The sequence below is a fragment of the Corvus hawaiiensis genome, chromosome 13 (assembly GCF_020740725.1).
Source record: "Corvus hawaiiensis isolate bCorHaw1 chromosome 13, bCorHaw1.pri.cur, whole genome shotgun sequence".
In the NCBI taxonomy this organism is placed as follows: domain Eukaryota; kingdom Metazoa; phylum Chordata; class Aves; order Passeriformes; family Corvidae; genus Corvus; species Corvus hawaiiensis.
In genome coordinates this window covers 7,694,277-7,766,365 of record NC_063225.1, presented here as the reverse complement: position 1 = coordinate 7,766,365, position 72,089 = coordinate 7,694,277, and the positions used below count along the sequence as shown (strand labels likewise).

Sequence of the window (72,089 nt, the reverse complement as noted above, 5' to 3'; positions counted from 1 at the left end):
TTTATCTTCCCTCTTATAATTTATGCAGCATGGGATTAATATGGAAAGTACCAAGATTGAAAGGTCAAGTGAGCTTCCAAACAGTGTTTCATAATGATATATCCTTGCACTTTACCATGTCTTGCTTTGTAGAAAATGAAACACCAGTAGCAGTGATGCACCTAAAGAAATGATCTTAACTGTGTCATGGTCAAATTTTCAGTTATGTATTTATAAGTTTCATTTAAATTTGCAGTAGGAATTGTTATCTCTGCTGAAAATTTTAAACCTGTTTTAGTACCAAGAGAGTCTACACTTATGGGCAATTATTTGCAGGCACCTGCTGATGTTTTAATTATTCAGTGGACTGGCTATGGCATGGAGATAGAACGGTTGTGGGATTTTCTGGTGTTGGATCAAGTCAGCACAGCCCAGATTCCTACCACCCACTTGGAGCAGGCCAGGGAGTAAAATTGTTGAGAATTCCTGGCTTTCCTCTCAGACATAGAGTAGTAAAAACACATTGTCCTTTCTTGTGAAAGACTTTTGGGATGGACGATTTTCCTTCCTCCAAGCTGCTGGAGTTGCAGTCCTCACATTTATACTCAGAGGACCTCCCCAGTCCCTGAGATTTCACTAATGTGTGATTCCCTTTGTATGTCCATTATTGTAGAGATTTCAAGTGAGGCCAGTGCAAGCCACCAGCTAGGCTGCACACCACAAAAAAAGAAAAAAAAAAAAAAAAAAAGGGATATATCTCTGGTAATTTCAGTTTTCTTTAGGTTTAAGTTGGTTGAATCAGATAATATGACTCCTTACTATGTCCTTTATATATCTGCTCAGCAGAGTTATTCACTTCACAGTGTTCTTCTGCTCAGGCTGGAAAAGACCCTGTCCAGAGGATTGCATCACGGGTCGGAACAGCACTCTAGTTTCTACTCAAAAGATATTTTAAGTGCTTTTCTTAAGTTGAATGACCCAGGCTCCTAGAGCATATAGTGGGTTCTCCACTTCTTGAAGCCTTCAGATCAGGAGTGGGTGCCTTTCTGAAAGAGATCATTTAGCAGAAAATGATTTATTAGCCCCACTACAGTGGGAAATGGGTGAAATACTAAGACTGGAATTATAAAGCAGCTTAGCACAGGTGACCTGATGACCTTCCCTGGTTTTAAAAATCTAACAGGTTAGCCAAAGATCCAAGAATTGAATATGGCTTTTTTATAGGCATGATGTAAACAAGTTTGTGTGGATGTTTTGTGAACCAGGACTCACTGAGGTTTTGCTAGGTAGACTTGTAGCACTTTAGAGCATAAGTCCACTTCTTCATGAGTACAGCAGTCATAAAGGAATCATTTTTTAAAAAATAATATCATAGGTGAGAGCTAAGTAAAGCAATGGCTCATATCCCTTAAATACCACCTTCTTGGGAAGAAGAGAAGTGGAAAATTATAGGTGTATGGCCAGAAAAAGGGAGGGGACATGAAGCAGAACCATCAGCCATCAAAATCTTCTGGTTTGCGGATAACAGAATGAAAGACTTCCTGCACACAGGGAACAGAGGCCCTGGGGGCCAGAGCCAGCTGGGAAATGCCTAATGCTGTTTATAGAAACCCTGGCAAGCAAACAGCTTCTGCCTGGCCCAAAAGTCATAAAAAGCGAGGGGAGGGTGCCGGTCCCGACCCCTCTGTGCCCGCCCGGCCTGACGGATTTAACGAGTCCAGCAGTCACATCAAAAACACCCTGAGTCTTTAGATGAATGAGCTGTTTGTTTTTCTTCCCAATGGCTTGATAAGAGGTCACAGGATGTGTTCAATTTATTTTCTTTTTTTTTCTCTCTCTCTTTTTTCTTTTTATTTTTTTTCTTTTTTAATATATAATGAAACAATAGGTTAAGAAAGAAGCCCCAGCCCAGTCCCAATAGGTCTCTCCGTCCCCCGTGCTGCTCTGTTTCCTGCCTTTTTTGAAGCAGACATCCCGCTTTTGTTTTCCTCCAGCCTGGCCAGCGCGTGTTGACGTGGCGGCCACCAAACAAATGGGTTTTGGCCAGTGTCACCTTCTCTCCCCCGCCTGCCTGCCCGCCGCCACTCGCTCATGGCCGGCGGCTTCCTGAGGCCCAGCAGACGCTTCCGACGCTTCGCCGGCCTCGCAGGAAGAGATGGCGTGGCCTTGCAGCCGCCCGGGCGGAAGGGACGGGAAATCCCTGCAGCCGCCCGATTGCAGGCCCGGGCATGCGGCGCATGGTGAGGGAGCCTTCCTGTTGGCCTGGCCGTGGTTCTCCCCCCTGATGCTGGAAGGCCGTGGCACGCCGGCTCCTACACGCACGCCGGGGGAAGTGCTGGGAGCTGGAGATAAGCTCTCCTGCTGCTGCTGCTGCTCCGGCTGCCACCCGGCTCTGCTGCCGCGGTGAAAGTGGGAAATAAGGCCAAGGCGCCTGGGAGACTCGCCGTGCTCTTCCAGGACCTCTCCTACCTGGAAGGGAGCACTGGGTGTCTCCAACCGTGGTTTGTGGGAAGGGCAGGGACCAAGCAGCTCACTGGACAGGAGCAAGGGAATGTGCTGGGTACCCCCAGCCTTGTGAGAGAGGCGTGGAAGAAGGATGCTCAAGGCTGGACTCGGGTATTGAAGCTTTCACACCCCTTCCTGATCTGCCAGCCTGTCCAAAAACTGAGACGCAAATGGGTTGTTCCAGACACATATGAATTCCATGGTTTTCAGGGAGTTTGGTCCCTGCCTCTGACCAGGCATCCTCGAAGGAAATATGTCCCTAATCACAATAAACAGAGTTGGAATTCAAAAAGCGACCACTGACTTCTTTTAAGGTTCATACACACCCTGACTGTGCCCAGAAGGAGTTGAGTGGAAGTGGGAAAACCAAATTTCCCCTTCTGGCTGGGCTGCCCAGAAAGAAGGATTATGGCGTATGCAGGTGTTGGCAGACCTCAGACACTCTGTCTCCGCCTGTGTAAGGGATGGGGAGATGGCATCTTCAGGGATGAGCTGCTCCTATCTGGAACTTCCTGGTTCCATGTCAGCCTAACTTCTGATTTTGGTCTAAAATAGTAAAAATTGAAAAAAAATGAGATCTCTTAAACTGCTTATTAAGGTTCTCAATTTTCCACCTTCCATCTGATGACCTCTTTATCATTCCCTTCGTACGAGTGACCTTTTCTTTTGCACAAAGGATGCAAAGCTCATCCACCAGGCAATGCAGGAGTTAAAAATATATTCATATAGACAAATTTGAACACTAAAATAGAATTGTCTTCCTGAGGTCATTGTCTCTGTAGACCAAAGTGAGGGAGGAAGTACAGGAATGTGATGCTGATTAAGATACCACATGCTGGGCAGGTATCAGTTTAAACACTTTAGACTGTTACCTGCTCAGCAGGGGAGATCTGAATCCACATTTGATGATTAGACCATATTTATGTCTCAGCTCAGCAAGTTTCTATACATTGGCCTGATGAGCAGAGTGTATAAAACTCACACTGGTGTCTCCATATTCATCAGAGGGTGAAAAAATTTTCACAGGTATGTCAGATTTCTAAATACGTAGGTGTCCGGGGCCCATTTACCCCAGGCTGTATTATGGGGAAATGAGATTCCACTCAGTCTGCCCCCTCTCACATTTGGGATGAATCACGCAGCAAACTGAGCCATCTCAAATTAATACTCATTCACAGTTGCACAAGCAACAAAACCAATAACGTGCTGCCTGAAGAAGGGATTCTCTAGCCCATGGAAACACTGCAGATACAGATATATTCACAAATATATACCCATCTATCTATAAACTCTACATGCACACCTATATGGGACCTATGTATAGACATTTTGCAACTTTGCACAACAAGCAGCAGCTATGTTACTTCATACAGTATTCGAAGGTCTCAAATTCTGATTAGCATTCTTGATGGGTTCTTTCAGCATGGTTTACTCAGGAAACCAGGCTTGTGCAATCACAGTGTGTGTATGTGTGTACGCGTCTGTCACCATTAGACATCAGATAATATACACAGGAGAGAGGCATTATGAATGTCCCTAGACCAGGAAAAGCTTCCTGGAGGAATAGCTGCTGTCAGTGTTTTCACCTTAAAGAAACGGAGTGAACCCAGCTACAAGACACGTCTCGACTAAAAATCTTCATTAGGCTTTATAAAATCCTGTTCTCGTGGAACTGTTTGCCCCATATCTAAAGAATTATTATGAATAAGAAGTCACCAAGGAAGCAAAATGCTACTCATATTTCATATTAATCTGCTACATTTTTCACTGCAAGATATACATTTTAAAATGTTTTATTTTTCTGTTTACAAAATTCTCCTCTTGGCTATACACTAGTGGGTTTGCAGCTCTGGGCAGAGCTCAGCTTTCAGGATATTGCACTCCCACATGACCCAAACCATCTCGCATGACACAAGGACTAATATTTCATTTGGGAGTTAAAGGTGCCCTCCAAATGCTCATGAGTGATGTGTGAGAGGAGTCTTTAGCCCACATGCTCTGTAAAATAGAATTCCAGAGTAAGGTCTAATTAGCACAACTTCTGCTACGGACCTGGGTGCTCCTTCAGCAACAGCCCCTGAAGATTAAAGCCCGTAAGACCCAATTATGAACTTAGGATTTAATATGGTATTTAATGTAAGACAGTGGTTTAATTTTTTCTCCTGATGTTTTATGTTTTGGGGATTATTGTGTGTGTGTGTATATATATATATATATATATATATATATATATATATTTATACACAACCTTGGCACTGGGGTTCACACAAATAGCAAAGAATTGGGCTGTGCTGCTGCTTACACAGAAAATCCAACTCAAACAGCTGTGATTGCACCTGGAGTATTCCTGGCTCCTGCCAAAATCCATCTCTGATGTGGAGAGTTGTTCTAGTACCCCGCTAGGCATTTGTACCCATGCACCCACTGCCTCAGCTTATTGTAACGGTTGGATCACAGACAATTTACTGGAGTTCTTTTGGGGCAAATAATACAAGGATATGGAGAAACCAGAAAGAGGAAGGGAATTATGGTTTGAATTGCTGATATTTCTGAAGGAAAAACACCAGTTGCCATGACAATAAAATGTGAAATATTCAAAGAGGTCAAAATTAAAATACATGATTTACTCTTCACAAAGAAAGTGCTACACACACACACATAGCTTGTGGATTTTAGTTTTTCAGATTCAATTTTTTAATTGGTTTTTTTTAGATTCAGAACCATCTCTTGGAATATCCCTCACTGTTCATATGCCTTCAAACTGACCTATGCTATGAAGCCCATTTCTGAAATAGGGTCCTTGTGCTTACTAGTAATTTCTATGAAATTAGAAAAATGCGTCACACATGTCTAGTCCATCTTTACATGTGCAACTAAATGGGAGTGAACAGGCCTGGAGAGATGGAGAATCCCCAGCTGGGAAAAGATGAGAGCATTTGCTTTTGGAATACGAATATGTTGGCAAACAGAGATGCTTTGGGAAGGACAGACCAACAATCAGTGCTTTGTGTTTCTTTCTTTTCCAGTTCTCTGGAGAGGGAGGACTGTTCTGTTTTTTATTTTTGTTTTGGTTTTAGCCTCCCTATAGCATATTTTCAATATAGTCACCTTGGCACCTCCTTTCTCCTTCTTTTTATGCTTCTGTAAGGAAGACTAGCTTGTACCAGAAGATTAATTCAGTATCTACATTAAAAAACTGGTCAGACACTCCATCCACAAAATTTCAAATTTGCCAAAAAAATCCAATACTTTTTGGAACACTCAAGATACAAAACCAGATTTTATTTTCCCCCTTGTGGTAGTATACTAAAATGAAAGAAGAGATTGTCATTAAAAAAAAAAATAAACAAAACAAAAAAACCCCCAACAAAATACCCAGAAACTCCTCCTTCCAGGCTGGGACTGATCTCTGTTTACCTTGGGGGGTGCAGACTGGCAGGAGAACCTGCCATCTGAGCATGGCATGTGCCAAATTCCTCTTGCATCCGAGTCCTTGTGCTGTAATTTACTTTCCAGGTACAGGGAAGCATCCAGAAGGATCAGTGAGGTGTAAACCTTAAAGTGTACAAGGCCTCTTTTGTTCTGAACTAATTATGTTGTTACTCATGTGTGCCCTAGGTTGGAGATGGCCACGGAAGAGCAGCCAAGTCTCTATTACTTTCATCCTTGGTCACTGTTCCAGCCATAGGGCACAGCGGCGATTTTGTCCTCAGGGCCATCAAGAACAGGGAACTTCAGGAATTCACAAAATCAATAAAGAGTAAAACAGTGTGTGAGTGGGAAAAGGGAGGAGAAAGGTCAGCAGAGGGACCAGCCTACCTAATGTCTGGGGCTTGTTCAACGTAGTGTGGGTGGACCAGGGCAAGGTTTTTCTCAGAAGCTCTCCATTTACTGAAATAGGTTGAAGAGGTTGAGCCACTTAAAATCAGGTTAGTTTTAGTTCCTTTGCTGTGCTTGTTCAGGAAATGTCACCAGTGACCCTTACCCGCACTGTATTTTGAAAAGAACATATTCTGCTCTCTGTGGTGCTGCTGTAAATCCCAGCTGCATTAATTGTGCTGGATTCCCTTTGTCCAGATCCTTACCAAATTGTGCATGTATCTCATTCACTGTCACAGGTAAAACCCAGTTGAATTAATAAGTAATGACTTTGGTGGTTCAGTTTTTGGGGGTTTTTTTTCAGTCATGTAGAATGCTGATTCCTTTTATTAAGAAAGTAACAATTTGCCACCAGAAACCTTTGAACTATTCATTTAAATTCCTGAATTTGGGGCAGAATATTATGTGCACAACAGACTCAGCTCTCCTTATCTCCATAGCCTGAAGTATTCCAAGTGTTACCTGCTGTACAGTGCATATCTCATTGCAGTACATGGGGCTCCGAAGTGTGCCAAGTAATAAGCTATAAAGAGAGAAGCAGGACTCAAGCAACACAAGGATGCAAAGCAATATTTTCTCTTGACACCCAAGGTCATGGCATAAAGAAACGTGGAACAAGGGAGCGTCAATTTTCATTGGAGAACAGGGTACAGTGCTGCTGTACCAAGCAAGCAGAAATAAATTAATGTGATGGCAAACTTAGAGTATCCTCTTAAAATGTATTTGTAAGTGTGTGAGTTTGCATGCAGGGGGATGATGCTGCATTGCTCTGTATGTTTTTGTGGCTAGCAGAAACAGGCAGCTCAGACTTAAAAAGAAACACTTTTTAAAGATAATCCGCTCTGTATATGCTATAAATACCGACACACAGTTTTGCCAGGAGCTCTGGGTTAAAGAGCTGAGAGGAAGAAGTATGGTTTGCTGCCCAGTGAATTACTCATCAATGCAGTCTTAACTCATTACCAATTCCTAACCAAAACATAAACCCAAGATAATATTTTAGGATTGATTATACTTATACCTGGGCCCCTGTAAGGCTGGAATAACTATTGTTTCATTCTTCCGTTCTCTTGACTCCATGTTAAGAACTATTTGTGTATAGGGAAATAGAAAGAAGGTTGTTTGTCTGGTTATAAATGTAAATGAGGAGTAAATGCAGAAGAGTTGGATATCTGATTATTCTATGCCCAGTTGAAGTCAATGGAAAATCTATTGGCTTAGATGGGGTTTATATCAGTCCCTTAGACATTACCAATCCAGCCAGAAGGATTCACAGCATTCACTCTATGGCTCCAGCTTACTTTAATTCTTTACCTAACATTTCTGAAATGCAGACTGTAAGGGAGCATTTCTTTATAGTTAGGAAAGCACATGGTGCTTAATTTTAATGGAAAACTCTTTTTTAAACACAGACAGATCCTGCTGTGTTTGACAAATATGTTCCAGAAAGAAGCTCAATCTAGATGTTATGTGTAACTTTGTCTTATTCCCTTTTGAGCACTACTGTTCTTGCAAAGTGATCTCTCAACTGCCCAAAGTCATTACACTTTTTCCCTTTCACATTGTACCTCTGTAAATGTCAGGCATAACTACATTTTTATTTGCAGAGATACCACTGCTATGAATGAGTAAAAATTTCCTGCTCCCCCGCCTCCTTCTCTTTACCCTGTGCGCTTTCTGCTAATATGATTTGTTGAACAAATTGTTCCATTAATCTGAGGCTGTTTGACAGAGTGAGAAAATAAGTGCCAAAGTGAGAAGATTCACAAGAATCGGAAATCTCAGTCCCTCTTTCTCAAGGTAAATAGTTATTATATCAGGGTGTCAGACTGGTGAAATGGATGTACTTTCATTCTCAGTTTGTAAATGTCACTTTTCCTCAGCCCATCAGGGTGACAAATGAGGTGTGGGTTACAGTAAGAGTTCATTCCTTGACAAAGTTCTTGCTGGCTTATTTCAATGGGAAGGTAACCTCCCCTTTCTGCCCCCCACCCAAAAGCAGGGGGAGGGGGCCACATCTTCAGTCAAGAGAGAAACAAGAAACAAGGCAACTTGGGTTTGAATGATGCCCAAATTGCTCCCATTTGCTGCTAAAACCTGGTGGAGGTTTCTTCAAAAAACAAGTCATCATACACTTTGTTTGCTTTTCTACTCTTTTCTTGCTTGTTGTTTTTAGCAAAGACCCATATGACATACTTTTACTGGTGCTTATGTCAATATTTATTGAACAAGTGGTCAAGAGAGGCCGCTTTCTAAGCCCTGTGTTATCTGGTTGTTAATTACCACACTGCAATGTGTTAATGAAGAAGAACACCCACCTCTTTTGACAGGTAATTGATAAGAGATCAGGAGCCCCAATGACTGATGAGGAACATGAAATGGCTTCTTTGATTGCCCCACAGATCACAACTAGCAAGGAGCTCACATGGCTCCTGGAGAAGTACAGTCCCAGGGAGAAGAGAAAAGGATGATCTAAACAATTTGAGCACCGGGTCTTTTTTGATTTCTGAGTCTCTGATAACCCTGCAGTCTCTCAGGAAAATAAGATTTGCAGTAGCTCATGAAATGTCTTCCAAGGCTGAACCATTATCTTCAGGACATAGACTGTGGGGGGCGTTTTCTAATGGTCAAGTAACCGTGAAAGAAAGCTGCTCCTGCCAGAATTTGCCATAGTAGTAATTCAGAAAGATATTTGTTTGATGGATTCAACTCTTTTCTTTCAGCTTGTAGCAGCTCTTAGCTTTTAGAATTATCTGATGATTCAATTTGGATTCTCATATTGAGAATGGTTTGTGGGGTTACTGTGCTTGGTGCTCTTGAACAAAATTTTTATGAACCAAAAAGACATGATTTTGTGAGAAATTCTGGAGTGAAAGCAGAAAGAAAGTAAGTGTGGAAGGATTTTTTTTATTTTTTTTTTTTAGTTTCAGAGTGAAACAAAATTTTCTTCAAAAATTAGGAAAACGAGCAAGCTGAACAGAAAAACCAGAAACAATTAGCAGACCCCACTTGTATTTGCTTAGAAGCTTATAGAAAGAAATATGTTTCCAAGTAACATTTTGCTTTTAGTGAATCAGCATTTTCTGATGAAAATACATTTTATTGCAAAATGTCTGCTCCACTGGCACATAATCCTGCACATGTCATAAGAAATGAAAAGGGTTGAGGGTGAATGGGAACAGGGACCTCCAGATCTGGATCTACTGCTTGAACTGAAAGGCTCCTAAATGAACAGCTATTATAGACTCTTGTGCGTGTTCGAACCCTCAGAGGGAGATATTAATTAAATGCATGTAACATGTTTCTTTTCCTGACTGATAAAATGTCAGGCTTTGAATTATCTTGACGATGACAATGCTTATGATTCAGAAATGGAAATTTGCTTTTCATTATTAAGAAAACCACTGTACTCCAACACTCACTTGAAAGAATCTATTTCTACCAACACGTCTGCTGTTAAATTCCCATGCTAGAATATTTGTTAGAAATTAACATTAAAATGGAGACTACACATAATCAAAGCAAATCTATCTAATTTTTTCTCTGTGTGCATTTCCAATATATTTATCTCTGTAAAATACAAGTAGCAGATAATACTGAATTTTGTATGACATCATATGCATTTCAAACAGATCACAGTCTCATCACCATACCATTATGCTTTTCCTAACAAATCAGGGACTAAAAGGCCTTACTGAAAATAGAAATTTCAAAAAGTAATAGTACAGTGAATAAGAAAAACAAATCACTTCATACTGTGACTCTATTTTTTTTTAAATGTTCTTCTCTTTTTCTCATCAAGCTTGCTCCTGCACATAAATTGTTCTTTGAAGACCTATTTTCTCTAGTACTGGCTAAAATAAGCAGAACAGTTACAGTCAACAATATTCTGCCCACTTTGCCAGAGCCTTCATAATTTATGTCTAACCTGGATAGGAAAAGCCCTTATAAATTTCAACAAATGTCTCATTAATTAACACCCCATCTCCCTAAGCCACAGAGCAGCTGGTGAAAGGAATTGTGTAGGTTGATTCTGTAGATATAAACTAGGTCAACAAGAGGGATCCATACTCACTATTGCAAGCTGATATTTCTCTGGAGGGTATTAATAGTTTCTTGGATCTTTCAGCTTAGGCTCATAACTATACAAAGTCAACAGTATAAAGCTGCTCAGCCTATGCACTTAAATTAAATAAAAATAAAATAAAAAACCCAAAATGCATTACAAGGTTTCTTTGCAATCCAATGTAATGGGTCAAATCCTGAAATCCTTCCTTAAGCCTTAAGCCAAGACAATAGGAGACTTTCTGTTCATTCAAAGGAACTTTGTATTTCAATTTTTTTCTGGTTAGTACTTGATCATACAAACTCTTTACTGATTACACTATATATTCATGGAGAGTCTGAAGTCCTTAGTCAGGCAACTCTTTCTTCTTGCCTGCATGATAAATTATCTAGAAATCATTGTTCTCTGCTCATTTCTAAATACTCCTTTAGCCTATTCAGCATGCTAATTTTAGGGTAATTTATTTTTTTCTATAACTGTGCATAATTGATAAAATTAAATTAAAAATATAAGGCTGGACAGCAAGGGACTAATATTACAGGTCTATCTAATGCAAGGACTGAATACAAGGTGGAAAATTGAGAGGAAGAAAATGCCTGGGAAGCATTTCCCTTGCTATAGATGTCTTGCATATGAAAACCTTGTCAGAAGTCATCTGAGGAGGCAGACAGGCAATTTTCACCTATTCTTAGTGTTAGTATATACTATATCATGATGGGATGCAGGGAAAGGAGAGGAGAATGCAGTGGCTAGCAGGGAAAGATTAGCATACAAAATTTAAGCAGGATCTGATAGCAGGAGGAGGGAGTCAATGGGCAGGCAGAGTAGAGGAAGGCTTTTCCATGCTGGCAGACTCATTTCAAAAAGGTGCAGAACCAAGAGTGTAAGACCAAAATAAATGATAGCAAGAGGGTGAGCATTTATCAGAAAAGAAAGAGAGCAAGTAGGGGATACAGTGGGATGTGAAAACAGCAAAGCAGTCAGGAGTGAAGCCATAAAGCTCCTCAGAGGAGATAATCCTGCCTCTAGTGAAGTCAATGGGAGTTTTGCCATTGACTTCAACAGGGTCAGGATTTCACCCAGGGAGTGTTAATATGATGTGGAAAGAGATAGGAAGACTGGGGAGATACTCAAGAGAGAGAGCAACATGGTCATAGCATATAACATTAGCATATTAATGGCTATGGCTGTTTTATTTTACAGCTCTGTATGAAGCATAGAGACTATAGGAACCTTAAGAATGCTAATATGTCCCTCATTATTAGCTAATGCAATGTCAGAAATCCTCCAACTACAGATCCCCTGCCCACCCTGCCTCTACCTCCCCCCTGCAATATCTCATGAGGGAGCTTGAGTCAGACTAATTTTGGTATTAAAAAAAAGAACAAATATCTTCACGTCCAATAAGCCAAACGTATTGATTGAATCCAAGCTGACCACAAAATTTAATTGCAGGTCCCGAATTTTTTGAGGTTAGGAAAAGTTACATTATAGTTTCTGAGTTAAGCTAAATACATCAAGACTTTTTATCTTGTAAAAGAACAACCTAGAAGAGGGATAAGGAGGTCAGAGGTAGGTCTTTAGCATCCTGACTGGCCTGAAAATGGCAAAGAGATAGTGAGTGTTGACTGTCTCTAGTAATGCAAAATTTAAAAGTCATCAAAGGAAACTAGCACGGGGTATGTTCAAAATGAACAAGACTTCTGTCTTTGTAGCACAAAGACAACTTGCAAAATTCCTTGCAATAAGATTTAGGGGTGGTTGTATAGTTTCAAAAACAATCTATGGAGAAATTCATGGAAGAAAAACACAATGAGAGCTATTCAATGCATAGAGACCTTTTGTTTGAGGAGTTTCTGAGCCACAGGGATTTTTTTCTGAAAAACAGCACAGAAGTTTACAAAAATATGCTTGCATTGTTCCCAGGACATCTGCTTATATCCAAATCCAGAGAGCACACAGGGTTATACAGCTCTTAGGTCTAACATGGTACAGCAATTCTCTATTCTAAGGCAACAGAGGCAAATTTATTTACATAAAGCCTACATTTCTTTTTTTTTCCATTTTTTTATCAAATATTCTGGGGGGTACCAGGTGAGAGATAAAAGTGTCTGCAGGTAAAGGTTGGGTTTGTCAGAATAACTCCACCGAGCAGCTCTAGAAGGTTTAGCTCTGCCACTGCTCACTAAAAGGAGACAAGGGTGCCAAGAAATCGACAGCTTTGTTGGCTGGGATTTTGCCTTCTACTGGAAATTCACTTAGGAGCTAATCCAAAGCCAACTAAGTCAATGAAAAACTCCCATTAAGTTTAATGGGTTTGGGATCAGGCCCTTAAATCATATGTAGGCGGCTAAATCTGCCAGTCCTTTAAAGATGCATAAATTTACCTGCTATTCCCCAAAGCACAACTGCATCCCTCCAACACCTGTCTGACAGAACTATTGCATATAATAAGAAAACCTTCCAGAATCACAAGTAAGCTGTGAACACCAGCCTGCCACCAATCTCTTCTGATGCTGAGGTAGTTAGTACCTGGGACTGCTAAAAAACTGTAATCAGGGATGGTGCTGAGATATGAAATACAAGTATTCCATCTGTTTAAGCTGAGCAGCTCACAAAACATTAGCCAACTGCTAAGTTGCTGCTTTTCTACAAACTGAGTCATCCTCATCACACATTCCACTGGGTTTTAAATGATTGACAGGAAAAAAAGCTAAGAGAAGCAGCTATTTCTTTACATTTAGCTGGTTTGTCAGGGCATTTGAAAACTTCTGGATTAAGGTGAAAATGCTTAAGGATTAAGTGGGGAGTGAAGGGAGACAGAATGAAAACATTTTAGTGCTGTGAATTTAGAAGTCAAGCAGACATGCTCAGGAGAGCTAGCAAGACCTTTACCAATATGCTGTATCTAATCAACAATATCATTTAGAGTTTTCCACTTTATGGAGGAGAAAAAAAGTAATGTTTGAAGGTTTCTCTTGCCAGCACTCTATCTCATCAGGGCCTTAATATACTCAGCATGTGTTTTGCAAAATGAGATTTTGCAAAAATCAGGGTCACCCCTTGCACCCAGGCAAGAGGTATTAAAAGATATTCATCTTTACAAAGAGTGTCCTGAAATGATGGAAATAAATATGAGCCTCAAGAACTTCCGAGAGAGTTACCAGAGGTTCGATCACACCAGAGAATTGTGAATCAAAACAGGACATGTCTGGGAATGTATTATTCAAATGGAAGAGATATTGATAATATTCACATTTAAAAGACTACTGTGAATTGTTTTAATGTTGCTCATCGCATGAAAAGAGGTACCTTTCTGTACTCCTAATTTCTTTGCACTGTGGTAAGCAAGAGGTGACTTTAGTGGGTCACAAAATAATGATTTCATTCCTTGGCCTATTGCAGGTGTCTGGTAATGTTTTGAGTACTTGGTTTTCTGTGTTTATTTCGCCATCTAATATTTTTGGGCAGGAAAGGAAAAAAAGAGAGAAAAGAAAAATCACGTATTATCAGTTTTACAGAGAATACTGGATAGTTCTGTCATGTAGCAGGAGATTAAAACATCTTCCACTAACTGTGGAAGCTTGGTTTGGAAGACTATAGGAAAAATTAGGGAAGTTTTTCAAATGCTTGAAGTAAGTTTAAAGACCCCAGGGAGGAAAAAGGCAAGTAGGAAGAACAAGAAGATTTCATATTATCACTTGTAGGAAGATGTTGCTTTCGCAGAGACCCCCAGAGCTGTAAAAAAAAAAAAAAACCCAAACAAAAAAGGAAATGGTGAATCATTAATTCTCAGCTCAGTTGTTTTCTTTCATGTTTGCTATTCAGAGTAAGTATTTTATGCCCATTCTGGGACTGAAAACGTTTATATACACAGTAGCAGCAGCAGCAGCATCATAATAACTGAATAATTTATATTTAAAAAAAACCCTTGCACATTTTATAAAAGAGTATGCAGGTATTGCTGCATTTGCTCATGAAAGGACCACAGCAAATCTCTGCCTAGAAAATGTCCTGATGCTTAGGGGAAAAAAATTGTAGTTAGCTAAAGACAATTACCACCTATGAATAAAAGTTTGAGATAATTTCAATTTATTGGTAAAGATCAATTAATGTAATGCACAAAAGTAGCAGTTATGATTTAGGCATCTCTCTATCACAGCTGATTATTTCTGAATTTCCTTGCTGGGGCAATATCTGAAGACTACCAGGCAGCTCAGATTTTGGGTGGTGTGGCTGCTAACACCAGTTTTTAAGGAGCAGTGCTGATTTCCTTAGTGCTCCTCACAGCCTCGCACAGGCCATGTCCCAGTTAATTCAAGGGTCTGACTAGAAATTCTTCTGCTCTCATGGCAGAAATGTAGAAACATGCTTTAAGGGAGATGAACTCCATCCTGAGGATGTCCCAGAGATGGCATCTTCACTCTGAAACCTGCTTCCCTTCAATCCCAGCAAGATTGCTCCTCTCTGACCAACACAAGCTTATGGGCACACTATTTGCAACAGGCATCCTCCACTGACCACCAGTTCAGGGTCTGCTTTTTCAGAAAAGAGGCTACAGAAATAAGACTGATTCTTCTACCCTCCCCTCCCCCCCCCCTCCCCCCCCCCCAAAAAAAAAGCCCAGCCTGATACTGTATATGTCAATGAGTTTGTTGGATTAATTTTTTGAGGTACCTGCTTAAAATAATGGAGGCAAAAAAAGACAAAATTAGGGGCTCGAAACATCACATAAACTTGAATTACTAATCAGCCAATCTGCACCCTTCCAAGCCCTGTAAAATACATGTAGGTTAACATTATTAACTCCCACTTAAAAATAGGCTGGTTTTGTTAAGTGTGGCATGATTTTTACTGAGTGTTCTGCTCAGCCTGGATTCTGGACCTTGGGAAGCACATGTAAGTACACGTGTCACTTGCTGATGCAGCCACCTGGCTTCAACCCTCTATCAGGTTGTTAGCCATTCCCACTTATTAGTAGAGAGGATTTTTTCTTATTTTAATCTGCATATTGCCCATGCATTAAATTTTATATAAAAATGCATGCATAATTAGGCATAGCAGCCATGAAACATTCCCATTTGGAAATGTCCTGCCCAAACCCACACAATTCAGTGCCACATTTGGTACCAAGGTTTTTTGGTACATGACAGTCCATTATCCATTAGTTTTGAATCTCTTCAGTTAAATGCCTTGTTTCAGTTAGGAACTGCACAGTAGGAAATTAAAACATGTTGATAGATTGGAAAGTTATTAAGCTTCCTTGCAGTGTTAAACAAGAATTTACAAGAATTCGCTCTCCAGATTTATCAGGGATATATTTACAGTACTTGAGTAAGTGTGAATATTACTCACTGGAGATATTTAGTCACATACTGTATCTCTCTGAAGGGAGGCCATATTGCATTAAATGTCTCCACCATGTTCTGTAATTTGAAAGATAAATCCTTGAGTGCTGATTAGTCATATATTGATACAGAACATCTATTATTTTGGGTCCATAAGAAGATTTTCATCTCTGTAATATTAATTTCTTGGCTATCATCATGCTTTTTCTTAGCAACCATCTTTCTTTATCATAACTCAGGCCACTCAATATTGTTACATTTCCTCATGTACAGTGCCAGAAATGGCATTGCAGGTGGGGGAGGTAAATCTTACTTAAATTAAATGGTTTGGTGTGGGCTTAAAACAAGAGCAGATATTGCTAAGGTTTTGTGTGAAGTTTTTCCAGTGACACATTTTGTGGCATTAAGGAAAAAGCTCAGACTCACAAGGACTCCATTTCTACATCTGAAAACTGGGTTGTAATGTAATTTCCCAGTGACATGGGGAGATGTTGTTTTTATTCCCAAATTATTACATAATATATTAGTTAAAATAGGGTCCCATTGCTATGATCAAAAATAGTATTTAGCACCTCAACTCCCACTGAATTCGAGTATCTGGCTTTGCTTGGGTATCTGGTAAGGCAAAAAAATAGGTGCTCTGTCTTGCATGTGTATTCTGGTCTAGTTATGAAATACAGGCAGCAATGGTGACCAGAATAAAACCCCAATTTACCAAAAGATAAGATAAAATAATTTTGATCATTTTGTAGGTAGTGAGAAATATCAGCTATATCTGATACACATGAGCTTTACTCAATACTCAAAGCCAAAATAGCTCTCCTAGTCCCTTAGCTCAAAGTTGAAGTTAGGAGCAATTTTTAAGCATTGATTTTTGACTAACCATCAGTGTAGCACTAGATTTTTCGTCTTTAAATCACAGCTGGGAATGGTATTCTCAAAATACTGTGGTTGAGTAAGAATCGAAGTTCCACGGAAAGTTACTTTTCACAATGCAATATTGTTCCTATACATTAGAGAAATATCAGTTCTCCTCGTCTGTCTTCAGCCCACTTGTCAGGAGAAAAAATTGTCACGTTTTCAGCTTTTCTCATTTTTTCCTCTTTCCATTAAAAAGCAAACAAACAAAATCCCCAGTAAAATAACTGCTGGCTAACAAAATCCACACGGGGACCCTAATTTACTTCTCTCCAATGTAAACGTTTTGCAAGCGTCTCAGCAAGAGGAAGATTTACTTTTTTCCTGGAGAACAGACACAGCAAAGGTATTTGGTGCCAGATGCCCTGACACTGCCCTCCTAACACCTCTCAGCTGTGAGACAGAGAGAGTCAGACCTAGGATCTCATCCCTGTGCCTTTCCAACCCGCGGCTCTCTGAGGCAGCAATGATCACCATAGCGCAGGCAGCTCCACGTCTTTTGTGATCTGAGGAGCTGCTCTAACACCAGCAATTAATTTCTCCTATTGGGACATCAGGGGCTTCAAACAGTTCACAAGAACAGCAAAATAGATGGCAAGACTCCAATTTTCTTCCATGAACTTTCTAGGTCAGAAATCAGGTTTTAAGGGCACAGGAGATCATACTGTCTGGCTTGCTCTATAATCCTGGAAAAGAGACCTGTCCTAGGCTGACCAGCTTTTGAATTGAGGCCACTGTTTTTCTTTAGTTGGTCCTGCAGAAAAAATAGATTTTTCTTTGGGCTGAATGCTCAGAATTCTTACAGAAAAAAAAAGGTGAAAAAAGGGAATGGAAACAAAAAGAAAAAGGAAATGGAGGGGGAAGGGGAAGGGAAAGGAAAAAAGGAAGGAGAAGGTGAAGTGGAGCAAAGAAGGGAAGGAAAAGGGGAAAAGAAAAGAACTTCTGCTGTGTTAAACCCAGCTGGATATAAGCCTGCCATAATTTCACACTCAAATCTTAACCTTTCCTCCCTCAGCTCGACCAGACTCCTGTAGTTCACAAAATGTTATCACAACTGAGTTGAGCTGGCTGCACACTCACGGCCCTCCAAGCACTCAGAGCAGTATGAGACAAACCAGCTGTGCCAAATCCTGAGCTGAAGCATTGCCATGAGGTTCATCTGGTTTAGATCAAAGGGCTATAGGGCGACTCTCATCACAAAGTGCTGGGAATAGGAGACCTTAAACCTTTTGATTCCCACAGTCCCTCAACCTCCAGATAAATTAAAATATTTAATCAAAATCTAATGGCAGTGACCTTGTTTGTAAAAATGCTTTATTATCCCGTGCATTTTAACCACAATCTGCCTGGTTCCTAATGCGACCTAAAGAACTAGTCGGCATTTATTACAAATGCAAGGCAGAAAGCTTCTGGCTCAGCAATTAATCACTGACATAGAGGAATTTCTTCTCTCCAGGTGGGGAACCCATCCAAAAACTAAGAAAAATAATCGGGCTAATTAATTCTTATCTGCAAAGAGCAATTAGATAAATGACCTAAAAACAGGCCTGTCACCCCTAGTGAGGTGCTCGGCTTCTAAATAGAATAATGCCTCTTTGCCAGGCCATCTCTGCAGTGAAATGGAGATCACAGGGAGGAAGGAGAAAAGACGACATGTGGGGAGGGAATGGACTGATAGGGGAGTAGGTTAATTAGAGCTGAGACCAGCCATTGATATAAAAAAAAATTAAACCAAAGCTCTGCACTCGGGTAGATTTGCTGTGATCCCATCACCTTCACAGCTCTGCCTTTGTGCAGCCAGAGGTACTAAGGAGAGTGAAGCCACGTCTCCAAGCTATGTTTGAAGAGGAAAACCGCTCACCAGGCTTGTCCACCATTGCATTGCATTTCACCTTGGTGAGTGGCATGCCTCTGACATGGTTATTAGCTCTGAACTGTGTGTCTGAGGCGTGGGGTGATGGTGCCAAAGTGAGATGCAGAGTACTCTGCTTCAATTAGTTTGCTGCAGCAGACTTCTTCTGGTCTAGTTAGGAAACATGCAGAAAGATTCAGGAGTGAGCCAAATTAATCTAAGCAGCACAAGTGAGAAGGCAACAAGAGTATTTGCACAGCAGACTTTTGGTGAGCTGTGTATCCCTAACAAAAGTCTTGCTGACCTTTGAGATGTCTCATAGCCAGGCAAAAAAAACCCAGGAAGCGTGATCAAAAGAGGAGAGAAAGGGCTTTGGAATATATTATGATTATATTAAGAACTGTTTTTTGCTCTCCTGTTCACAGATATGTTCCTTGCTAGGTGGCACAGGTTATCTTTTTCCACATCCTGCTGTTCTGCTTTCTTATGTCATGACACCATGCCATGTCCGATGGCAGGAGACAAAGAGAGACATTGAAGTAATTATTTCAGGCTTATTGAAGTATTTACAGAAATAAGCCTAAATGACCAGACATAAAATACTACAGTAGTCACATTAAAACAATCTAGTCCAGTTATAGTTAATCAGGGCTTTAGCCTCCAAGGAGCTGATTTGAGACTAACAAAGTGTTTTCCTGCTCCCAAACCCCACGCCAATCGTGTCACTCCTGCCTTGGAGCTGTTAACAATAGCAAATACAAAAGTAAATGCAAGTCTGCAGATAGTTCTACTGTTTGCAAGATCCAAAGCTTCTTACAGTAAAAAAAAAAAAAGAATAAAAAATCGCTGTCCCCAAGGCTACAGATGCTGGTAAGAGACCTTTGTCTCTGTCTGAAACCTTGTGTGACCAAGGTTCCTATAATTTATACAAAGCAGATGCCTGCTTAAATGCTTTACTCAAAGCTGTCATGGCCCCCACATCCAAGCAGTTAACAATAAATTACAGGGACTAATGGATTAGATTAAGATGCATGAAAACATTGTATATATTCTGAAGAATGATACTTCATCTACAAAAAAAAAAAAAAAAAAAAGCCCTGTGAATGTTTGGAAAGGAGAAGAGATATATATTCCAGTTAAGTACTTTGCTGCTTGCATTGGCTGAAATGCGGCGGCACAACAAAAGCAACCATCTGTGTTTAAACACAAAGGAAGAGACAAGCAAGTCTGTGTCAGTTTAAATTTATATTTTCCCTCGATGATGCTAATGTGAGGTTTAAGGCAGAGCAGAGCCCACAGGATGCCTAAGGATGTTTCTGGAAGATGGATGCATGTTTGGAAGATGGACAGCTCAGGCCCAAGTGTGAGCTTCTGCAGGACTGGGGAGGTTCTGGGGAGAAGGTTTGCTGCAGGAGTAGGATTCCTTCCTGAGCTTGTGTCCACTTTAAACTTTGCCAGAATTCAGAGAAGATGAGTAAGTTTCAGTTTGGACTTTTTGCTGCATATATTATAATGGATAAGGCTCCAGGCACAGGTTGTTGAGGGGGTCTAGCTGGAATATTGCTTTAATAAATATCCTCTCTTCATTTTTTGCTAAGATGCAGGAAAGTTCTCAAGAACTGTAAATTCATACATGGATGCAGTCCAGAGTGGATACTTGCTAATACTGCTGCATAATAGAAGTGCTGGGAGAATCTGAAAATAACACAGGAAAAAAATTAAAAAGTAGCTGGGAAATTTGCAGGCCAATTGGTGTTTTCAGATAATGTCTTTACAAGAAATGCCAGTGGCACATTATCCAAACTTCCCAACAGAAAGACTGAATGATGCAAAACAACACAGATTCACTAATAATTTAATTAAATTTAGTAAAGAAAAATCAAAGTGTGAAAACATCTGAACTGCAGTTTTCCTGCCAAAGTTCTTCCCTTTTATTTCTGAGCCTACTTTGACTTTTTTAAGAAGAGCCAAACCAAGACTCATTCCTATCTTATCTAGAGTATGTTGACTGCACCATATTGGTAATATTCATGCCTACAGTAAAACTGGAGCTACTTGGAATTGAAAAATTTTGGGGCAGCTGGTACATAAAAGTCCCCAACCCACTGCAAATGTCTGGTAGGTCTGTTTCCTCTTCATGCATCCTGTACAAGAATTGGGAATCAGGAGAAATACCTTTTTTTTTTTTTTTTATCTTTCAACCAACTCACTTATGTTTAATTTATATGGAAGTAGGTACAGCCTCCTTCAGCACCAGAGCATTGGGGTGTTTTTAATGAATAACTTACAAGAAACAGTCACCTGCTAACAGGTCAGCCTCTGTTTTGTGTTTCATTCTAGTTTCATTAGTAAAGAGAAAAATGGCCTTTGATTGAATTAATGGAAATAGAACCACAGGGTCTAAATTATAAAGTATCCAGTGGTTATTTCTAGTAGCTTCTATTTTCAACTGGGACTGTGATTTTTATCATCTCAGGCTCAAAGCTTTGGTGTTTGTCTGTCTTGGACTGCAACATGGAAAGGTTTTGCTTTAGCAGAAATCACATTTCATCTTTCTCTCTTCAGTGATGCAGCTAAACAGCCTCTGGCTTTAAGGCTATCACCCCTACTTGATCCCTGAGCTGCTGGGGTTGCTCTTGACAGAAACTTCTGGGCAGACTCCCTTTGGTTGTTTGCTTTTTTCTCCCCTCCACTTCCCTCCTCCTCATATCCCTGAACCGCCACCTTGCAGCGAGGGGCTATTTTTATTTATGTATTTATTTCTTTCCATTGAAACTGCAATATCTGGAGGTGGCTACAGGCAGGACACAGAGCCATATGCTCGGCCTAACTTATATAAACAGCATCCTGGGTGACAGCCTTTCCTAGCCCATCTGCAGCTGCCAGGGAATCCATTATTTTTCTGGTCCCTAGGGAGAAAAAGTTCTTGAGCATCATTACTCCTAGGCAAATGTAACTGACTCTACCATGCACCCTAATTTGCTTGCCATAATTATAGGTCGCTCACCCCCCTTTGCTATTTATAAACCTTTTTATTTATTTTTTGTACTTATCAATAATGAATGGAGGCTAGTGAATCATGGGGCTGTAAATTTGAATATTATGAAAATGCTAATAACAAGGTATCATAGGCAGCAGCACCCAGGTCTTATCAGCTGGTCAGATGCTCTATTAAGCAGCCAGTGAGGAGTTCAAGCAAATTGGTTATGTTAATGTCCTGTAGTACTTGGGGAAGACGAGGAGTTAGCAATTAAATTTTTTTCCTTCTTCTTCCCAGGCTGCAAGCCGACAAGGCAAATTTATATTCCTCCTATTCTGCGGGACCCCAGCTCATGAGGGGGGCAAGGTGAAAATGCAAGAGGCTTCCAAGAGCTTTCTGAGATCTAATTGAATGGTGCAACTGAAAAAGCTGCTGGAAGGGCGAGGGGGCAAGCAAGGAATAAATAAATAAATAAATAAATAAGCAAGCAAGCCCCAAAACAACGGGAATGAGGCATTCTTCCCCATTCATTCAGCCGACAGTGCTTTTGCAACTTAAACCTGTTTTATTAATTATGTTTGACATTTCCTTAATTAGTTTCATTTACATCCCATCAGCCCCTACCAGACGATTGCCCCATACATCATTTCACCAGAGGACTGAGATGCCTACAGAATTACAAAAACACCCCCCCTCACTGCAACCCTCCGTAACTCATCACTGTATATTTCACAGATTCTGAGAATTAATCTTTTCACCTCCTATTTTTCTTAAAAATATATGGACATTTCTTTTTTTTTTTTTTTTAATTATTATGAAATTTTCAAAGGAATGTGATGCAGGACTAAATTTCTAGTTTCCTTCCATACGTACAATTTGCTTTGTTTTACAGTTCTTAGGTATCCTGACATTGACAAAATATGGACTCTGGTGAAGGATCCAGTTCTATAGACTCTGTCCTGGCTCCAGAGCCCTGCTAGCCACCCCAGTGCTTTCTCCAGTTAGCTCTAGAAACTCACAATATTTTAATTTATAGACAGCTTCTTGCTGCCCCCACAGTTGTTATGCATTTTTTCATATATTGATTAATTTCTACAGAAGCCATGACAGAGTTTTCACAACTTTAGTAAGAATGAAAGTCTTTTTTTTGTTGTTCCATGCCATTGCTCAGAGCTCTCTCTGGCATGTTTGTCCTACCTATCTCTCCATCCCCTCCAGGGGCTGGTGTGTGCGTTGTCACTTTGCACGTTGAGCAGCCAGACACAGGACTGGCATTAGAGCCAGGCATTTTAAAAGTACACAGTATTTTCAAATCATCACAGAGCACTGTGCAAAGAACAGTGCAAGTCTCAGCTTAGTACAAGGAGCACAGAGTGCTTTCAGTCTGGAAGCTCCACAGCCAAAATCACACGGTGCTGCCTCAGGAAATCCAATCTCCTGCCAGAGCAGAGCCCTTCGCGCCCGACCTGGGAGCCACCTGGCAGGAGGCTGGACCTGCTGCCCACTTGGGCTGTCAGATGTCTGGTGCAGAACCCTGCTCCTCTGTCCAGCACTCAGCACAAAGCGACTGACTGTTCTTGACTGGGGTAAAGTGACAACCTGTTTTTGCTAATCCCAGAACGTGCTACCAGGAGCTGTCATTTCAGAGTCATCACACTCTCTGTTGATATCACTGAAGTTAATCATGCAGAAGGAAAAAGCTTGTATTAAAGCAGATAATTATTCCCCAGTTCCTTAATAATACATGCAAAGGAAAGTGATTCTTATTGTCCTGGCAAACTGTGATTTTTCAGCATGCTTTCTGCTTAGTATCAATGCCCAGGTATCTTTTCTCCTTTACTCCACCTAGATCAGGGTTGTTGCACTGTGCAGTGTCTGAGAGGTTTCTTTACTGTGGACTGCTATACTTTGTACTCAGCCCATACTTATGTTGTAACATTGGCACAGTGGGAGCTAATTGACAATAAGTAACCTGGTTATCTAGATTGATTTGAGAAGTTTATCCAATTAAAAAGGCAGCTGAGGAGATGTTGTCCCTATCCAACCACCTACCTGTCCTTGTAAGGGCTGTCCAGATTTGTGTGTAACAGCAGTGCAGGGATTTGCCAGCTCAAGCCCTCCCAATACAAATACCAGATGGACTTACAAGACACAATAAAAGAAATATTAATGCAACATATGGAAATATATTCACTAAAAGAAACAGACTCAGAGAAATATTTATGTGCTTGCTTTCTCAGTGGGACTCATTTGCTAGGGCAAAACTTGCTGCAGTCTCTTAACCACATTTCTCAGCCCTTTTGGCTGGGGCCAGGTCACGCGAAGCCAGGCAGATATTTCTGAGCTTTCAACATGATCCAGATGTCACAGATGCTCCTGGTGCTCTGTCCTCTCCAGCCTTCACATGGATGGCCCTAGACTGGGTTATAACCAACTGTCTCCTCAAATTAAGTCTGCCCAAATCTTTAAGCCTTCACTTTAATAAAATTCTCTCAGCCCTCAACCCTCGGAGGAGAGGCAGAGGGGAGAAGAAGGGGGAATAATGCTCTCATTTCACCTCAGAGGTTATTACATCTGTGCTTTGGGAAGCAGCAGACATCAGGGCTAGAGTTCCACAGTTGGACTAGACATGGAGAAAAAATCTTGCAATTTGTTCTGAAACCAGAGAGATTTCATCCTGTTTTGGAAGACTTCCAGGTAAAAGCCATGTCTGGGACCCTCTCCAGATTTTCTGCAAGGCACTGGCTGTTTCATTTCCAGATCATTTCAATCCTGAAGATCAAAGGGAGCCTGATTTTAAAAGCAGGAATTAAGTACTGGTGAAGAAGAAGGCAGTTTTAACTTTGCTGTAACCATGCACACGATTCGCAGAGGAGTTTCATCAAAAAATTTCGGGAGTGCTGGTTTTGTTTTGTTGTTTGTTTCTTGCTTCACTCCTTTCCTTGTTCTCTCTTATCTTTGATCCAAGCATTTCCCCAAGACACTGCAAGAACATGGGTGTGAGGGGAATATGAAGCAGATTGTAGGGAAAAGGTTGATAAGTCCCATTTAAAATTTGCTGGTGTTTTCCTTTCTCAAGAATTCAGCTCAGAAGCAGTTCAGAGGAAATTTGGAGATGAAGACGGGGGATGAAATACATATCCCTGCAGGACCACAAACAGCCCTGGGTGTTGTTCTTCCAGCTCTGGCTTCACACAGTGGTTCTTTTTGAGTGAGGCTGGCTGCTTTTTAATAATGTCCTCTTCTGTCGTTGATGCTCTTTCATGGCTGGTTAACCTCAAAGGGTTTAGATCATTTCCCAGCCTTCCTGCTTGGATTCCACTACAAACACATGAACACGAACCCCAAACCCTGCAGTTCAATTATGCATAGTTAAAAAACCTCCACTAAAGTAGTTTGGTAGATTTATCAGATGCTGCTGGGGCTTCAGATTTATCTCAAATAGCATCAAATGGCCAAAAAAGAAAAAAAAAAAATATTTTCCTGTCACATGCTGTCATACATTGTCAGGGAACCTTGTGCTGTAGCTGCTATGAAGTTGAATCTGATTAAAGGATCAGCAAACAAGGCAGGTTGAGGGGAATTTGATCTCATCATTGCTATGCCTGGAAATACCTGTCATCTTCTAGGTTGTCCTGCACTGTGACACTCTTTCTTATCCAGTTTGCCAATGGACATTCATGGTGACATTCTCTGCAAGCAAAAAAGGGGAAAATAAAAAAAGAAAGAGAGGGATTTGAACCATACCAATTTTATTTTCAAGTTCTGTATTTTTATTCCTCTGAGATCAAGTCTAAACATAAATACCAATTATCAGAGCTACAGACAAATGAATACTTTGTTGTAAAACAATCCTGCTTTATTCAAATGAGAGTAGAGGTGAAATTAGAGCTACGCAGGATATTATGTTAAAAAGCACACACACACAAAAAGAAAACAAAATGTCTAATTTTAACATAGTGTTGTTATCTGTGATTAATGATTTCCGTGGGTGTATAACTCTTATGCAAAAATGCCATGTAATCATGTACATATTTGATTAAATAGCTTAATTTGTGTTCATTTAAAAAAAAATAAAATAAAGCCAAATAAGCTAGATAATGAGTGGGCGTGTTGTAGGAAAAGCAGATGGGATTTGAGGCACTAGCTGTGTTCAAAGGAAGCCACCAATTTCACTTCAAGAATATTTGCGTATGAAAGCTGATATTTTCTAGAAACATTCATGAGTAGAACACAGAGGGAAATTTTGCCAAATTCTGCTGTTTTTAATGAAGGCACGTGGGGGAAAAAAAGTTCAGCTGAGCCCAGTTAAATTCCCACTCCATAGGAAGAGCGTCTTTATTTATTTATTTTTCTATATTTACTGGGAATGTTTTCTTTCTCTGAGTCAATTATACCTAAAGCATCCTTTTGTTTACTTCTGAGCCTCTGACAACAACCTCTCCTTTCCTTGCCTTCACCTGTGGAATTAAATACTTATTTTTTCATCACACAATAAAAAGACACCTCCCCAGACTGGAAATAATGGGATTCTTTTGTGGTAAAGCTGTGTAAATCACAGTGTCAAATGAATGGACAGAGCCTTAATGGGGCTAATAAACACATCCCTCTGTATTGAGCAAGGGGACTTTTTATGAAAATGATCAAATAAAGTAATAAAAAAGAAGGGGCTTCCCCTCTGGGTTTATGATCTCTCTTGTTACACATCATGTATGACACACTGACTGGCAGAATATATGATGGACTGTCATACATTGCAGAATGACTTCAATTAGGATGATAAGATGACAAGTTCCCATAGTTCATATCTGGGTTGGCTGTGGGTTTTTTTCAACGGGGCTCTTACTTTGACCTCTTTCTTTCTAATGTTTGATATGAAATTTAAAGGGCCAGTTGAGGTCATAGGAGACAAAATATGACTTATGTCAAGGGAGGGAGAGGAAGGCTGCTTGTTTCTTTGTTTGCTCTTATATCCATGGGTAGGATCCTGTAATTCAGCCTCTGACTCATTATTGAAAATTAATGCCAACTGCTCAACCCACACTCACAACTCCAGAATTATAAACCAACATGTACAGCCTGCCACTTTAAACTGACTGCAAAAATCACTGCAACCCCCCCAAAAACCTACCAGCAAATCTGGAGGCACATCAGACAAGGTGACACATGATCCAACATCCATGAGTGTCATTTATTTGCTTTGTACTGACCAGCCCTTCACATGGGATGACAGGGAAATACCTTTATTTGCACAGGAAAGAGACTGACTTCAGGCCCATAAAGACACACTGGAAGAAGCAGAAGGCTGAGATAATTTTCACTCCTGGTGTTGTCCAGCTAAAACGTTGGTTTGAATCTCTCTATTTGGTTGAGACAGGTAGAAAACTTTAACTTGAAGAAGGAGTTGTGCCCAAGATGGATGGTGAGGCAATGCTGTCAGCACTTTGAACCTTAAAGAAGAAAAAAAAGGTACAAATTAGGAAGTACTTAGAATTCACTGTTGGTTTTGAGGGTCTGAAAAACTTCACATGTTGAAAAATACCACACATCCCCCCCAAAAAAGCAGTGTACAAGCCCTTCTTTTAGGGCTATTTTAGAGTTCTTTAAAGGACTATGTTCCAATGGTCATCAAGAGCAAATATTGCTCTTGTAATACCTACATATAATACTAGTGGGTCAGGCTCAATCTCAGACTGCTTCTCCTGTGGCAGCTATAAAACAGACAGAATGAAGATGGAAAGCTATTCATCCTCTGCAGGGCTAAGCAGGCTCCCCCATAGTGCTGATCCTGGAGAGCATCATCTGCCTGACCCCAGGGATGCTCCCTGGCCAGACAGCATCACCTCACCCACTCAGAATCTGACCCAGGCATTTTACATGGTCGCATGATTTGAAACAGCCCACCAACCTGGAAAAGGGAAATGCTTTCCAATGGAAGAGCTCATATTTTCCAGGTGGCCTATTCTGCGGATTCAGCGTTATTGCAAAGGATTTGCCTACAAGTCAAAGAATTGCTTGTGTACAAGTCTCGAAAGCAAATCAGTAAGTGGAAGGAGTGGGATAATGGAGGCACTTATCTCTGAACAAAGTCACAAGTTTGATTTGCATAGATCCTGGCAGGAATGACTCTGACTTTGAAGAATGGCATATGTCATGGTACAGCCACAGCAAAGAATGTAACTCAAACACAATGGAAAAGAAAACCTCACTAGGTAGAAACTGAATACTGACTTCACTTCTCCTTAGCTCTGAAAAGCCACAAATATCAGCAGGTTCCAGGAAAAATTTCATGGGCATCTACTCCTTGGGATAAATCAAGGTCTAAATCTAGACTAATGTGCATAGAAGCTCCTGTTGAAGGAAAAAAAGAAAAAAGAGAAGAATAAAGGGGGAAAATTCAGCTGAGTTTAATCTGAAGAGTGTATCCATCACCAAAAATGATACAAATCAGCTATTACTGGATCATGCAAAGGCAACTCCACTACCTGTGATCCTTCCTTCGCTTTCTAAACCTCTTTTCAGCCCAGCCTAATGAATTGTCAGAACTGTCAGACAGCTCCAAGGAATGACAAATGTCTATGATTTGCTGCTGCTACTTTGCTGAAAACACCTGATGTATATAGTCCTGAAATCCTCTGTTTTGTATTAAAGGCAAGTGTAAACTGAAGGAATTGGTATACATGTTGAGTTATTTTTTTCCTTTTACATAAATGGAGCTTAATGAGAAGAATATGATAAAAGAAAGTTCAGGTTGAATATTAAGGTATTCCTAAATCAGGAAATGTCAAAAAACAAGGCAGAAAATACAGCCTCAACCATGGCCCATTTTGAACATTTTACAATCCCATATTTAGTTATATTATTTAATATTGTATATACTAATTCTCTGTGACCTGATATAAAACTTGCAATGATATATCTCCACACTTGCGTGATGTTTTCTTAATCAGAATTATAGATAATACAACACAAAGCATTCTAACTTCACAAAGAAATTGTTTGACACACAATAAGCTCAGACAAATAATTAATCTGACAAATATCAGAGTTTGAGTTATACAGGCTCCAAACATTTATTAACTTGCAGCCAGATTCTGTGAACATTTGTCATTGACTTAAATGGGTCTAAGATTTCACTTCTTGACGAGTGACAGGCCCTGATGGGTATTTAGTCATTTCTGCTATACCAGATTGGCACTGTACTTAATACATTTGCTAATTCTGTCATAGAACTTACTCTCTATAACATTCCCCTGCATCTTCCCTAAAGAAACTCTTGTGAATCTGTCCCTTCAGTAACACATACAGAAAAAACATAGTTTTGAAAAACAGACAGTATGAGTCTTGCCTAATTAGTCACTTGTCCAGCACTGTAATGCATTTAGAAAAGGCTCCAATTGACTGGGGGAATAATTTTTGCTGCTTCAATGCTTGTTGGATATTTTCACAACAATCACTTTTTTTATATGACTTCATGGGGAAAAGAGAGAGACACAACCATGGTACTATCCTTGAAGGTAACAGACACTGAGAGGCTGATCTGAGTAAGGTTGGGAGTGTCACAAATTGTGTTTCTCAGCTGAAAGATTGGAGACAAAACACTGAGGTTGTAGAAAGCTGAACCAACTGCGTAGGAACCAAGCAGAGCTGATCCTTCGTATCACTGTCACAGGGTGAGGTTTGCTGTCACAGACTGAGCTGCCTGGGAATACAGTCCAGATTCAAAACACTGCTGAAAGTAGGAACCTTAATCAGAACCATGAGGAGATTTTGTCATATTTCTTGTAGACCACCTCATTTCCACACTTGGAAGAAAAAATAACACTGTTGGTAGATCAAAAGGCACTGCCAACCACTCCCCTCCAAGTGGGCACAGTGATCTCCATGAATGGTAGAGCCAAGGGTGATGCTTCAAAGACAGAAAATGAGGTTGAGCTAGGTCTTGATGTTTTATCAACTTCATTAATGCTTCAGGCTCTCTGCAAACCAAGAACATCCTCAAGTCTTATTTCCCAATGTATCAGGCCTAGTCCAAAAAGAAAATACTTGCCCAGCCCTTGAAAGACTAATTAAAGGAGGGTTGGGAGAAAACAAAAAAAAAGCCTACAAAATTTAAATTGATTAATTGAGTAACATGAAAGGCTGTAAAATTGAAGGCCCCTGTGCTGTGTGTCTTATAATAAAGCTCCCCTGGCACACACTTGCACAGCTGCTACCTTGGTGTGGATGTCTGCAGATGATACAACATTGTCATCTGTCTGGATATCATCCCAATGAACACATTCCTCCTCAAACCAAACCTGTGAGCCTTCCTCTTTTACAGACAGGCAACTGAGGCACAGAGAATACAGCTAAAGACCTCCAAGGCATGAGTTTGCTGGCACCTATTGAAGTCCAGAGCAACGAAGCCTCTAAACGGGGGTCAAACACTGGAGAATTTCATCTAGGAGGCTTTGCCCTCAGTGGTCAGTTCCAATTAATCAGGGCATGGAAAACAGGACAGTGACTGTCTAAACACTGGCATCCTGCCTCCTTTCCCTTGTGAACAGACGTGGGTTTGGGCCAAGCCTGCCTGAGTGAAGGTATTGGGTTGTCATCCCCTGTGCTGTCACATCAAAAGCACGTTGATGGGATTGTCTGAGGATCTCCCAGGGCATCAGTGCTGCTGGATAACAAAGGGGGGCTGGTGCTTTCTCAGCAATCAGAGCTGAGCTCCCAAAAGCAGCCTCAGCAAAGGGCAGGAGGAAGATCTCTAATACTGCTGGTCCCATAGATGCACTGCAAATGAAGACGTGTATACCCAGGCAGGAGGAACAATGAGAAATGTATGCCAAAGAGATTACTGGGTTTCTCTGTTAGATTAACTCTAGTTTGACAGTGGTTGGGTTTGGGAAATCCTCTATGATTTAAGAATAAGAATTCTTCTCTAAGTGGCCTAAAACTCACTGCTATATCATCACTTGCTGTTGTCAAATAAATAATCATACGAAATCAGCTGCAGAGAAAAGTCGGCTGTAGAAGAGAGTTCATGCATGACATATGATATATCTTTTCACAGGGACAGATACATCTTTCTTACAGCCAGCGTGCAGCTTCCTTCACTGCACCTTCCCTCCCATCCAAATCACCTCAAATAAATGTGAGTTCTGCTGTGTTCACAGTAATTCCTTCATTTTTAAACACATAATGGAAATGTATAACTAGTCCTCATAAAAATTTATATCTCAATTCGTCCCTTTAATTTATAACAGGCCCTCCAGGCAGTTATTATTCAAACATTAATAAAATGCCTATGGATCACCAAAAGCATCCATTTTCAGATCTACCTCCCCTCCTATTTGTACATATATAAAGCCAGATTAGAGTTAATGCCACTTCTGTGTCTAACAATTACGCCTTTAATAAGATAGGAACAAATGATATATTATCTTAATCATGTTAGAAATTTGAGTTCTTTCCATGAAACAAAGTTGAATTTTTTATGCCCTTTGTGACAATTGTTACTTAACAGCCTATGTGTTTGGATATTGCAGTTTATGCAAATGTTCATGTTCTATAAATTTTAGATTTATCTCCATTTATCATTGCACATGTTCTAATATGCAGACATTATGGTTTAGCGTCTGACTCTGCACACAGTCTAAAATATGATTAGGATACCTTTCATTTATTTATAACATGGAAAAAAGGGTAGGGGGTGGGGGGGAATAGCTGTTGTAGAGGCAAGATCCTCCACTTCCATAAAACCATGTATTGTGCAGAGCTGCCAAAGCCATCTTAGAATTTGGTCTTTCATTTACCAACAGCTGAATTTCAAAGGATTGAGGTTTATAAGGGAGCTCTTCATTCTGTGTTTTAAAATCAGCAAAAGTTCATTGTATATCACACTTTAACAACTCTTACTCAGGAGAGTAATTATGGCTAATATGAGCTCTCCCATAGAGAGACAAGGAGACAACTTGCATACACAACTGTTTTTGGATTGAAGCCATTTAAGAGGATCATTAGGATCATAAAGATTTGTAGGAAAGAAAACACTGGGATTTTTCATTTTTCTGCTGGGAAATTTAAAGTTTCTTGAATTTGGAGAAGAGAGTAAGAAAAGTAGATCCTAAGCCATAGTTTCATTCTGCAAAAATCACTACGGTTTGACTTCAAAGAAACAATAGCAAATTATGTAATCTGAGAAGATGGACCTTTGCATAGCCATGAAAAAAAAAAAAAGAACACTCCCAAAAAACTAACTGCAAAACCCCACTCCAATCTGAGGTCTAAAAGACGTTAAATTCACTCAGACTTCATCCATAGGAACTCGCAGTGATGTTTCAAGTGGGTGCTGAGCGAAGGGGGAATTACCAGGAATGGAGCTGGCGTTGTGGTTTATTTACACCAACACTGTGAATGGGCAGGAATTCAGCTCTACCACCTTGCCTTCATGATGGAATCTGTGTTGCACCCAGGCTTTAGCTGCTCAGGGAATCTGTCTCCTTTAGAGAGCTCACAGCACTGATCTGGAGGATTTTATTGCTGTGTCTCCCACCCCTGCCAGCGGGAAGTTCCTGTTCACTCACCGAGGTGTCCCTGCGTTTCCTGGACAGTGTAGAAAACACTGATGAAGACCCAGGGAGGGACCAAAACTAAAGTGAACCCCATTAAGACAGGAGCTGCCTTCCTGTGTGTTTCATTATTAATACTGAGTTCAATTACTCTGATTTCTTCTGTTGATGAATTAATAGCACCAGAATCAAGTCCCTGGCTGATACCCATTTGTCTTTTCTTATAAGTGCTAATGTGATCCTGTTCCTTTAAAATCAAACTCCTGCTTCAGTCACTTTACATCTTTGCAACACTAACTGTCTTTTCACTAATTGGTTCTGTGTAAATGAAACAAGCTGAAAAACACTGTGGCACCAATAAATATTAATAAGTTATTGTTTGTTTTCTTTACCTTGCTTATGAATTCATACAAAGACAGTGCTAAGACATTAACTCCAGTCTATTAATTGCCACCTGATAATTGCCACCTGATACTTTTCTCCTGGATAATTAGGTACCCATTAGTTCTAATCAAGTAGTTACTTAATTATTGCAGTAATTAGTCTAATGGACTAGCAAATTGAAGCTTTATCACTTTTGGATACTTAATGTTCCTGACAGAGTACTTCACAAGTGTCAGGGTTCCTGATTCAGCAACCTGCCATGGATGAACCCCCTGCTGCCATCTCCACCCCACCCACGCTGCTCCCCGGACACACACAACACAAGTTGGGTGTGTGAAGCCAGAAGCAACATAAATTTGAGCCCCTGCTCCTCCTCGTTCCCCTTCCCGCCCCTGCCTATGCCTCACCTCCTGTGCTCTTACTGCTCAGCTCATTCCATGCCAAAAGAACTTTGTTGGGAAATTAAATAACATCTTGGCATGGAGATCACATGCGTTAGGCTGTACAGCAGCGTGAGTCAAAGAAAGGAGCTAATGTTGGCAGGTGTGGGAAGGAAAAAGCAACTGTGAGGGGAGAAATAATAAGGAGTGAATACTCATATACAGCCCTGCTTGGAAAGGGAAAGGGAGAGGAGAAAAGCAGGCTGGTGGTAAATGAAGGCATGGCTCCAGGGTCTGGGACTGGTAATAGGTCTCTGTTTCATCTCCAGATTGGAGGTGCAAATCTAACAGAGATTTTTAGTGAATAAAAAATATGGAAAGTCTTTTTTTTCTGCCCATGGCCTCTGTATCACAGAGTTGGTAGAGAAGAGGCCATTTCTCTGACCCATAGTTGTATAGTTAATATCACACTTAATTCTAACTAGACTCTCAATCCCACAGTTCTACAATATTCCACTGAGAAATGCCATCCTCACCCCTGTACTCTGCCCATGTCTTCATCCAAGCATCATCCTTGTGCACTGTGCTTGCTTTTGGATACTGTGTTTGAGATGGATATAATATGCACAGACATTTAGAAGCATTAAATGTGAATTTATCTCTCCCACTGCTCATCTGATGCAGACTCTCTCCTGTTTCTTCATGTCAGATTTGTATCAGAATTGATCATCAAACCCTTTGGCAAGTGTCATCTGCCCCAGACGCTGCAATGTGTAACATATAAGCATTCATTGTACTGGGAAGGGGAAAAAAGATTGATCCTGACCAGAAATAAAGAGGCTAATTCCATTCAATAAATGCTTGACAACTTGCTAATGATTAAACTACTTCACATATGTGGTAAGATTATGTATTCTGAAATAGATGTATTTATCTCTCTTGATCGGATAGCTCATGTTTCCATTTCTGCTAACAGTGGAGCACAATCTCAGATATTACCCCGAGAAACAGGCTCTGGACCATGCCCTGGGTGGGTCCTGCAGGAGCCTGCTGGGTTTCCAAACAGCCAGGTACCTGGGTCTGCTTTTTATGGACGGCAAGGTATAGGCTGGTGGCACTGAGGAGAAATTAGTGGTGCTCACCTGCGTTTTGACCTACTATGGAACTGGAAAAAGGGCAAGTTGTGGGTCAGATGTCTCTTATGTGTCAAAAGCTGTGTAATTTATAATTTAGGTTACCACACAGAGACCAGAGTCCCCTACTCTACCATTTAATGCACACGCGTAGACCAAATTAAACCCCACAACCTAGAATCCTTGCAAAGTATGGAATTTATTTTACTTATTGACCTATCCTCAGTATGCTCATATTATCAGAGCAGACAAGCCAACAGTTTTCAGGGGAAACAAGTAATTTAGTAACTTCATCCCTCCTAATTCTTCTCACTGCATGAAAAGCAGTATCCTTTTACAGTTGCTTTGCATTCTTACCCAAAATATGACAGACCATGACAGAGGGGTCACTGGCTCCTGAGTTTTCTGCCACAGCTCCACATGCATCCATCACAACCAGCTGGGGATGTTGTTTCTTCTGAAGTTACTCTTGAGGTAACAGTCAATAAAACTTCATGCTGCTACTGGAAAATCCTGCCACAAAACTGCTTAAACACCTGTGTGGGGCCGCTGAGCAATAACAATCCCATGCACTGAAAGCAAAATTAGGCAAAGCATATTTGTCCCATTAAGAAAACATATTGCTTGAAATTACAGTGCCCCAGGATGCCTAGTTCTTGCTCATGGTGCTGGATACAGAGGAGAGGGCTCCCAGCTCTGTTCAGCATGGGACCTGTATTGACCCGATTTCAAGTGTTTGAGAACACTGTCAAAGCAACCTGGCAGAGAAGGTTTTGATGGTGAGAAACAGCAGCATCCTTGTCCATCAATAGCCCTAAGTTGTAACTGATGCTAAAAAATAAGCAGAGCCACCTGAGGAAGGCAGAAAACCGTGGAAAATCAGTGATGCTGGATCCATCTGGGCTCCTGAGTACAGCAGGCACACAAGACCATACATGTATCCCTCAGCGAGCAGCTGATAGCTGGGAAACACTGACAGCCTCATCTGATTCCCCAAATTACTTGGATTTCTCTGTCCCACTGGAAACAAACTTGGTGCAGAGCCACTTCCCCATGAGTGCTCCCCAGTGCATGAGCTGGCACTCGGGGGACAAAGGGGCAGCAGGCTGGGGGGACCATCACAAGGGTCTCACCCAAACTGTGCCAGCTCCAAGACTGAACAGAGACTGTCTGTCTCCAGCACTATTGATCCTGCACAAGCACTAAATTCATTTTAAGGATGCTGAGAGACAGCGAGTAAACTATACGTGACAGATGTTAGTCACATTGCTTAATGTACTACTCGGAGGTGTTCACATGCTCTCGTGATGAGGGTGCAAATAAAATCAAGGCAGAATAGAGTGAAATAGGCTGAGAAAGGATTTTTAGTTTCAGAAAGCAAAAAAAGGGATTTTTTAGCTTGAGGGGGAGTAAATATCTTCATATTTTTCCCTCTGGATCTGACATCATTGATTTTTCCTCTGGATCTGACTTTGAAGCAGACTTTTAGAATTCTTCAGAAATGACACTGCAACCAGCAAATTAGAAGACAAACTGAGAATACCATTTATATTGAAAATAGCAGGAAAAACCGTCCAGTGATTATTGAGAGAGATGCAGAACTCATCAAGGCAAAATGGTTTGGAAATCTTATGAAAGAGAAAAACCCCCCAAAATAATAAAGCAAGATCTTTTGTACCTTTCCCCACTTCTCTCTGTGCTGTTTCCAGCACTTCAGTTCACAGGCTCAGTTGCAATCAATTTTAGCTTGTAACAATTCAGCAGTTTAAGATCTTCATAACAGTTTAGACCACCGCTGTTCAATGGGCTGCACTGCTTTTGGAAAAGCCTGCGAGTCATGCTGGGGAGGAGTGTAAAGTGCAAAGGGAAGGAAGAATCAGGGAGACAAGCTGCTTCCAATTTGTCTATCCAAAATCTAGGATACTTTTATGGAGTGCAGGTTATTATTGGAAAGATCCTAGTCTTCACCTCTTTGAGGAGCTCTCTGAGTGCTTCCTTTATGTGTTTTGCCATTTTCTTGCTTGGAGCACATGGAACAAATGCCAGCCCATGGGATACAGGGGATAAGGCAAGATGAAAGACAACCATTCAGCTTTCTGCCACTGAATAAAGCAGGGCTGCTTGCCTCTATGGGAAAGTCAGTAGCAAAGTACCTACAGGGTGACCACTAAGTGGTTCCTCATGAGAACCTCTGGCAAACACCAAATACAAAACACCTTTCACAAAGGTAATAGGGATTTTACTTAAGAGAGGCCCCCTGAAATATTAGTGAGGGGTAGCTGTCATGGTCAGTCTGGCCCTTGCTCCCATCTCCTGACGGCCAGGAGCAGTCACATCCTGGGAAGTGTTTGGCACCCAAGCAATTCAGTGGCAAAATGACACTCAAAAAGCAGTGGCTGCAAGCAGAATCTGAGGAAAGCAGAGTGATTAATTACTTTGGAAGGACACCCCAAGCCATAATGTCATCCAAGCCATAATTTCATCCTCCTGGCCATAACCAGGCAGAGAGCTGGGAGCAGCAGCATGAGCAGCAAGGATACAAACAGCACGGGCATCCTAATCTGAACCAGCCCCCCAGAAACAGTCTGGGGCTGCTGGATGGCCTCTCACTTGTCCTCTTGGAGCAGCAAGTTCCCTGCTTTCCTGCTCACCCTGCTCTCATCATTTACATCATTCTAGCAGAGCATTGAGATGGTCTGAGGGCACCAGTACAGACAGAGGACTGATCACTCTGAAATTTGGCTGTGTGGGTGGTCAAACTCCTGGGTTTGGGGACCTTTGCTTTTTGTTGTGTTTTGGAGGATTTTACAGGTTATTCTCAGCTGCCTCTCAGACAGGGCCATGATGAAACCCAACATCTTGCAGAGACATAAAATGGAAAACAGGCAACTCATCAGAAAAGTAGCAGCTGTTTTACACCATCACTAAACAAAATCATCATACACTAAAAACTAGATTTAGCAGTTTCAAAGAGCTACTAACACAAAATTAGCTGGAGACAACAGCGTGGTTTTGTAACTGACAGTGCTTCACTCCAACGCCCTAATTCATGCAAAAACAACTTAGGAAACATTAAATGGCTGGTGCTTTTGGAAAGGGGAAGAGCATCCACTTTCAGTGGCTGCTTAGGAAAAACATACAGATTTATTACATCATCTTTTTTCCTTTTACAAATTTTAAATAAGAATTGTGTCAAAACTGCCACCTCTTAAATAACAACGATGCTATAGTCCTCCTGACAGAGGGAGATACCAGCTTTTATTGGCAAGTCATTTGTATTTATGGCAGGCTGAAAGCCAGTAAAGAGGTTGTGCAGAACTTTAACAGTGAATGAGATGGAATAAGAAGGCCTTGAGCACTTTGGATCATCAAATACTTCAATAACTGGATATGGCTGTTCATACAACCATAAATTCATACACATAGAGAGGATATAAAGACACAATTGGCACATGAATGGACTTTTTTTGCCTTCTGGAAGCTCATATGTGTGTGTGTGATCTGTGCTAGATACAGGTGCAACAAAAGCTTTCCTTCAGCCCAGCTGTGTTTCCCATTGAGGATAAAAATTTCCCTGTGTCGTAGAAATATCCTGCCCATAACCAGCACATTTTATGAGAGCCAGAAATCTGCCTGGCAAGAGCTGATCACTCTCTGCTACCAAAGGATATGTGTCTTGGCTGGAGGTCTGTCATCTTTTAACAGTGAAGGAGTGAGTCCTGATTGCTTGGGACTAGATTTAATTTGTCCATACAATTACTAAGATAAGAACTTGGTGTATTTTCCCATGAAGTAGCTGCCCTACTCTCACTGAGGTCCTTCTATATCTCCCATATTGTCAAGTCCCTTCATCTGTGTGATCTGACCCTGCCTGTCTTAGGGGATTCTCCCATCAAGTCCCATCAAAATCCTGCCTGAGGGAAGAATTCAGGGCTGGATATAGAGTGAAAAAGGAATAAAGTTTTAGCCGAGGTCTGGCTATTTGTTCTGTGCAGACAAGTTGTGGCCCTGAAGAAGTCTTTTGTTTCCTAAAAAATTGTGAGGGTGGGAGTATAAAAAATGCCCTGTACTTCAAGGGTATTTTTATTTAGATCCTACTCTTCAAAAGACTGTGTATAGCAGTAAGAGTCTAGTTGCAATCTAAAGTTTGAAAAGTTGCAGACTCCTGCAGACAGTCTGATGGATCTAAATTTTTCAGCTAAACAACATCTATGCTCTTGACCTGAGACCTAGATTTCACATTTCAGGAATTAAATGAGCATCATTTTCTAAAAGACATTAGACCAAGGCTGGGCTATCCAAAGGATGGCTTCACGATTTAGATGAAGATGTTGTCATGTCAAGGAGACTTAAAACCTGACATATCTTTTTTCTGTTGAAAAGCCAGACCCAGTTTGTTATACCACATTGTAGCTTCTTATGTGCAGGAGACAATGGAAAAGTAGAGGTTGTTCTGGACTTAACGCTTCTTACAGGATTGTCTGCAGTAACAGGGCATAGAGCTCAGTGCCCCAGACAATACGGCCTTGCCTTATATTACTCTGTTCCAAATTTATCCAAACACTGTGCCAAAAATGTGCCAAAATATAAAGGGAATATTTGTGACCTCTTCCAAACTGTGAATCTTCTGTGTCTGAGATACCTCATGCTTTGATTAGACTGAAGGAGCTGAGCCTGAAGAAAGGGGAGTGGGATAGGAAAGGAAAGCTATTCCTTACATGATGCTGCAGAGTTCAGGTGTGCGTCTGAGTGCTCATCCTCCATCCATGCAGAAATCCTGTTTTTCTCAGGAAGGTGTTCAACCTGCTTTTAAAAAAACCTCAAAAATAAAAAAAGATTAAAACAAAAGTAAATTGTGATGTGGACAAGCAAAGGAGATGTTTCTCCCTTGAAATTGCTGTATTCAACCTCAAGGAATTGGACCCCTCACTTTTCCTTGGCTGCAAACAGAAAAACTCAGCTTGTGGCTCACAGGTATGTCCCAAAGTGTGATCTTCTGGGATCTGGGCAGCCCCTACAGCCACCCAGATATGCCACTGCTGCAGCCCTGGGGAGGTGGAGAGAGAGCCTCCTGGCAAGCAAGGCACAGAGCCAGAGGAGAGATTGACTGATCTTGTTTCAGATCAGATGGATGGCTCTAAGTGACCTGTAAAGACACTCCCTGAGCCCTGAGACACAGCATTAAGAGCCAAGACACCACTAGCACGTCTGAAGTAGTTATTAGTGACTGAAGTAGCACTTGTCAACTGTGACTTCAGTTTCAAGTAGTAGTTTAACAGCATCAACTAGGAGAAAGGTTATATCTCAGTGCGTGCGGTATGCTTCTGACACTTAAAGGAAATAATTGGTAGACTTAGAGCAGGGGCAGATGCCAGTGGTAGAACAGGGGAGGAGGTTGGGTACTCGAAACAAAACTCCAACAATATCGTGTGATACAAGAGCCAGGGATCCATCCTAAGCCCTGGCATATAAAGTATGAGGAAGCTATAACCCAGCCTGTGGAAGGACCTCTCTTCTCCCCACGTGAGCTGGGTTGCTGTGATTTCTAAAGACTCATCTACAGCTGCAGTTTGTAGCCCTGTCCTAACAAGAGGAAAAAAAAATGTTGCCCCTTGAAGTTGTTGGCCAGCCTTTTGGAAAGGACATGTAATGCAATCTCCAGCTGATTTTTGGCTTCAGGACAGCCCAAGAGAGAAAACGTGTGTGTGTGTATTCATGGGTACTGTGGAGAAGGCAGGAAATCGTCTGGAATGAAATGCAGAGTCTCATTTTACCTGTACTTGGGCTGTGTGATGCTTAAATAGAGGAATTAGCATGCAAATCCAGCAGTCCCCTAGCTGTCACCACCTTCCAATTAGCTGCATGTGATTTTGGTGGGCGCTGAAGGATTGTGTCAGCAGGTGAGGTGGGATGTCTGAAGGGTGCTCTGGCTGCCACGGGCAGGAGAGTGCTGTGTGTGTGCATGTTTTTCCCCTGTGCTGATAGCTGGAATGATGCTGGCCTGCCAAAATAAAAGCACTGCTGTCACTCACTGGCCAGAGGAACTGATTCTGGCCTTGGTGACCCTACATTTCTGCAAATATTAATGTAACAACTACAGAATCATAGAATATCCTTAGTGGGAAGGGACCCAAAAGGATCATCCAAGTCCAACTCCTATTTGATCCACCAGTTATCAAGGTCAAAGCATGGGTGTCTCAAACATAGTTTGGAACAGTCTTTCTGATTCTTGTACCATTCTGCTCCCCTACTGCCATCTCATAACCGTTTTCTAATTTATATTATTGATTACCGGCATTGCACGAGGCATCTCACAGTCCTCCTCGCTGAGGTTAGGGAGCTGCTGTGCTTGGTGCTGTAAAAATATAAAATATTGCTCTTATCCCAGGAAATGTTGAAACAAAACCAGGGGAAGAGGAACTGGCAAAAGGAGAACACAGCAGGAGAACATGCACCAGCATAAAATGCAGCTGCATCCAGGGAAGAGAAGAGCTTTGCAGACTTACTTCTTGCTGTCATAGGGAAACAGTGTGTCTGTTCTAGCCAGCCTGCCTGGGAGGGTGGAAAGGATTCTGGCTCCTTGGATGCCCCTCTGACCTTCTCCTGAGTGTGACCAGCAGTGTTTCATCAGACCAAGCGAAAGAGTGAGGCAGAAGAGTGTCTTCAAAGTAAAGAATAGCTTGCACTTGTTGAAACAGAAGAACTCTCATGGAGAAATATCTTCCTTTACAAGAAGGAAGCCAAAACAGCAACACATTGGTCACACTGATAAGCTGGAGAAATTACATTTACAGAGTAATTTGGAAAAATGTACATGTGATTCAATTTGTCCAGAAAAATAAAGAATGTTTCCACAGATAAAATCCAAGTAATTCTAAACCTCTGTAAGAGTTTCAGTTGTGTGGAGCACCAGAAAATTCAGCATCTTTTCTGTTTCTTGAAACTAAAACTCAGAAAGATATAGATATTCTTTAGGTAATAAATTAGAGGGAGGTGAGCCAGTTGAAAAAATTCCTTATGTTTGAAGCCTTAGTAACAAATATGAGCTCCAGGTCATGATAGAAAAAAAAAAAGAGAGATGCAAAGGGGCAAGATGTTGTGAGGAAGAAGCTGGAAATTCATGGTCAGCTTAAGATGACAGCTCACCGTAAGTGAGTAAAAGTCAAAGGCACTGCATGAAATGTCAGTTTTGGACAAGAAGAAACAAGTCCAGAGTAGACTTTTTGATGTGATGCTTGAGCTTGGATATGCAGATAAGTTTGCCAAGAGAAAGGTATGGGAGCAGAATGGAAGAGAATAAGGATTTATATTTGTGAAGCTAACATGAAATTGGAGGGTGGGGAGATGATGAAGAGCCTGCAGTCCACCAGAGCAGCATCGATAAAAGACTGAGACCTGGGTGCTTAGAAGAACAGATTTCAAAAAGTAAGCAATAATGCCAAAAATTTCTAATGGTCAAGAGGCTGCGGCTGGCAAATTGCTGTCAAGTTTTGCCTGAGAAATACAGAAAGGGTTTGTTGAGAGCAATTTCAGTGGGATGTACATAGAAGGTGGAGAAATCACTTTGAATAATCCTAGATAGGAAAGGGGGCAGGGTTTCCAGAGAGGCAAACAGACGCAGAGAGAAATGCTTTCAAATGGAATAGAGCATTGTATTAATGAGAGCTGGAGAACACAGAAGAGTGAAAGGTTCAGTAGCATGAGAAATGGAATGAGAGCAGAAACTAAAGATCAAGAGATGAAATTAAACTTCTGGGTTATAAGGGTAAGAAAAGAAGAAAAATGTTTGTGACTGATGGCAAAGGGAGAAAGAAGCAAAAAACAACCTGATTCATCTTTCTCTTTAGAAAAATAAGTGAGAGCCAGAACACTACTGTAAACAAAGAGGAAAAGGGGAAAGTTGAGGCAGAAGTAAAAAATGCCTTTGGAAGAAAATATGAGAGATGAGGACCAGGGTATGGAAGAGAAGAAAAGAGAGGGCATCACCAGGAGAGAGGAGGCAGATAACTCAGATGTGGAGGAGAAAGTGGAGTGGACCTGATAACTGTATCAGTGGAGGGCCAGGATGGGACAAACCTGAGGAAAGGCAGAACAATAGATTCCAGATCCAGCTTGACCTGCAAAAAGATCATTGAATTTCTTCTAAAAGCAAGGAACAATGGGAGAAGGCTTTAAGTTACTGTTAATAACAACATAGTATTTAATCGTAACAAGAATACCGATGCTACTCTGAGGTATACACATCTGTTTCTGTTGGATTGGATTATCTTAAAAGAGAACATGCTAAAAAAGCTTAAAAGAGCCCCCCTGCCACCTTTGGCACCTACCCCAAATCAGGCCTGCACATCCACCCCGTGTCTCACTGAGACTGAGAGCTTCTGTCCTTGAAATGTTAAACTCATTATCTGGTAGGTGTGGACAGTCTTGTGTACCACAGAGCCAGGAAGAAATTCGACATCAGCATGTCACAGGGAGGGGGGAAAAACCCAACTCCTGAGAAATGTTGAGAGCGCATATATTTTTGGCAGAGGATACCAGCCAGACATGTCAGCTGATAGCATCCATAGAGCTGGAAGACGGAAAATGAACTGCAGTACAACAAACAGAGATTTCACAACTGAAAGCAGCACACTGACATTTATATTAGCTCCATTTGACATGACCTGATGAGCTGGGCTTGGCTGGAGCAGAGGCTGTCACAACAGCCACCATCCACCCATTCCGGTCCAGTCTTCCAGCCCCCCTGCCCTGCACCTTCCTCACTCTCCGGGAAAAAAAGGACATCAAACCCATCCTGGTGCTCCTTGCTGTGGAAAGGTTGGTTCCTGGGCCAAATGCTCAGCGAATGGGTGGAGGCAGTGCTTTTACCTTGTTCTGATTGAGACCTTGTGGCAGACTATGGCCACCAATGCAAGTCAGGAGGGCTTGACAAGCTCCATCTAGAAAAGAAACGTGGTGGGGTCAGCAGAGGTTCCCCTCCTCCAGGCTACTCTGCACTGACCAGAGTGACTCCTTTGACCTTGGTGGAGTTACCTTGATTTACCTGAAGGAAATAGCAGAGCCCAGCCCGATAAATTCCGTCTGGTTTATGGCTTTGCGTATGAGAGAAAGGGAAGTTCGGACCTGCAGTCCCCAGGGCTACTTTGGGGGCTGACTGTCAAGGTGTGTTTTTTATTGTGTGTACTGCTTGTCTGATGATAGGAACTAAATTGAGAAGAGGCTCATTTCTCACAGGCCACTGAGCAACCAGAATGTGCTAACTGTCATACGTAGGAAGCACTCAGGTGTCGGGATTGTCAAGAGAGAAAGTGCAGTGCTTTTTATTAACTGCAAGAGCAATCAGCTCTGTCTGGGTCTGCTCAGTCTTGTGGAAACACATAGTTCACACTGGGCAATGCTCAGAGGCTTAACACAGGTATCAACACGGTGCCTCCAGTAATAACTTCACATCAGAGCTGTTGCATTACAGAATGTTGCATAGTCACAACTGTACTTGTGGTGCTTGGTAGTCTGATCCCTTGAAGGCATTTGCTAAGCCTGAATAGGCTGAAAATTGCACAACTCAATTGCATATTTAAAATGGATTTTGTCTTGCCCTCTAAGGTCTTGCACAGTGCATGCAAAGGCTGCGTGCACCCCTCTGCCTGGCGTGGTGCCCTGCTCAGAGGCTGCCTGTGCTGCTTCATCCTCAGGTCTGAGCAAATGCAGCTGCTTCCAAGGCTTTGGAACAGAGAATACAGCTAGGCAGAGTGGGGCATGGCAGAGGGACTCTGAAAAGAAAGAGGATGATGAATGTTCAAGGTCAGATCTGAAGAGGCTTTGAGCAACCTGGTCTAGTTGGAGATGTCCCTCTGCTCACTGTCTGTCTGCTCATGGACTAGATGACCTTAAGTGTCCCTTCCAACCCAAAATATTCCATGATTCTGTGAAGATGATTTCAAGACACTCGTAGTCTTTTTTTCGTCAAATTAAGTTCAGGTCCACTGAGTCCTTCCCTGGAGGATGTGAAAATACCCTCAGATTTCAAGGGGAATTCAATCTGATCTTGATTTGAATTTGGTTAACTTGATTTGAATTAAAATTGGGTTAGATTCAAACACAATTAAAAAACAAAAAAATCAAATTACGCTTTTGAGAAGTGTTTCTAACAGCAGCATCAGTGCCATTTAATGGTGGCAGAAGTGTCAGATGTGGTCCGGGTTTCATTTGCATCCCAACACTGTGTCACTGCTGGACTCTGTGAAAGGAGCTCAGGCACTTTCTCTTCTCAGCTGGGACGTCTCCAAACATGACCCAAAGCCACAAACACAACCAGATCCCTGCAGCATGCATAGGAAAGAGGTCAAATATCCCTCACATCCCTAATTTGCTTCCACACTGCCTAGAGCTTATCAGAAACAGTATAAAAGGTTCAATCTCTGACAAGGAGTCCCTACATCCATAAGAGCTGCTACATCTCAGGAAGCACCAGAAGTGGGGAAAATCTCTAACCTGTTGCCTCAGGTGGGAGTTGTCTGCCTGAAGTGATGGGTCTATTATATTTCCCTAGCATAAAATCAGCTCACAATTAAATATATATGTGTGGGCAAAGTTCCAATCTGTTTACTTCCCCACTCTACCCAGGGAGAGCCCTGAGAACAGCATTGAAACAAGGGGCCAGCTGGGCCAACAGAAATGTTCACGTCTGGCTGCAGTGCAGCACTTAGCTGCAAACACAGAAAACAGCCCACTACATCAGAGAGAGAAAAATGAAATACACGAGGCACACTGCCACTGCAGTGCTTGAGCAGCTCCCTTTTCACATGGTCGGGGGTGCTCAGCGTCCCTCCCTGCTCCCCCAGTGTGCAGTGCTGCCTTGTGGTGCTCAGGGAGATGCCTGGCCCGAGAGCCATGCATGCAATCCCCTGGGTTATGGGGTGGGCTGCATGTTGTGAGGACAAGCAAAGTGACACATCCTGTCACCAGAGCAGGGTCGGTCAGCTGTACAGCAGTCTGTGCCCTTAGCAGGTGCTTCAATGTCAAAGGTATTAAAGCTGGTTATTTTCAGCACTGTGCCAAGTGCCGTGCAGGCTTGTTCCTCCCCTACCCCCATTCTAATTAAATTTATAGGGAGCAGCTATGAGCTGGGCTAAGAGTGGAGCTGTCAAGTTAGGAGGGAAGTACCAGCACTGCAAAACCCTCCAGCTGGAAAGACAGACTTTCTGATGGTTGCTGTATTTTCTGGAAATTATCTCTCCAGTCTCATCTCTCATGTATTTCCCCATATATCTCATCTCTCTGTCTCTCACATACCCAGGTGCATGCACACACGCAGAGGCACGTGCCCACTCTCTGAGTTATGTGCTACAGTGCCTGGATTTGGTGGATTACCCCTGTCTTTACAGGAATATATACAATATAGCTGAGGCCTCTATCCTTCTGCCAGCTACATCAGCGTAAGGCAGGCTGTTCCAGCAGTGAAAATGCCTCATTTAACCCTAGATACAGGCAATTCTGATTTTCAGTGGAGCTGGTAACAACAGGTTTGCAGCTCTCAACTCGTGGTCTTGTGACCGTGTGGTGCAAAGTTGTCCCAGAGTTTGTGCCTCATCCACCACCATAAGACTTGTTAGAAGAGTGCTATGGGCATGTCCTGGAAAAACTGGGACAATCTTGGTCGCTGTTCCAAGATTGATTTCTCCAGCAAGGCAAAAAACTGAGGTCTTCACATGGTTTACAGTGAACATTTCCTACAACTTTCAGCTTTACATAAGACCATCCCTGCAGAGACCATCAGCTCTCTGATTCTGCCTGACTAGTGCCTCCAGAGACAACAGCACCTTAGGGGATGGGGCAGCCCCAGGACCTAAAGGATGCTCTTTTTCTCCTCTTCAATTGTTCTTTGGGGGTTCTCCTGACCTAGACTGGGAGAGGTGATAAGATTGCAGCCAGCAGCAAAATGGCAGCGTGCCAAAAAAATATATTTTCTACAGCCCTTCCGAGGGTCATGGTACTTCAAGCTACAGTGTGTTCTTACCTGCACACACGTGGAGTGCATTGGCTGGTCTGTGTGGCACAGCAGAATGTTCATCCAGTTCACTTCCCTTTGGCCACATAGAAGAACAACAATTCCAATAAAGCTATCTCATCCAGAGGTTGCTCACAAAATCACCAGGGAAGGCGGCTTGGTGGAGGGTTTCAATGTGTTGTTGTACACATTGCAGTTGGCTTTGAAGCAACTTAAACATCAGAGGATGATGTGATTCTGATTTCTACATCTCCTGGATGAGATGTTGCATTGCAAAGCCCAAATCTGATCCCCAGAGATTTTCAGAAGAAAAACTCCCTCAACAATTCTACCAGCACTGCAATTCCTAAGACAGTTTTCCAAAACTGAAAAAAATCAGACAAAGATGAGGTGAATGATATATAAGGGACTGAAGGATAAAAAATTCTTTTTGGTAGAGCAGGGAACCTGAAAGAGGTGCTGAGTGTCCACAAAGAATGGGAGGGAAGACAGAGTTCTTTCAAAGTCAGGCACTAGGTTTTCCCTGTTACTATTTGCTGGTTTGTCAAGGAAAAAAAGAACAAGCTAAAGTAAACAATCCAAAACTTCATGGCTGATAATGTTAGAAAATCTTTCTTTAGGTGCTGGTCATGGGTGACACAGAGAATCAGGTGCGTGTGATGCCTTGGTACCATCTTTAAGTAAAATCTAAAGAGTGGGGATTGGGTGCAATTTAGGTCTCCTCATGAATGACTTAAGTTTTAAGATGTTTTGAGATATAACCTGAAAAACTTGTCATCCCTTTCTGTCCCACAGAGGATAACTAACGCTGTAAAATGCAGCAGGGATGTGCACCCCTTTCTGATGTCAGGCCCATTTTAAGGTCAAGCATTGAAATTCTCTGCTGGTGTCAGCTGAGCTTTTGTATCTCTTCCTAGAATTTTACTCACCAAGGACTCTTAAGACCATGCACATTCATTAGTTTAAAAGAAGATATAATTACCCATTCATGTTCCATTTCCTCCTAACCTTGCTCATGTAAGTAGGTGGCAATGAGTGCATTTGCTAGCTGGTGATTACCAAATTAGTTGATTGATAAACCTTCATGAGCATAACTTTTAGGGAAAAAAAGTGAAGTATTAACTTTAATGAGTTGATCTTTTACTTCAACATGATGTAATTTTTATTAACTTAACTTGAGCCAATTTATTAGGGTGGGAAGGGAGAAAGGGAGAGAGCTTATATTCCTTTGAACTCATACTGCAACAGAGGCAAACAAATGGGAAAATTTCTTAATGTACTTATATTTTAAAATCCACATTAATTATAAATCCACTTATTCTTTGTAAAGGCAGGGTCTGCAGCCTGGTTGGGGGAGGGAATGGGGGTCATGTATAAATTGTCTCCCAAGGACCCCACTGAAATTTCCATAGCATTCGCCATATGACACTGATGTGTGAAAATTGACATGAAGATTTGAAAATTGGGACCGAGGGAGACCAAGCATAAAATAACTTCAATTTTGCGCTCTCTCTGTCTCTCAGAGGAATAGTGCAGTGGACTGACCAACACAACACAAACAACTGAAGGGGAGAGAAAAAAATATTCAGGGAGAAGGATAGTAGTTATTAAAGAGAAAACACACTCCTCACTCACAGAGAGAAAGGATGATCAATGGACTTAGTCACAGAGAAATTCAAGCAGAAAATTGCTGCTGTTTTTTATCTGAGAGGCAGAAAGTTTAACCAAACCAGAATTCTCTCAACTCACACCCAAGGCAAACAGTGAAGAAAACCACTTTGTTTTGAAACAGCGGGAAAACTGTGTAAGTGTAAATTTTTGTTTGTGATTTTACAAATGTTATGATGCCAAATAAACTGTAAGGTAGAGTCCTCTCCTCCAGAAAAGAGCTACGTTTTATTCTCTATCTATCCTTTCCTTCTTTTTGTGATCTGAATGTGGGTTTTCAGAACTAAGTTTTGGTATTTTGGAGCCTCCTGCTAACACTTGTCTACGCCAAACCCAAACGCTTTAGGACCTGTTCCTTATGCCTCCCAATAAATTAATCATTTTGCAAAGGCAGAAGGAACCAAAACATCATTGGCCTATGGAAATAAAAGTTCCTCCCATGAATTATAACTGCTGTTCAGGAAATAGATACCCATAATTTTCTTAGCACTGACTAGGTATTCAATAGCTCACATCTTTGGGTTATTGGTCAAAAGGTTAACAGGTTAGAAATTCACTTTGGACTCTCAGCAGGACCATCCAGCTCTGCTGTGTTGCACTGCAGACAGATACCTTCCCTATCTGCAAGACCATGGGGTTTTTGCAAAACTAGATTTGTCATTAACTTAGTCTTAAAATTCCACATCTGATCTGCTCTGCTTTATAGAGACACTCAACACTCACCATCATCACGAGCATTGGAGGAGAGTCCTGTTGCTACTGCTGCTATTTCTCTTTTGGGTCACAAGTTGTTTGCTGGTCCCTGTTATCCCAAAGACACCTGCAAGACAATGGAAATGCAATTCTGTATATTTCTGCATCGTATATGGATAGAGATAGAGATGAGACAGGCATGTAGACCATGGTTTTAGCTTTAAAACTACCCATTCTCTAGTTGCAGCAAGTCCTGAGGTCATTCTCAGGCTGAGAGGATGCACTGTGCAGTCCTGAACACTCAGCCGTCTCCCCTCAGCCTATTTTTCTCAGGATTACTGACTTTATTTTATTTAGCTTTGTGGCACATAAGGTTCCTTGTGCTTGCTGATATGATGATCTACAAGAGCAGTGTTCACATGCTATGGATCTCATTTATTACGAAGTGAAGTATATAATAATGAAAAATAGCTACAGCTATTCCTTCCCTCTCCAGGGTATCTCAGCACCCTTATGGATGACCGCACACACAGTCAGCTCCATAGAAACAAATGGAGGGGAAATGGCAGCGCACAGCTCCAAGCTGGAGGACTGAGTGCCTTTGGTCTGGAGCACGCTTGATCCATAGCTCCTGTTGAAGGCACATTACAGACGGTGCTGAAAAAAATATTTTTTTTGCAACAGCATGCCTAGATGTGGAGCAGATTGGCCTTGTAGGAACTGGGGAGCGGGCAGAGAGGAGAATTCTCTATTACAGCAGCCTGTAGGAAGCATTTGTCAATAAACACCTTGAGGATTTTCTATAGAGTCCAAAGCAAAATGCCCCACGATTCACGGTCCAACACAAGAGCTGCCCATCATTGACTCTTAATGCTCTGCTGAGCATGAAAACAACAGCATGGAAACAATATGAAAAGGCCTTGCAGGTAATTTCACAGGGTAACAAGAAATGCCAGGCTTATTGTAATTACTGGCACTGGCGACAACGGAGTTAGTTTAATTTAAATGCTGGGACCTTTAGGGCAGCTTCTGTGCTTCACACGCTGCCTGGATTTTATAAATTTTGTGCTTTGACTCATCTGATGTACTTACATAAAATTAGATAATTTGAGTTGCACTCAAAATGTGCTTTTGAACTTCTTTCCTCAACTAGGAAAGCTAGGATGTTACATTTACATTAAAAAAAAAAAGAAATTGGAAACTTACTTGATGATCACCTGATTCCAGCATCTGAGGCTTTAAAGAAAATAATGAGAAGACTACAAGAATTCACAACACTAGAACAATAACAAGGATGATGATATTAATAAGGGTTTATTATCATGTAAACAGAAAATAGAATGCAAGGCAGTATCTAATCTACAGCATCTAATGATTTCATTACTTTCTTTTCCAGCCTGTTGCAATACACTGGCCATAAGGCAGTATTGCCTTGAACTGTAGTTCTGTAATGTGTCTGTCTTTTATTTAAGTACTTACATCTCTTTGTACTGTGCCTGAATATGGCAAGGTTGATGCCATCTCCCTTTTAATGGACTCAAATCATTAAGTTACTTCCAATTTACAAAACTGTGTGGTCAGAATATGGCTCAGTACTTCTATTAGCACTTTTAAATCACTCAGGAAATCATTCTAACAATTATTTCTTCACTCTAATAATAAAACTAATAATGTGTATGTTTCCTAGGTTTTTCTTCAAATATGCTTTAAAGGGCTTGAATTTCTGAACTTTAGAACTCTCAGTTTGTATGACGTCTTTGGTAAAAGCCCACTCATTCCAATACAAAGGTGATTTAAAAAAGATTTTCTGTACTTATTTATGTATAATCACAGTGCAGATTGCATCAAATGCTTTAGAATGTGCGTATAAAACACTCCTGGCTGGTTTCACGCACTTGGGAGATAGTCATCTCCCTGTGAAGTTCAAGATGAAATATTCAAATAAGAAGAAAATAAAAAGGATAACACCCACCTTAAAAAGGTCTTCAGAAACCTGCTGGGCAGAGTTTGAGGAGGAAAGATAGGAATGATATACTGCCATTTTTGAGAAGCGATGGAAGAATCACCTCGATTACTACCATGGAGAAACGTTTTCAAGGTAACTTTTAACTCCAGAGCAATAGTAGCAAATACTTTTCAAGCTGTCCCGAAGATTTTAACTAGAAAAGCAATATTCACAGAAGCAAAAAAGACAGTTATAGGCCATTGGGTGCAGTGTAATTGGCACTCAGCCCCAGCCACAGAGGTTGGAAGCTCTCTCTGAGTTTGACACAGGGCATATATTGAACTTGGAGGCAGTTTAGTGAAAGCTCATTTTCTTGGACTATATAGTTCTGTCAAAATGCAAGTGCTTCACAAATGGCTTCAGAAATCAAGATGGAAGAATAAAGTTCCCACAATTCTGAAATGTCCACTTTTAACAGTTCGGAAGTAGAGTTTGAGGTTTGTGTCTAGTTTTTATATATGTGCATTTAAAATAGTTTAATATCTATATATGTAAAACCCCCACAGTTTTAGATATACCGATATATAGTTTGATATATATGTTTATATTTTTAGATATATATATATAGATACATGTGTGTGTGTGTGTGTGCAAATATGTGTATGTATTTATAAATATCTTTTCCTTTTTTGGAATTTTTGGAATTAGAACTTTCCCTTATTGGAATATTTCACTTATTGTAAAATTATTTTAAAAGCTGAAAAGCAAAATTAAACACTGTTTGTAAAAAGGATAATCTAAAAGTTCAAATATTTCAGAAGGGAAAGGAGATTAACCTCAAATTATTTTTGTAAGTGCTGATCTGCAATGGATTAATCAGACTTTTCTAATTGGAAGTAGAAAGTGAAGGAAGAAACTATCTGGCTAATCTTAAGGTAGATGCCATGAGTAAAATCAACTAAGTGTAGAGAAGAAACAGCCCTTCTTGTAGGCATCACATTTTTTTTTACAGACAAGGCTTCTTAAGGACATTCTTGATATCTTAATACCTCAATCTTGTTCAGTGTCATTTCTGAATGAGACCATTGTTGAGGCAACAGTGAGTTGCATAGCTCCATCAACCTTCTTTAATTTGCTTGGAGATTATGGGAAAACCTCTATAAATCAGTTTTATGACCTCATGAAAAACTTACAGTTGTATGGCATCACTTGCATGAATTATGAGATAGCCACAAAAAGGACCAAAGATGTCAAGGACACCAAAGTGAAGCTTTATGTACCCTGGGACATGGCAGCACATGTCACAAATCTACACTTGGTAGAAATACCAAAGGCAGACATGGAAGCTAAAATTCTCTGTTTCCTAAGCATGAAACAGGACTTGGAAAGGCTGGGAAAGAATTGTTAAAATAATCTTGATGAGAGTCATTAGTCTGAAGATGTAACAATTTAATTCTTCATTAGCATTAAAAAAAAAAAACAACCCAACAGAATGCGCACAGAAAAATATACTTAATGAGAAAAGAATGCAGGTCAAATACTCTTTTTCCTATTCAAATAAAAAGTTTACATAATGTCTTTTGTTAGAGACTTTATACAGTCTGAATATGCTGCAGCTGTGGCCACATATTCAGTATGTTCACAAAACAGACCTCCAGTTGCTCTTTCCTGGAGTTCCTTCCGCTTTAATATTACATCTCAATGTTTTTCTCATATTTGTCAAAACCTAATCCAATCGTCCCTGAACTTTATGTTGCTTCGTGGTACTGTAAACCTAAAGCAAAGCATGAACTTTGCAAATTGAGTTGAAAGCCGTAGAGACAAGCACCTGGAGGTCAGTTTTTTTGTAATGTTAGAAGCAGAGATAGCCATATATACCCTGACTATCAGTTAGGTGCTTCCATCAACACTAAAACCCTTCATAACATCAAACTGATTTTGGCACTGCTTCTTTTTGGAGGAAAGCTAGAAGAAAGATTCTGACCGTGCTAAAGAACCCATGCCAACTTTTTGAGGGGACACAACAATATTTGACTTCACATTTTAATTTTCTATCATCTAATAAAGAATTATTAAAAAAAAAATTAACCGAAGTAAAATATTCTGGTTTTGTCAAAACATTTCTTTCTTTTATTGACACCAAATAAATCTTATGATGTTCCCTGGCATGAGTACTGGCTGTTTCCATTGTCACTCCATCCAGAAGGGAGCCAGGCTCCCAAATCTCAACCTCCCTGTGTTAAATGAAATGTTTATCCTCCACCAAATACTGATCAGCCTAAACATAATCCTGGTGCGATTTGCCAGGATAGAGGAGGCAGAAGGTCCTGAGCTCAGCCAGAGTTAGCCCTGGCCAGGCTGATGCCTCTCACCTTCCCTATGTCCCTGCAGCCTTGTGCTCAGGGAGGGGATGCAAACGTAGCTCTGTAGCACCTCTGGAGGGAGGATATTGCTGATGCTGTGTTGGCTGTGCTACACCAGTGTCCTGCAGCCACTAAAGGTGGGTCTGACAATATCTGCTCCCCCGCTCTTTAATTCTCACCTTCTCCCCTTCCTGTCCTCATTCAGATTTCCCTGGGACTGCTCTTATACCTTAGAGCCAAGCAGACTTTTAGTCCAGGAGAGAAGCAGCCACTGAAAACAAGATATCTGGGCCCAGTGTTGTAAACTAAATTATCCCATTTTCTATTTTAACAGGGCTTGGTGTCTCTCTGGAACAGAGAGCTGAGATGGAGAGATAGACTTTGCCTTCCTCCCCTCCCCTGCTCTGCTCAGCTTGATGTTCCTACTAATTCTCTCACTCAGGCCCTGCTGTTTGAGTCTCTTCTCTCTTTTTTCCCCTCTGCCATTATTCCAGGTGGTTACTCATCCCATTTGACTCCCCTCAGAGTGTCACCAGGCTGCTGCCAAAAGCTCTTCTCTTTTCTCTCCTGTTGTGTTCACTCTTTCTCTTTTTTTAACTTTTAATCTTAGCCCTCAGTGAGGTGTGCTGAACAGTCATGATGAAGCATTGAGGATGTTAGAAAGTAAACTACTGGAAGAGGTCAGCAAGAGCAGAAACCAATAAAGCAAAAGAAGGAAGTTTGATATGTACGAACAAAGCAATTGGTAATGATGTGAAATAGTTGGGTCAAACAAGGGCTGTGCATGAAAAAAAGATTCACCTCCAAACACCTGAAAAGTTTACCTAACCTGCTTCTCCTTGACAGGAGCCAATCTGTTGCTGTGAACCACTGCTAACAGCTTTATAACCTGCTTTATTTGCACATCTCAACACCCACATGAGTGTCTGGCCATCAGCAGCAGGGTGGATTCCTTTCTTTAAAAGAAACTCATGAAATCCTATAAGCCTCCTGTTTCCTTTTCTCTTCTATTCATTGCTGCTTATTACCTGAAAGGTGTGATTTCAGACTAAGCTTCCAATATCCTCTCTTAGCACCAGTAAAGCCATTGAATTCAAAGGGGTGGCCTCTGATGTATGGGATTGTTCAGTGTAAAGGTGGCTTTGTCGAGCTCCTACTTAGCCAGAGAGCAATCAGATACTGCAGCTTCTACTGGAGAGGGCAAAATTCCCAATTTGCCAAGCAGGGGAGCTTTGCTTACAAGTGGAAGATGCTTTTTTTAGACGGATTTCATGTCTGAATTCCCCAAATTGACCCAGGAAATGGTGGGGGGAAAACAAACAAACAAACAAACAAATAAAGAGAGAGAGAGAGAAAGGAAAAAGAGAAGAATCAGCTATCAGTTCAGATTAACCCATTTTCATGCTTGGGAAAACCAAGGTTTTTTAAAATAGATAGTGAAAACCAATGGCAATAGGGGGCATTTTGGGCACAGCATATTAAGGACTGTCTCCTCTCCTTTCCTCCCTTCTGAGGGGGTGGCAGTGCAAGAGGGCATTTATTTTTCCTCCTTGGACACTTGCAAGCCAAGACCTTTTCTGGCATTTCTCTTGGTACACCTCAGGGGAAATATTTTCATGAAATTTCCTCAGAAAGTAAAGAACTCCCTGTTGGTCCCTGCTGTCCCTGTGTTGCTGCTGACCCCCTCTGAGGAAGTGTTCTGGCATTTCCACAATGGCTGAGGTACACTGACCTGAAGGGAATAAAATTCCTGGAGCCTTGCTCAGATGGCAAATTGGACAGGACTTTTCCCTTCTCTGGGAAGGCAGCCAGCCTTCCAGCTGCAGCCTGGGCCACCTCGGAGCAGACCTGGAGGGCACTTTCCAAGACCTCAATGAGAGCAGCCTTTATTAAAAGGAGAATTACAATATTAATAGGAAAATTATTTTGCTGCTAATGACAAAGAACTCAGTTTCTTCATACTTGGACACAGTTATATTCCCAACTATGCCAATCTCAATATTATCTCAGATGGATGCTTGTTCCCAGGAGACCCTTAGGGGAGTGACCTTATGTCCCTCTACCTTTGATAAACCACTGCCTGCATGCATATAAATCAATTAACACCATCATCTTATGCTAATTTTGAATTTAGATGGCATGCTGGAGATAAACAGGGGTGTTTATGGCTGTCTAGAAGGAGACTACAATAACAGTCTTCCTTCTTCCCCAATACACACACACAAATACACCCACACCCAGTGCACATGCACATCGGGGTCCAGCAAACCCCCGACTTCAAGGAGCCTTCATTTAGCTTCTTGTGCTCTCTCTGTTTTCTAGGGCAATTTGGACAAACAGAGCAGCCAAAATAACACCGTGCAACATTTAAACATCCCTTGTCAGCCTTTTGCTTTCTGGTTTGCTGCTGTGTCATTCCCATTCCTGCCTTTGTTGTTGTTCTGGTATTGCTTTGTTTAATTTAGGGTACTCTGAGGGTTGTGATGTTACCAGACTGGGAAGAAAAAGAGATTTAGAAGTGGAAAAAATTTACTCTATTCATGAATAGAGCTTCCTTTTTATCATAGCCTGACTATCCACAAGAAATAGCACATCCCAGACTCCCCCCACCCCACCACAGAGCAGGACTTACTGGTGTAAATGATCAAGAGCCATGCTGAAGCACTGGGTCCAGACAACAGCAGCTGGGAACACATCCAGGAGGCAGACGGAGCCTCAAGACACAGGGGATGATCAAAGGAGCGCCAACAGCGTTTGTGATCAGACCAAATGAAAATTTCTGTCTTCACCTCCTCCCTGGCAGTCAGGTGAATGGCTCATAGGTGGTGGCCAAGGCACAGCAAGCAGACACAGAGGAGCTTTATGGCCCTCCAAGCTCATCAGCAAAAGCTCCTTGTGCTTCCTTCTGGAGGAAGGACTTCTTGCCCAGGCTCTGTCTGGGTCTGGACAATGAGTGGAGTATGAGGGTGCTATTTGTAGAGCAAAACACATCAGTATCTGACATGTTTTAGTGCAAGACATGCAGAACTGGATGATGAGAATCTATTCTCTGCCATTGACATATCTCCATGATAAACATATCCATGAACTAGGGGTAATTTTTATCTCTGATCAAAGCTGTAAGCAGGCACAACTCTTTCCCAGTTGACAGCTCTGGGCAAGGAATGGATATGGCAGAACTGTCTAAAATACAAGTCAAGTTAATTTCCTTGGATCCTGCAATTCTCATCAACATGGGCATTTTCTGACGATGTGATTTACTTACGAGCAGTGCCCAGCCTTCTATGCCAAGGCAAAGAAAAACAGAGGACATATGCTGAAAAATTTGTAACATGGTCCCCTAATCAAGTGCTGGCTCCATCCTGTATCCTGTTATAAATTGTAATCTACATTGTGTCTACTGTACACATGTCATTATTCTTTCCTCCACTCTGCCTGATTGCATTTAAATACTTTTTTTAAGTCATTATTGGTTCTCCTATTATTTATATGTAGCTTGGCTTGGTGGCTATCCTCTTTTCTTTCTAGCAGAGGGACCCAAGGTTACTTTTACTCTTTGTATCTGAGGAACCAATTAATTTCCAGCATCCCCTAATGCCATCCCAATAAATAGAGGCTGCTGCAGCCATATTTCCTTCCACAGGGAGACCAGGCTGTTGAGCCAGTTCTGAATCCAGTCTTAGCTCTGCTCCATGGTTGAGATATTCAGAGGATGGTCTCAGCTGAAACCCTTACCGCTCGCCTGATTACTGTGTGTGCTGCTTTCCTTGCAGCTTTTCTGTTACACTAAGAGTACTTGTGTATCACTTTCACTCCCAACCCAAAGGGACCCCATTTCTGAGCAGTATTACAATGACAATATCCATGGTTGGAGAGGGAAAGCTGAGGGGTGTTTTTATTTTTATTGGGTTTGTAGTTATTTCTAATATTTTTGCCATAGACTGTTATTTATTTCCTTTTTGTAGACTCCTTGCTTCCTCCTTATAAATCCACAAAATACCCTTAAAATTATTCATCTTTCATTTAAAACTGCTGGGGGCTAAACTGGTCCCTGTGCGGTCTGGAGTGAGGAATTAAAACACTGCAGCAGCTTTCATGGGAACAGGTGTCCTAAAAAGAGAGACAGGCACAGGCACACCCTGGGCACAACCCCTCTATAAATAACAGAACCCCAGCCCTCTTAAATATCCTCAGTAAATCTCCCTAGGAGTTTTAGGGAGACATCATATTCATTTAAGACTGGGCAGCCAAGCAGCTTCCTTGCTGCTTGGGGGCAGAGGAGCAGTGGCAGTGTCAGGCACACACAAACAGGTGGTTGTTTAGGGTGGCAAACTGATGGAGAAACAGCATTTATGGTGGTGTCTGTCCTTCTACCTCTCTGTGCTCTGTGCCTTGCCCTATTTTTGCTAAACTGTCACCTTTCAGTGTGGGGGAAGGTGAGGCTGTGCAGGTGGTTGCGCTCCCCAGGACAGGCAGAGTGATGTGACCGGAAGCTGGCCGAGTCCCGGCGCTGCTTTACACCATCCCAGCTGGTGGCACTACATCATCCCTGCAGGGCCAGGCAGGTGCCTTGACGCTGGCAAAGGGGGAGGGCAGGGATCAAGCACGAGTCAAGGTCAGCAACACGAGCAGTGATGCAAGGGGAAAATGCATCACAGGCAGTGGGGTGCTGGCTCCATGCTGAGCCTGGGAGCAGCTCAGAGAGGATGCTGTGAATGTGGGACTACCCAGCTACAGACACAAAACTGGGCTTTTCTCTCCTTGAGAAACAGGGAGAAAAAGAGGCTTCCTTCAGGCAGCAAAGCACTGTTCGGATCAGACTTTTCAAGGGAAGTGTGCTGAACTGGAAGGCAAAGAGGTCTAACATGGGCAAAAAACATAAAATGAAGGATAAAGTGCGAAATCTTGCTGGCCAATGGCAAGAAACCCCTCTGTTTGTGAATCTAATAGGCGTGTGACACACACATGGTGGTAGTACTTGAGCCTTCCCATCTGGCACTACTGATTAATCAAGTGCCTCTAAACCGAGGAAACCTCCGAAAATATCCATCGACAAGAGATGAGAGTGTGAGAGAAAGTAAGACAACTCCAACTGTGTCAGCAGAGGCTGTGCTTGATGCTAACAGGTGGTGACGAACATTGCGTGATTTAGAGCTCAGAGGGGAACAGGAATCTGAAAGATCAAGTGTCATTCCAAAACACTGACAGAGTTTGGGACCTGAACCTTCAGGCTTCAGGTCTTCCAGGACAGAGCAGAACATGAAAACAGGGAGAGGAATTAGAGAAATCGGCTCCAGTTCAGCATTTCCTGCCTTCAAGAACTCTTCATTATAAATAGTTAAAAAAGAAATTATGAGCTCACCTGATATGCCAACCTTCTTGAGAATGCAGAACAATGCAAAGTCTGTTTTTGTTCAGCTCTTAGACCAGCATTCAGATCCCATTCCTTGCTATCAGTAGCACCTTACATCCTTTACACATTAAGTTGCAGTGACGCCCGTACCCATACCCTATAGAAATGTTGATTGGCAGAATGAAGACTGGCAAAAGTCGGATCTACAAGTGATTTATGAATCCAATTCAGTGGCTCTTGTTTATAAACAGCCTGGTTTGCCGAATTGCTGTATGCATCACTCCAGCAAAGATACACACAGGTCTCAGGTGCTCTGCACACAGCAAGAAATCTGCAAGGCACCAAGGAAGTGAAGGAGAAGAGGTGGAGTCAATGAAATAGAAGTGCTGGAGAAGAAAAAATTCATATCCTCAAAGTTTCAGGACTGAAGTTCAGCAATGGAGAGAGTTCACTGGCCTGGCAAGCCTGGATGCTGCCACAGGAAAGCACTTTGGAACTGCCATAGCACTGTCCCCAGTATCCTTAGCAGTTATACACCCTGTTGTTCTCCTCAAGCACAGAACTACCTTGAAAATAGTTTATCTCTCCTACAGTCAGCATTAACCAGTAATATTAACCAGCCAAGGCTTTGCTATTGAACCCAAATAAAATGTGATCAGAATTTGGGTTGATGAAGACCTGGTGGGGGAACTGCACAGAGCAGAGAAGAATTCATTTTCTTTTTCCATTGTGTCAGAATGAACCCTCTGAAAAGAAGACTGTGCAGCTTTAATAATAAAAAAAAAAAGAAAGAAAGAAGGAAAGAAAGAAAAAAAGAAAGAAAGGTGCCTCAGTTGTCTCGGCAGCTGATCAACAAAGGAGCAGTCGTGAGCTGTAACCTCTTGGAGCTGCAGTCTGGAACATGACACATGTCAGGCTATGATAAATGGTGCGGAGTGTGTGCAATTTCAAGCGCAATGCCCTTGAGATGCTCAGGACCCCGATCGCAAATGTTATTGTTAAATTAAACCTTAAAGGAAGGATTGGGAAGGGGAGGGGTGAGCTTGTGCGTGTGTGCGTATGTGTGTGAGAGTATGTGTGCATTTATTTATTTATATATGGGTGGATATATGAAATGCACAGAAGAGAAAGGGAAAATGGCAAGGTGAGGAGAGAAAAACTTTATATTTCTTTTAATTGAATTGTGCATCTTCTAGGTCTGGCTGAGCTATGGGAGAACTTCAGGCAGGGTTTTTCTATCCTACAGGCATTTTATTACTTTTGCTCCATCACAATTTGATAGCTAGAGATCAGCTAAAGTAGGCAGGTGCAAGATTGGAAAGCAGGTAAATAAATAAATAAAAACATGCCACAGATGTGCAGTTTCTCTAGCTCAAGTATTCTGCATCCAGGTACCTTTGAATCCAAATGAGTGAAGCTTCAGAGAGTACTGAGTGCTGATTTTTGGGAGCTGCTGGTCTCTGAGGGCTAGTTTGTTAGCTGGGCTGTTGTTTGATGGTGTGTGTTTGTTGTTTCTGAGACAAGTACTCACTCTTAAAAGCTGCTCTGAGAAAGAGGCGACGTTCACATTCACCTCCCACTATGAAGAGTGCAGGGACTGAATTTTGCAAGTCCTCCAGGCAGATTTCAGCCCCCATCTGCAAGAACGGCCCCACTGTGCAGAACACTGCTTCTGTGGTGTCAGCATCCTTTTTCCTGTGGTTTTGGAATGGGAGTGGGGACAGAGGCAGTGAACAGTGTTTTAGACAAGCAATTGCAATAGTGTGAGTGCTGAAGGGGCATGGAACAATGATTAAGAAACAAAGCAACCTCTCCCATATGCTGAATAACCTTTTGGCAGGAGAGGTGGCAGGGAGGGCTCCATAAGCCTCACCCTCTGGATTTTGCATCATGTGGGTACTGTAGAGAGCAGGGACGGGATCTCCTGGGCTCCTATCTCTGCAGCTTCCAGGTGCTTCCTTACTCCCTCTAAAAAGATGAGAACCAACATACAACCTACCTTGAGGTTGTCTCTGGTCACCCTGCACCTGGACTTGCATCTGTTCCTCTCCCCTCTTCCTTCTGTTGCCTATTTTATGTCTTCCATCTTTCCCATGTGCAGAGGAGCCTCCAGTTTTAACTCCCACAGATTCCTCAGAAGTCCTCTCTTTACTTTCTCCCTTTCCACCCTCCCTCCCCCATCACATCCATGCTAAGTGCAATTAGTGTAGGCAGTGCAGGAAACACAGTAGAGAATGGAGCTGTGTAAATGAGGGGGAGGACACAGAGTGGGTGAGGTTTGGGGTGGGGAGAAACTGGAAAGTGTTCAAGGGGAAATGCTTACATGGCTTGCATAATTGAAGGGAAGAAGCAATGAACAACATAAACCCTCCACTGGAAAAGGAGATGGGAAAAGCCTTTAAATCATGATGAAAAGTAAATTCAAACAAACAGTAAAAGGTAACAAAGGACTAGCAGTGACTCATTTAGCAAGATATATTGTTTGTTCTAATTTTTACCAGGTACAAGACAAACCCACTGGTTGCAAATGACCAGCATAAGAGACCTCCATGACCTATTTCAAAAACACTTAGGACAAGGAAAACAGGTAGCAGAGATCTGGCTGCACCAGCAGTAATCCATCTGCTAACTGCTCCTGGGTACCTCCATAGTGACTCATTGTCCATTAAAGCCTTCAGAGTGTCACAACAGCATTAAAACCAAGACTCAGATTTGGGAAATATAACAAATTCAAAGAACATATTAGATACCAAAGTACTAAGATTATTATTTTTAGATGCATCTTACGAACATCCTACAGTTTGTTTTGTACTTTTTGGCTACTGTTGCCTAGCGTCCAGGAAAAGTCAAGTCCTTTTTTGGTTCTTTGGAACATTTTCCCCATGTTTCTTGTTATTAAAGAAAATAAACATTAGACAAAAGCGGACTTTATTGTATCTATAAATAATTCAATGCAGATGGATTCATGGAAAATACCAGCAGGCAGATTTTCAGAGAGAAAGAAAGAGAGGGAATGGTCTAAGGTTAGATGGTGAGGAAACAGAAAGAGTGAAGCAGCAAGAAACTGCAAGATGTGATGAGAAGAACAGACAGAAACAAGAAGGTAATGAATGGTAACTGAACATAAGGATACCTTGGAAAGACAACTCCATCTCTTCAAAAAGTTTGTATCCTTTAGTTACGAGCTTCCTGCTACCGGAAAAGAAGGCACTTGCTGTGTGTCTTGGGAGGGTACCAGAGACTTGCATTTAATCATCTCTCATCCTGATGTGTTACCTCTCCTAACTTTTCCTTTTGGGGACAGGTAGCAGGTGCTGACCATGTTGAGATGCTTATTTAATGATGCATCCCTCTCCTTTATGACCTTTCACAGGATCCTGTGAAAAGGATAGAAGCCTGTGTGGATGGATGCCAAAAAACTTGTTGATATTCAGTGTTCTGTCTCATCCTAGAAAAACACCTGTTGCATCACAACATGGAAGGTTATATGAAATGAACACTGAAAAAAAGCTAGGCCTGTAGGTTGGAGGAGCTGGTGAAGAAATGATTGGTGGGAATGAAATACACTTTTAGGAGGAATGGAGCAGCTTTGCTTGATTGCAAACAGCCATTTCAAGGCCACCAATTTTGCTGACGTTGCACCAGAAAAGCCTTCCTTGAGGTATTGCTTCTGCCAGGCAATGTGGAATAAAAGCCAGTTTAGGACTCAGCTGGAATCACTGAAGTAAACATAAAGGAAAAACGTGTGTTACATGGGATTCCTCCCTGCACCATGTAAGACATACGAGGCCTCTTTGTCCAGTCACTGCTGGGACATGGACTGTATTTTTGTGATGTATCTTGGCTTTTGTATCTGTGCATAACCAAAAGGCAATGGATACTGAAGTGGAAGGCAGAGGAGCTGTAAACCAGGTCTGTGGCCACAGCTGAATATGTCTCTGCTCCCTAGGAGTGCTTTTGGGAAAGGTGCTGCAGCAGTGAGCTATCTCCTGCAAACACAGGGCATCAGGGGAGGGAGACAGGAAGGTTTCTAGGGAAGAGAACCACCCACCCACAGGTGGGAAGAAAGGTTTACTTCAGACACTAGAGGAACAGAAGTAGAAGCATGGGGAGAAATCTTCTTCTTGCCATTCTGCTGCCTTGCCACATGCTGGGGGAGCAGCACATTGTTCTCCAGCTGAACAATGCCCAGTTCCCACCACATGCAACGGGAAAAGAATGTGAGCTTCGCTTTGCTTTATTATCAACTTGTGCTGTGCAGAGATAACTGCACAGGCTGCTCGGTCCCCGAAAAGCAAAGATGAATTTTGATCAAAATTGGATTACGGGGCATTTCATTTCTACTTAAGAATGGTTCTGAATTGGTTTCCCATTTACTCAATATCCACAAAAATAACAAAATAAAAACTGTCAAGACTGAATAATGCTGCTGAAAAGAAAAAATAAAGCTCAAAAATTTGCTGAAAAATAATTGGACTGAAACAGCTCCAAGTCAGATTAGCATTAAATCTTCTTAAGGATGGTGAAGGCTCTTGCAACCAAAGGCAAGTTATGTCATTAGGCTGATTCTGCATATTTAATTCTCAGTGTGCCAATTTAATGTAATATTTTTTGGTTATCAGGGACCGTTCTTTCTTGATATATAATAATGACATTGCATTTGGTTTAAAAGTAGAAGTCTACAATCAAGGCAATCACAGACTATTAAGTGCTCAGTCAAGTCCCAATCAAATTGTGTTCAAATGGGTTAAAGGGAGATGGTCAGAGCTGCCAATCCCAAAATACAGCCCAGCCCTTCAGCCCATCCTGTGGCCAAAGGAGTAGTACTCTCTTGACTTCAGCAGACTCTGTGATGGAAAATATTTCTGTCCAAAACAAAATTGTCCTGCAATCTGGATAAGCTATTCAGAGCAGACAGTGGCAAATTTAGCCTTTTCTCCTGTTCACAAATCATCCATGTACGGACTTTGTTGTTTTAATGCTTTTGCATGTATTTGCCTGACAAATACTAAATATAGAAATAGCTCAGCAGCCTGGTGACATTGATTATATCTTGTATTATCTACAATAGATTGTGGTATATGACTGGTCCTTTAGGTTACGCTGCAATTTAGCCATAGAGCAAATATGTTAAAATACCAGTGTAAAACATACTAAATCAGATCCTCATGAATTTTAAAGCCTGGAGTCTGAAGCTCTTCCTCAATCTGTTTACTAAATCAGTGCGGCTGCTCTCAAATTAAAGTGCAGTGCCCCATAAGCAAGATCAGGCTTATGAGCCATCATAAACCCACTTTGCACTTGTAAAAGGCAGCTGATTCAGCTGTAACCTGAAAGCAGTTTTTGGGACCAGAGTATTAAACATTTCCAGAAGTTTCTTACCATTGTCAACCATCTAGACTCCTTCAAAATCATCCAGCAGGCCAGGCTGTGGGTTCTGAATTAAGTGAAGTGTCTGTCCTCAGTAGGCATCTATTGAAATGCAAGAGAAATGTCCCCTTTGTATTAAAATGCTTGTTTTATAACTAGACATGTTTATAAATATGTGCGTGTTTGTGAGGGGATTGATTGAAAATAAAGTCATAATACCGAAAAGAAGAAAATCTTCATTTTTGCCAAACAATGTAGAAATGTTGCATGTTAGGGTCAGATACAGAGGCAGATTCCATTTAAAGGGAATTTTGAGGGCTCACTGTGATGGCACAGAAACCAATGTCAGTGTTTGCTACCCTGAGCCTAGTTTGGTCACAAATTGCTGCTTAAGGACCTCAGGTTTCACTCTTCCATAGAGGAGATAATGTATGTCTTATGGCTTAGTCTTTTTTCTGGTGCCAAAGGGGCAGAGCCGGGGCTGTAAATGTCTTCAAAACTAGACTGGAGAGGACTGAAGTGTACCCATGGCACAGGCTGCCCAGAGAAACTGTGGATGCCACATTCCTGACAGTGTTCAAGGCCAGGTTGGACAGGGCTCTGAGCAATCTGCTCTAGTGGAAGGTGTCCCTGCCAGCTCTGGGGGGGTTGGGCTAGGTGATTTTTGGAGGTTGCTTTGAGCTCAAACCTCTCTCTGTGAGATGACTGAAGGATATCCATACATTCCTTATGCCCTGAGTGGACATTCAGCCAAGAAATACTTGTTCTATAGTTACACAAAAACTATTTATTACCTGTGAGAGATCTGATCCTCAAGTATGTGCCAGGGAAAGGAAAGTATTGCTTGGGTCATGTTGTCTCCTTTTGTCTCAGATATCTTGCAGTATTTCTCTTCAAGTAAACTTTTCTTGCTGATGTGCCAGTCTCTTGGAAAAAAAAAAAAACAAAAAACCCAAAGAGACAAAAATTCCCCTTCTGCCGACATTCCCTTCCGAGTCTGGGAACCTCTATTGTCTTTTCTCTGGTAATAAATGATAATAATTAAAGGCAAATACACAATAATTAGTCACACTAGGTTTATCCATCTGGCATACCTGTATCTCATCACTGTGTCTTTGAAACAGATGACAAGCACCATATTGCACAACATCCTGCTAATGGGTCTGAGCAGGGAAAGAGAAGGTAAAAGGTTACCATAAAAAAAAAAAAAAGAGAGAAAGTAAAGAAAGTAAAAGGAAAAAAAAATAAAAGGTTAGCAATAGGGACTGACATTATAAACATTGTAGAACATTTTAAAAAATAGTGGTGGCTGACTGTCAAGTTATAAACCACTTACCAGCAGATGGGTTTTCAACTGGGGGTTAGGAAAACATGGAAATATGCAGCCCTTGGCTTAAACTACCTCCTCCTTAAAATACCTGTACCTGACATACCTACTGTTGAAATAAGGATCATTTCCTGGAAGATTTTAGTTGGGCATGCAGATATATGAGGAAAACAAACCATTCTAAAAGCTAACTGAAAATTTGGTTTCTTTCTGAGGATAAGACATTACAGACCTAGTAATCAGCTATTTTGGTCCCTCTTTCCTAGGTTGATTGATGCACACCAGGAGTCTCTCCGTCGCTATCAGGGCTGCCTGAGAGAAGGCGGAGGAAAATTAATACAGCAAAGAATTTTCAACAAATATTTGCTTCTTTAAAAAAAAAAAAGATCATACAAGTTTGGCATTTGATTTCTGGGAACTTGTGAGAAGCAGAGATTTACTTGTATAAATAATCACAGGGAGCCAATTTCAGTCACACGTATTCAGATTTCGATTAAACCTCCACGAGTGCTTCAACTCCCTTTCAAAGAAAAAGCAGACCCTGGCATGGTCTGAGAGCTGATTGTCTGGTTGTAATGATTTTTGTGTTGCAGTGCAGTCATGCCCAAGATGTCCTCCGTGGAGCTGGGCCCAGCTATGTTACCTAGCTGCATAAAAACGAAGAAAGCAAACAAAGGCAGTGCCTGACCAAAAGCCTCCACAACCTTAGTGTAAGATGAGCATCAAGCACAAAAGTGATTTTGTGCTTCCCCAGGTCTAACCTGCCTGAGCCTTGCAGAGCTGATAGCTGAAAGCTACCAGATGGCACTCTCCGAAACAATAATATTCATTTTTAAAGTAGTTGATGATAGATTCTGAGGTAAAAAAAAGTCATTTGCAATTTACACCCACTACCCATCCGAGCTTCAAGGCAAAATCTTCCTTCATAAACATCAAGCTGCCCATCAAGCTGCCCTGTCACCTGCACTCTGTGAAGATTTGTATCTGGCTGGGATTTAGTGAACATCTCAACTCTGCCTTTGCAATGAAGCTGCCTCTTCTGTAGGTGTTATTGAGCTCAAACTCACCACAGGTCATGAGGTGGTTGATGTGATGCCAGTAGCTGAACTCTTCTCTGTTGAACATCCCAGTCTCAGGAAGAGAATAATCATGACCTTGGCCAAGCTTCCCTGCACTCAGGCAACGCATCCAGGTGTTTGAAAAAATAGTAATGGCAAATTGGTTCATTTTCATCCAGTTCTTGTGCATTGGGAACTCTGATCATACAGAAAGATAAAGAAAAAAATGGAAAATGCCTTTTGAATGAAGGGAGGTTCTACAAGTGATGCTCCCCTAACACCTCCTACTGAACTCTGTCCCTGACCATGTTAACATAGGGAATGCATCATTAACTGAGTTGAAAGAACAGATTTTTTTTTTTACACCTGGAGCTTATCTTGCACAACTCTGCCTCCCAGAAGCACTTCAGCCAAGCTAAGCCCACTGGTGTACATCACACACAATAAGCTGTGATGCTCTTGCAATAGTCTGGAAACGCAAAAATTTGCATTGGTCTGCAAATGAATTGTCTCCCTCAGTCTGGGAAGAACCATGAAGCTCTGGGATGGGGAACTTATATAAAACCAAAGCAAAACCCTGGAGTTTGTCATTAATTCTTCCTAGGTAAATTAACTGGGGACAAGCTTTTCAAAATGCTTCCTGTACATATTTTCTATACAAAGAGACCTTCACTTGTTTGTTTCTCTCTTCCTCTGGACAGTCCCTGGTGATGATTTTCACAGCTCTTATGGAAGCAGCTCATTGTTCTGCAGAGACTTAATTAAAGTGTACTTCCATGTGAAATTAGGCTATTGTATTTATTTAATCTTTATGGTAATTGCTGTAGAAGGGCTGTGACTGCCTGCATCCTACTCTCACACCCACCTCCCTCTCCACCCCACGGCCACCACTCCCTGAAGGAAATGGCAAGTTGTTCTGTCCTGGTTGAACTCCTCATCTGCTCAAGTGATGCATTTGAACTTTAACCCACGGACAGCAATATTTGCTCACCATGCCAGCGTCTTTCACAGAATTAAGGTGTGCTGGAAATGCTCTGCAGAGAGAAACATTTGTTTGTGGTTTTCTTCTCCCACATGTCAGCTGATGCTACATTGACTTCTTACAACTGTACTGACTTGTCAGCAGAGCTCATGTGATATTTCACACTTTCTGTGCCAGTCCATACATCTTTCCTAGGCTGGAATTTGTCTTGAAACTGTGCACTCCATTGCCGTGGGAAAGCTTTTTCTTAAAATTAAAAACTAAATGTCTATGAGTCCAGCTTAATCACCTGAAATGTTAAAGATACAATGTCAATGAACATACAATTGCCAGGTAAAATTTATGTCCAAATATTATCCAAGCAAAGTGTAAAATAAAGCTCTGGCACTTGGTTACTCTTGTGGGGAGTAGGAGGAATGGTTTCAATTTGTTTTCAGAACATTTCCACAGTGAGATGAGTCTGTTTTCCAAAGAGATGTTGGTAAATTGAAAACAACATCAGGTTTCATTGAGTCCACTGTGCCTGGAAACGGATGAGTAGAGTTGCAGTGAGGAATAAAAATGAAATAAATGTAATTAAAGTCTCCAAATGATCTGATGCCAAAGTGATTGGCATTTTTTATTTTGTCCTCAAAGACTGAGCTCCCAAAAAGTGTTTGTCCTGAGATGCACCAGCAGACAGGCTATCTGCCCCCCTCTCAGACCATACCTAAACTTCAAATCTGACTCAAGAGAGTCACATCACAGGAAGAGGAAAATTGAGGTCTCTGGCTCATCACTGTAAAGATGAAATTGCATTTTCTGTCATAGTCCAACATCCTGTTTAAATTACTGTTGCTGCAATACTCTCACATACAGAGGCTTCATATTTAAGATAATTTTTCAGATTGGTTGAATAAAACACAAGAATCCAGCATTTCATAAATCAGTTGTCTGAAGCACAGATTATAATCCAAAGCATTTCCAGAAATTCTCTCATCTGTCTTCTGCCAGGTATGTATTTTATGCAATTGATAACCTCCACTTTGTTTCCATATGAAACCATTCTCTTTCATTCTGTCCCATAGGGCTCTGTGCTGGCCCTGGTGCTTGTGAAGCTCTGAATTGGCTTCCTCTTCTAAATCAGCATGAGGAGTGAATTATTATTGCAACATCACATCACTATCACTCAGATTCACTTTGATTTATCTGCCGGCTGATCCCAACAGCCCAGCTCTGCTTTCTTGCTGGGTTGATGCAGCTATTGTTTCAAATCTGGTGGTAGAGAGACCATATCTGTGCTCTTTCTTTGCAGCTTGCCTTTCTGGATGGTGGGCTATGTAACTCCATCCTGACATAAGGGACACGTCCAGCACTTTGGAAGAAGATATGAGAAACCACTCACTAGGCAAAAATGGAATAATTCATCTCCACTGCGCTGAAAAAGCTTTAACCTAATCCTTTGGGCACAGAGAATTGCTTCAACTCGAGGTTTTATAGCCATTCAAAACTTTTTTAGTGTTAACCCTGGCTATTCTTCTTCTCCATGTAACTATCTGATGGCTGTATAGATCCCACCGAAGTCTGACTCTGGGGAAATCTTCCCACAAAATTAACTTTTCTGACACTCTAATACCTGAGCTAATATTTCTTACTCTGTTTCATTTTTTGTTGCAACCACAACAAGGTAAAGAAAGGATGATTCATAACTTCTGAAGAGGCATAATATTCAAATATCTGGAAGCTTTAGCTGGTGTTTGAAGATGACCCATCATAGGTGCTGTGTTTGTACATCAAATGAGTCATATTCCAGTCTGAGAGGGCTTCCTATCTTAGGAAAACACCAGATTTAGTAGCTACCTACAATAACCAAAGGTGTTCAAAAAATGAGTAATTTGCTCTTTTGCTTGTTTTTCCCTGGAGCAGGCTCAGTTTTTAGGTAAAGGGAATCTGGGGGATTGTTTGTGGGACTTAAATTTGACTTGATTTTGCTCCGTAGCTATGACCTCAGCTATCTGCAATCTGTCCCTACACATTCCCCCTTGTGCAAGTCTAGGAAAAGGGGGCATGAGCTCAGCAACTCAAATAAGCTTCCACCTGCAGCCCCTCTTGAGTATATCTCCTTAGACCCCTACCTATTTTGAATTTCTTCTTTTGTACAATGCCTCCTCTCCTCAGAAAATTGCTCTTTTATTGAGCTTATTTTTGGACTCCAAAGGTGCTGTCAGGAAAGGCAGAGATGACAGTCCTCTTTGATGCAATCTGGGTAATATGACTGCACTTGCTGGTGTGTTGTACCTACAGGAGTGTAGGGAATGCATCTGAGGGGACGTTTGATCTTCCATGACTATCTCTTACGATCCCATTTTTATACGGTTTATATACACTCCACGTGTGTGCAGGCACTGCAGCACCAAGGACTGATCTCAAACAGAGCATGGCCATGTTTAAACTGGCCAGTGTTATCCTTCAGCCCCTGAACAATCCATGGGGGTGGCCCCTTTGGCCACCTCACAGGGCCTAACGGAAAGAAACAAGGAAAAACAAAACAAAAAGCCCAGCGACTATGAACGGGTAGAAACTTCAGCTCCATTATCACTCCCCTTCATCTGCTCAAAAACCCTCGCTGAAGGGGTTGTCATGGTGATGCAGGTTTGACCTCTCACTTTTTACTCTTCCAGGAGCTAAAAAGGTAAAAATGAGCCATTCTGTCTCGAATGAAAATCAACCTTCCTCAGTCAAAGGACGCCGAATTGCTTTTTCCCTTTTTCAAACCCGAATGTTTCCAAAGGCGACACAGAAATATATAAATAACCAGCACCAGCATCAAGGAGCATGTGTGGGATGTGGCAGTGGCCATGGTGGATGGGGCTCAGCAGGAATGGTCCATCCCTAAGTTTCTTAGAAGTCACAAGGTGCCACCTCCTGCATTTCCCCTTTGCCGTCTACATTCTGTCTCTGCAGCCAGCTCCTTACTCAGCCACTTCAGTGTGGGGTTCATGCTTGTGGCAGCTCTAGGGCAGAAAAATCAAACTATTGATTGAACTGTGTGGCAGCCTCATAAGGCATTATTAGCAGCTTGCTATAAGCAGGACCAGAAAGGGTAAAATCATTTATTTTTATTAATATTCTCGAGAGTTGGGCTTTAGCGAACCTGCCGTTTCCCTGGGTTGGCAGCAAAGTGATTGCACCGTCTCCTCATTCCTGGATGAAGCTGGAAATGCACATGGAGGTCCTTCTGTTTGTGCAAGGGGGTGGCCTAATATGTTGGGATAGAGCCCTTGTCTGAACTACGAGCCGAAGTAATCTCCTTCTGTCGATTACTACTGAATCTAAGTCCTCTGCTTTGATAACCAAATCCTTCCCTACTTGCTCATTCCCCCCATCCAGTCTCTCCTTCCACCACTTTCACGCAGTGCCAGGGTAGTTTGACATGTGAAACCAGCATGAGTTCAAATCAAATATTCAGGTTACTGACAAGCTGGCCTTGAATGAAACATTTGAAGAACCTCTGATGCAAATTCTCTGATGCTTAACACATCTCCATCAAATCTCTTCCTGCATGAGACTCTCTCTACCAGTTCTACCTTAAACAAAAGCTACTGAATTTATCTGACAGAATCAAAACAACCCAAGGTATATATATAAATACACACACACATTTATATATTTTGCATGTGTGTGTGTATTTATATATGTCATATATATATAAAGCGCCAGCCTTAAAATCCTACTAAACTGCAACTGAAGTCTGGAGTCATCTAAAGTTCAAATATTTCCCATGATTTTGGTATGGAAGTTTATGAGAAGTGTTTCTGGATGGTGTACCAATGTAGAAGGTCCTCACAGCACCAGACTACAGGAGTTCAGCTCCTCCCCAAACACCATTTTCCCCAAACCAGGGACCATCTCTCTGAAGATCCTTGACTCACACATCCTTGCTTCCACTTTTCTGTCCTTACAGATGAATCTTTAGTGGAACAGGTTCAACAGACAGGGTCTGATGGTCCTTCCTCCCACCCCATGTGCATTCACCAACCCCCAGACATGCTCCACTGCCTGGGCCATCGCCCTTGAAAGTTTTGTGCCTGAACCCCTGAGGTGTTTCAGCAGAATGAAGGCACTTCTGCCTCCCATGTGCTCCAGAAGCAGAGCTGTGCCGAACACCAAGTTCCTTCAGGCCCAAGACTATCACTCAGACCCAGCCATGGGACCTTCTTAGACCTTCCCTTTTGCTCCTTTGCAAAGCAGTAATTCTCAAGCCATTAGGGCCTCCCCCCTGCCCACCATCTCAGTAACTTCAAGTGTTTTGAGAGCTGAAGAAGATGGGCAACCCCTGCCATGACCCACCTTTCTCCTTTGCCAGCCTCCCCGGTGTGTGCAGACCTTCCTCTCCCCATCACATATACCAGCAGCCTGGGCTGTCCTTGTCACAGGCCTCATGCTCATTTCTGGAAACAGCCACAGGCTCTCCCTTCAATGCCATTACCTCCTCCAGCTCCAGCAGTGACCATCACTACAAGAGTCACCATGACCTCCTGATTCATTCAGAAGAAGCATGTCATGGAGAGACACAGTAGATTGCTTCTTGCTCTCAGCTAGAAGACCATGATGCCCTGAATTATGAAAACAGACAGTATTAGTGACAACACTCTAAGAGCACCTTGTGGAAGGGCATTCCACAGGTTAATTATATCTGTGAAACTTTTCCTTTACAACAGTACAGCCCAGTGAGTCTGATTTGCCTCTATAAAAGGTGGCTGTCATATCCCATGCAAGCCATTTCTCTAGCACAAACAGGCATTTTCTAAGGTTAAGCCTTACAAGGGAAAAAGAAATATTTTCTTGGACATACCCTTTTGTCTTAATTTTGGTTATACCAAAAGCAAATCTACCTCTACACAGACTTTCTTTGGGGTGGGAGGGATTGAAGCAAATAGTGCCCTGATCCCATTGGTTTTGTACTGTAACACTTTGGAAATAAGATAATGAGGGGATGTTAGGGAAGTGCTAACTTCTGTATATTCATACTTAGAAGTTCAGCCCTGAAATGCAAATTAAAAAGGACTTACCACCACTTTTTCTCTCTCTCTGTTATCCTGCATTTTCCACAGCCTGAAAGATATAAGTCATTAGATAAATGACTGCCAGTGGAATGCTATAGCTGCAATGTAAACCATGAAGAAAATATCCATAATAACAACAACAATAACAAAATAATGCCTCCCTCAGAGAAAAGTTCTGCTTTTCACATTTAAATGTACTAGTTATCAGTTATTCCTGTTCATAGGGCATTAAAATACATGCTGTTTCCTAAGCACTGGTGCAGCTCTAACTAGACTCAAGCTTGGAGCTAAAATAGAA

At 41.6% G+C, this 72,089-nt stretch overlaps 1 long non-coding RNA gene across 1 annotated transcript; it reads right to left on the bottom strand.

Moving 5' to 3' along the window:
- Window positions 1–19,813: 19,813 nt before the first annotated feature.
- On the bottom strand, window positions 19,814–71,324 carry LOC125332938. Its single transcript, XR_007206687.1, has 11 exons — window positions 71,076–71,324; window positions 66,756–67,035; window positions 64,174–65,962; window positions 63,392–63,481; window positions 50,321–50,507; window positions 48,379–48,475; window positions 45,997–46,352; window positions 38,699–38,786; window positions 26,659–26,977; window positions 23,580–25,220; window positions 19,814–20,242 (listed from the first exon to the last, which is right to left on the bottom strand). It is a non-coding gene; the product is annotated as an uncharacterized LOC125332938 (long non-coding RNA).
- Window positions 71,325–72,089: the final 765 nt, after the last annotated feature.